The sequence below is a fragment of the Anser brachyrhynchus genome, assembly GCF_964034855.1.
Source record: "Anser brachyrhynchus genome assembly, chromosome: 4".
NCBI classification, from domain to species: Eukaryota; Metazoa; Chordata; class Aves; order Anseriformes; family Anatidae; genus Anser; species Anser brachyrhynchus.
In genome coordinates this window covers 64,263,148-64,325,067 of record NC_137698.1, presented here as the reverse complement: position 1 = coordinate 64,325,067, position 61,920 = coordinate 64,263,148, and the positions used below count along the sequence as shown (strand labels likewise).

At 39.4% G+C, this 61,920-nt stretch overlaps 1 protein-coding gene across 5 annotated transcripts; it reads right to left on the bottom strand.

Moving 5' to 3' along the window:
* Positions 1 to 10,709: 10,709 nt before the first annotated feature.
* Positions 10,710 to 46,093, bottom strand: BOD1L1 (biorientation of chromosomes in cell division 1 like 1). 5 transcript variants are annotated; one of them, XR_013950272.1, is made up of 25 exons: positions 45,665 to 46,009; positions 45,340 to 45,464; positions 43,874 to 44,064; positions 42,092 to 42,703; positions 41,512 to 41,661; positions 40,062 to 40,231; positions 39,531 to 39,654; positions 39,077 to 39,221; positions 37,880 to 37,955; positions 30,900 to 37,047; positions 29,382 to 29,449; positions 28,152 to 28,221; positions 25,487 to 25,533; positions 24,387 to 24,474; positions 23,240 to 23,319; positions 22,512 to 22,596; positions 21,500 to 21,576; positions 20,689 to 20,764; positions 20,574 to 20,608; positions 18,849 to 18,894; positions 15,881 to 15,915; positions 15,681 to 15,765; positions 15,081 to 15,280; positions 13,301 to 13,444; positions 10,710 to 12,091 (listed from the first exon to the last, which is right to left on the bottom strand). XR_013950272.1 is itself a non-coding variant. In XM_080589510.1 (25 exons), the coding sequence occupies exons 1-25, from the start codon at positions 45,875 to 45,877 to the stop codon at positions 11,983 to 11,985; spliced, it is 9,153 nt and encodes a 3,050-aa protein (XP_080445636.1). In that variant the 5' UTR covers positions 45,878 to 46,093; the 3' UTR covers positions 10,710 to 11,982. The 5 variants fall into 5 exon arrangements, 4 of the variants coding, with proteins under 4 accessions (XP_080445636.1, XP_080445633.1, XP_080445634.1 ...); XM_080589510.1 differs by having other exon boundaries at positions 15,081 to 15,234; positions 45,665 to 46,093; XM_080589507.1 differs by having other exon boundaries at positions 15,081 to 15,234; positions 21,500 to 21,573.
* Positions 46,094 to 61,920: the final 15,827 nt, after the last annotated feature.

Below are 61,920 nucleotides of genomic sequence, written 5' to 3'. Positions count from 1 at the left end.
TTTATTAGCCAGGGACATTTGGGGCTAACAGAAGAAAAAAAACGCTAAGGCATGACAAAGAATTAAAAATATGCAATATGACAAAAGCAGTTCGCACCCAATTCATTACATGAATGAGAGTAAATGAAAAGGTTGAAGAAGTCCCCAGCACTACGGGGGGGCTGTGCTTAAGTGGGACCAGACATGTGGGTAGACAAAATGTCAGCTGTGAATCCCTTGGAAAACCAAGAAAGTCCTTTTATTTATCCAGGAGGTTTTCCATAACAAAAGGACACAGAAATCTGCCTGAGAATGAAGCAGGGAAGGCAGAGGAGTGCTGGCTGGAAGGACATTTTGGTAATACTTTCAAGATGGAAAGCTGTGATTTCCTGCACTATGGATGAGGTTATTTTTGGCAGGAGGAGTGAGAGCTTTCTGCTCTCCCTGCTTGGGAAAGAGGGCAGTATGTGGTGTGGCATTCTGGTGCTTTATAGCGTTGTCTGTTTTTTATGAGAGCTGATTAAAAAACCCACGCTTTTCTCTACACGCTCTCGCTGTTCCAACCCCACATAAGACCATCATAGATTGCTGCCTGTAGGAAGCGTTAAAACCCCGTCTTCAGCCAAAAATGCTGCTATCATCTGTCCTTTCATATCTCTGGAGGACTTCTGATGAGTTTGTGTTTCTTTCACACAGTGTATATATACTTTGTGCAACACTTCTGTGTCAAAGGGACTCTGACCAGAGAAGGGTAATGCAGGGGCAATGCATTCACTCACTCCCAATGCTCTTTTGCGTCAGATGTGCTTCGTTTGCCGGAAATGCATCTCCTAACAAAACAAAGTGTTGTGCTTCATAGCTCCAAAAAAGACCACTGCGACAGAGTCTTCTGCAAAATACACAACAACATCCTTGCAGTCTAATCTCTTTGTACTGTCACCACGATGATTGCTCCTCTTTGTGAGGAGGAATGATATGAACATTATCAGTTGTGCCCATGGTGATGTTCATACCTCTGACTTTGCCCGTAGTTATCATGGAGAAATAAAGCAGAAACCATCCGGAGGCAAAGGATCTTCACATACAACACCATATCACTCACAGGACTTAATTCAGCTCTTTTGGTGGCCCCTCCAGTGGTAGCTGTAAGAAACGTCTGTGGCCATGAGGTGTGCTGACTTTGAAGCCCTGGGATCTGCTGGCAGATGCTGGGACAGTGGCAGCAGGCCTGGGGAGGAGACTTGGCAGACTGGGGGGGCTACAGCAGCACCTGGCATGGAAGAGTTTCCAACTTCCAGCCCTAAATGCCTTGTTCTTGGGTCTGCATTTGGCCAGGTGCACTGCTACGTCTCCTAGAGCTCCTTTCTCATTCATGGTGGCTTCTGAGAAGCAGGCCTGGGCAGGCCGTGTAACTGCTTTGGTACAAGGTAACAGGTGCTTTTCCGTAGAGCATATTAAATGTCAGAACACCTGGACAGGAAGATAATGAGGCAGCAAGATCCTTTTGGTGAGGAGAAGACAAGACTATCAGCTGTGGAGCTGAAAAGTAGCTTGCCATCCACAGCCGGTGTCATGACAGGAATGTGTGTGTGTTTTCGTTTCAGCAGCTGTAGTGCTCTGGGCAGGGTGTGTAGTAGTGGCTTTTGTGGTGAACATCACAGCCCCGTGCTCTTGTATTTTCAAAAAGTGTTATTCTGAGCCCCATGACAAGACCAGCTTATGAAAATAGTGTCCTAAGCTAGCTTTGATACTGTGTGCACCTTATCACCTGTCCCAGCACTCGGACCCCAACTGACATACAGAAATCCCCCATGCATTTCCTCCAAGATGCAGAGGGAGTGTTTGATGGTTTCCTTCAAGAACGGGCTGTAGTCTTCCCTCTTGCCTTTCCACGTGCTGGTTCCACTGGTGCCAGACGTGGACTCCAGCCCAGTTCTTGTTTGCAGGGTCCTGGGAACCTGGAAGGTGATTCTGGTCACATCAGAGTTATATGAGGAGTAGGGGTGGCTAATGAAATGTGGATTATAATTGCTCTGCCTGATATTTTCACAACTTCTCTTATCACCTTTCCTCTCAACAGCTAGTAAGAGTAGTTAGTAAAGGCTTTTTAGCCCATATCTAACCTGTTTGGATGTCAGTAGGTCCACATACCAGCGATCCAGTGCAAGCCAGCTGCTTTACAAAGCCGGTTGATCAAGTCATGTGTCCCTAGAGTCTCAGCGTCTTGCTGAGCCAGACCCCTGTGATCCTCTTTTTTGTTCTTTTTTTTTTTTCAAAGCACCGAGGCACAGAGGAAGAACTTCTGCCCACGCTACTGACGAGACTTTCTCCAAGCAGTGCAGAACATCTGCTGCCTGTCACCAAAGCAGTCCAGGCTTCTGAATTCTCTGATGTCTCGCATTACTGGATGATAGCATGCCTCCAAGGCCAGCAAGTGAGCGTTGGCCAGGACTCGTGCCTGTAGCAGCAGGAGCTACAGCAGGTGTGAGTGCCTTTTTTTTTTTTTTTTTCGGAGTACGGGTAGAGCCAGGCCTGTTTAAAGCTCGTGGTCTTAGCAAAGCCTCTTGATGAAGCTAGTGAAAGAGCAGTAAGCGTCCCTTCCAATAACAACCAGCAAAACAGGAGAGGCTACTCACAAAAGTTCTCAGTTGTGGCAAGAAGAATGGCAGGAAGGGAAATTGGAGCAGAAAAAAAGGACTTTGAAGAAAAATAAATGAAGGACAAGGGCAGAGGGAGCCATCAGGACCTGCCTGGCCTGAGAGAAGGCAACAAGCTGATGATGGGAAGGAAAAGAAAAGGGGAGAGGACAGGAAGGGAGAACTGAGAGCTGAGAGGGCCCTGTGCGAGACACGGAGGGGTTGAGCAAAGGAGGGAGGACAGAGGAGAAGAGAGGGTGGGAAACAGAAGGGATGGGAAGCTCTGGGCAAGGAAACGGTGACCGGAGAGGAAAGTTATTGCCAAACCCCCAAACCCAACTTGTTGCGCTTGAGGGAACGTGCTGAACGTGTTGCTCCTCCAGAAGCCCGAAGTGCCGATAAACACAGAGCCGTGATAGGTATGGGATTCACTACGCTTACATTGCACCTTGAGACGTGGCGGGGGCCGGAGTGGGACCCCGTAGCCCCCTGTGCCCTGCACTACGCTCACAAAAGCAGGGATACAAGTGGATGTGCTCCTGAAGAATCCGGGGGCACTTCTCCTGCGGCTGCAGGGCGGTGGGCTCGGGGGCACCACGGCTGCTTGGAGCATGGCCCCGACACGTCCTGGGGGCTCCCCCGGCCCGGCCTCCCCCCGCACCGGGGCCGGGGGCGGCGGGCGCTGCTGCCGGCGGCCACCCGTTGCCACCTAGCGGCTGCCTGCGGACATCCGTGCCTGGGAAGCACCTTTCCGGGGGTTATTTATTTATTTATGTGTTTATATTTCCCCACCAAGCCTCGATTTTGCCGCAGGAGGCTGCGAGTGAGGCTGCCGAGGCCGTGCAGGGCCGGACTCCTCGTCCCATCGTCGGGCCGGCGATGGGAGCCCTTGTGTGCGTCCCTCCTGACACAGCACCCAGGGACATGCTAGGCACCCAGGGACACGGTCCCACTCTGCATTCACTGTGATAAAGGATCCAGGAGGCTCCCATCGGAGGAGGAATCCCCCCGAAGTCCCAGCCTTGCTGGTCCTGCCCTGGCGGAAGGGCGACGCTTCCAAGGTTTCCAGTGGGACAGGGATTCTTCACCTTTTGCTTAGAGGACTTTGGCCTCTAACACGTTAGAATACACTTAAAGTTTTCCCTATTATATAACAATACAATCACCTTTGCCAAGTCCCAGGCAGACCAAGACACAGCGTTTTAGACATTGGGCAAACAGAGCAGAAGTTGGCCCAGCGCATGCGTGGTGGAGCTTTGCTCCACACCATCTCTCATCCCTGGTCAATGAACGCTGAAGAGCTGGTGCAGATGGACAGCTTTGGGTCTGATGCCCTTGGTTGGAAACACAACTAATTGGAGCTCTTTCCCGTTTTTAAACACTGCTGATCACATTCCTGTTCTTTACTATCTTTCAGAATAAAAAGAGGTGATACAAGCTGAGACAAATTTTAAGAAAGGTGTGAAAAGAGGGAGAGGAGCAAAGGAATGAGAGCTGGCAAAGATGCCTGCTCACTGGCATTATCTTCAAACAATCCCATTACCATAGAAAATGGAATTGACAAGACCCAAGAATTGCTTAGAAAAGCAAAATAAAATAAAAAATATATTATTTTCTTAAAAGAGAGAAAATGTGGGAAGTTTGGAAAGTTTCCCTCCTCTGTCTCATGGAGTATCTCTACACCACCACATCCACTGCTGTTGTAGCGTTTGCTTGTCTTTGTGTTCACTCATGACAGATTATTCCATTTTGGATTATTGCCATTGTGGTATATAATCACAGCAGCAAATATTATCCCATTGTACTTTAAGTACTTAGCACTTGCACCCAGATCCCATTGCTGTTGTCAGAAGCAGAACCTCCCTAATTCTGAAAACACAATAAAATTGTCTGAACATCTATTACAAAGTTGTAACGGTGACTGGACAGTGTTTTGTTCGTGCAAGAAAAATGAAGCTAGCAATGTGTCTGTAACAGTAAAGCTTTGTGGATGTGTTATATGCCACAGCTGCCTTTTTCCTTTCTTGAAGAGGCTCCTTGGTCTGTTAGCTCCAGGCTAAAGCAAACGAACGTATATCCACAAAGCCTGACTGCAGGGCAAAAACCTGGAGATTTCATATTCCAAGCTGGTCCTCCTTTTCTCTTTCATTTTTTTTTCAGTGGAGAAAGAAGTCATAGGAGACATGGAAAGTGGCTAACAACTTTTTAAAGCAGAAAAATAACAAAACCAAATTAGGCGAAAGGAAAAAGTTCCAAGGGGTAGCGCCTTGCTGTAGAGAGAGATGGTCACAGAGCAAATAAAAAAGGCATAAATTACAACAGGGAGCTGCAGGTTAGAAAAAATATTTGAAGTCTACCCCAGGAAAAGGCTTCTGCGTGCCAGCCAGCGCTGCAACGCGCTGGGGGAGGCTGGAGGTGAGGGCTGAATAGAGTGCTGAGTTCAGAATTAGTTGAAAGATGCTTCACCTTCAGTGTATTTATTTATTTATTTATCTATTTTAAGTGGCCTTATATTGCCTATTTACTTAGCCTGAAAAATCCTGGCTGAATAGAGTTAAGTAAGCACTGTATTACTGAGCAATTCTTAGGTCTTGTTTATAGAAAAAGCAGAGTGAAGCTCTCGTTGTCTGAAAGGAAAGTCGCATTCCAGTTCTCTGCTTGCTCTGGGCACTGAAGCAGGAATGACTATTTAATTTCAACCTCTTTAAGTTTATATACTGGAATTGATGCTGGGGTATCTTTCTCCTGTATTCCTTAACATTCTCATGTAACCCTTAGCATTTATTTTTAGGAATGTTAACTGACAGAAATTATGGCATAGCATGTGTGACGGGTCACAATAAAATCTAGAAAAGGAAGGAACAGAATTAGAGGGTTAAGCTGTCTACCTGACAATAAAATCAATTGCTTTGATATTTCTCCGTTATTCTCATTTACATCCCCAGTACACACAAAGGCACAGTCAGCGCTCCTGCTGACTTGTTGTGTGATCAGCACAGGAGCTGCGTTTAAAAAGTGGCTCAGTCTGGGAGTTCAGTTTGCTAATAAGAGCTGTCGATGGGCAGAGATGCAAACTGACAGTACAGCTGGGTCTTACCTTCACTGTTGACTCTCAGCAGAGTTATACAAGTGCCAGTGAGCACTCGATAAATAAAAGCTAACAGCAAGCATGGGGGTGGCACTGTAGCTACAGGTGCCTGCAAACTCACTAGCTGTACTCGACTTTCTTGTCTATGTCTGCTCTACCTGTCATACCCTGCCTAAGATTTTATGTAGTACTAATAAAGATCAAGGTCTCAAGGCTAGCAGAGACTGGTAGAATAACCCAGTCTGTCCTCCTGCATAGTCAAGGTCATCAGTTGCCTCATCATTTCTACATCATGCCCACACTAAAGTTGCAAGTTTCAGTAGTTGTGAGATGTTGACAAAAGAAGCACATCAAAAAGTCTGTAACATCTCCCCCTTGCTGTTCCCACCATAACTCTGCCTTTCAGGTGCCAGTATATCTAGCTGTCAACCCAAAACTAATACACAAAATAAACAATAAAACCTCATTGTTAGAGATGCTTTTTCCTTATTTATTTATTTTTTAAATTTTATTTTCCCCTCTTTTCATTCTCACTCTCTCTTTGCTTTTTCCAATAACCTTCACATACGGTGCTTCCAACATGGGAAAACTGAGCTGCCCTAAACTAGAGTGTATCTCCAGAAAACAGCAAAAGAAGCATTTCCACAATGATGAGGCCACAGAGAAACACGGGCTTGTGGTTATAAGAGGACTTGCACGAATATTGTGGTACCTTTCTCAGTGGTAGGTACCTGCTGGACATCACACCACCTCAGCAGGCAATTTAGACAAACAACACTTCAAAGCCTGTTCTAACACCTAACTTGGGGTGGAAGCAGATGCTTCACCCTGCTCAAGAGTCACAGACATGAAACTTACCTTGGAGATAAAAGCCTAGGCATTGCTTTGTGACAAACATTGCATGAAATGGTGGAACACGCATGCCTCTAACACCCATTTCCTCGACATCCTCTGGAAGGGAACAGTCATCTGGAACATGGACAGTGAGACCTGGTCTCTAGCTTCTGCTTCAAGTACTGATATGTTATGGCACATTAAATATCTTAACAGGAGACAGAGTAGTACCCACTTGATACCCTATAGCCTCACCTTTCGTGACATGAGGGCTTAAATCCTCCAATGCTCTCACCGCAGCATAAAAAAACTTTCCTCCTTTGTGCCTTTGGAAGGAAGACCAACAAAGGTCCGCCCTTGGCAAAACCTAAGCAGATGGAAGTTATCATCCAGCACTACAGGCATGTCCTACATGTTTCCTACAGGCCAGTGCCATCAGCTTCCAGCACAGCTTGTTCAATGTTGTGGGTCACATCTGAGGCACCTACCTCTCCTAATAGAGAAAGCTTTGAGGCTTTGCTTGGATCCCTAACTTCCTTAGGAAGCCAGTTGGCTTAAATTCAGATGTTTCAACACTAGATCCAATTTCAGTTTAGAGCACAACCCTACATTTTACATCAGTTTTAGAAATGGGGCTTTCGTTCCTAAAGAACCCTGAAAAATCTTTTCCCACATCAGAATTTAAAGCATCCCACTAGGGGCGAACCCACTGTGACCCTGCAAGTCATTCCACTGCTGACATACCCACACTGCCAAGAAGAGACATGGCACATTATAGCCAGACTAAGTTTGTCTTCAGCTTTCAGCAACTGTGTGATCTCTTCTTGACACATGGATCACTTGGAACATGACACATTGGAACAAGGATCCCTAACTAGGCTGGATAATCCACACTTCCTACAAGAAGCCCCTGTCACAAGGGAAGGATACAACCCACAAAATAGCTCACTGTCCATTTATGCACCAATTATTTGACACGGAGCTATTGTAAATACATGCTAGAGCTAATGGTGCACTTGGATGACCAAGTGCAACTGCACCCAAACCTATAGTACAGAGGAATGGTGATTCCACACCTCCGCTGGCCACGTGGCCATCTTTGTGCAGGCAGTAGTATTTGCACTACGCCAACAGCCGGTTTAGTAAACAGACCACATTAAAAACTAACCTGCAGTTTCGTAGAGGAAATTTCAGGCTTCCTTATCCATCAGTCTGTGGCTGTACAACTCGGTGCTGGCATGGAGGAAGGCACCGGCCATGGGGCAAAAGACAGAAGATGAAAGGTGCCTTCTAGTGGCAGCCTGACTACTCCGGCCATTAAACCACACCTTTGGCTAATTCATTGCACACTCAGTTCCAAAAATCTACTCCCGCTCTACTAAGTTGTGTCCATTTCAAACTATATATTTTTCTTCCACATTTGTTTGGCATTATGTTCCTAGCATTAAATCTTTAAATTCAGTTATCTATGGACTCTCTCAGACATGTTTATATTTTTATTATGTTTTCCTTTTGGAGTTCTTTCTTCTTTCTTTTTCTTTTTTCCCCCACAGAGCCAGTAAGGGTAAAGAGCTAAAAAGCTGAGATTTGAAAGAGAATGGATTTAAATCAGAAATAACCTTTAGTGGAATTTCGGTATAACACTGGAATTTGGAAATAAAGACTAGAATGTAGACGGAATTTCCTTGGTGTTTAAACTTTCATGTTTTAGTATAAAAAACACCCTGCTCGAAGCAGACCCAGAGTTTTTGAGAAGCTGATGGAAGTAATGGAGTGTGACGTACACAGCTGGGACAAGGAATCTCTTGGAAGAAACAAGCATGGTATCTTTAAGATGTTGCCAAAACCTGCAGAAGGCAGACACAGGTGATTTCCTCTGAACTGAAGCTACAAGCAAGTGAAATAGATGGAGAGCTGTTGAAGTCCCAAAGATAAGAGTCTTCGGAGCTGGTATACAAAATGACTGAGCAGCAATATTGATAATCCCCAAAGTAATATTGAGAAGTCCCAGGATCAAGAGCTTGGATTAACTATATGGAGTATATGAATATGCATTCAGCTTACTTCATTAAGATGTCTACATTAGATCTTAAAACTGAAAACATTTCACATGGAATGACTTCAATGGGAAGAGAGCTAAAACCTACCAGTTAAATCCACTCTTTACAATATAAACAGGTAGAGCTCCAAGGAAATCAAACACTGCTTTGGAAAGAAATGTAGCAGTCGCTCAGCACATCCCAGCTTCGGGGCAGCGACTCACTCAGCACCACAGAGGTCCCACTACCTCTTCCAAAAGCAAGGAGTGGTAAAAGTCTGGGGTGGCAAATGATCTTTTCCCATCGCACAACTCAAGGCAGGTATCAGAATTTGACCACTTTTAGTATTGACACCTAAGCCTGTGTTGGACTTGCATCAAGCAGACATCTGTTGATACTGTCACCATGGCCAGAAACATTTGCTGCTCTGCATTGCGAAGTTTTAGGGGAAAAAGTTTTACTGAGGTTCTGTAGGGAATTCCTCAGCCTCTTGAGGGAATGGAGCCAGAGCTACAGATCTGAACATGTGATGCCCCTAGAACATACAGAGATAAGAAACAGTGAATGTCTGTACTTTGGGTTGATGTAACAGATTAAAAAAACAAAACAACAAAGCAAACCACAACTAAGGAGAGATGTTACTAGAGATGCTGTTCGAATAGAAAATTGAGGCATTCACAGATCTGCCAGCATCAATAAAAACTTTGCTCCAGCTGCTGAGTGCACCTACTGACTTTGGATCGGGTTCCAGATGGAAATTTCACCAGCTGCACGAGTTACTAGCTTGCCAAACCCTATCAAAAAATGACAACTGTAACTGAACTTTTACTGATGATCCTTTAGGTGGTTAAAATAAGCAAACAAATTCCACCCCAAATCCACACAAGTGATTAAAAAACTATATAGTATGTGAATCCATAGCATTTTAGGTTTAAGGCATTAGAGAGATGTAAAGAACTTTTAAGTAGAATGCACTAAAAAAAAAAAAAATGAAGAGATGCTGACAGCTAGCCAGCAATCCATCACGAAGCAAGTGGAGTTTGCCAAAGTTAAAATAGTTGGGGGAATTTGCACTTTCTTCCTCCTCTAGAGATTAAGTAAAAGCAGCTCTTTTGCAGGAAGAGAACTCCTTTAATACCTTCAGACTATGAAATCATGCAATGAATGATCAAAGATACACTCCAAAGACGAGAGGATTTTCCTAAATATTGCCCACCAGTGAGAGGAAGGACAGTAAGAAAGCTTCTAGGTTAGCTCTGAAAGGCTGTCGTTGATCTTCAAGGTTGTATTTCTCTGCTCAGATTCTCTTGCTCTGACTGTCTGTCAGGCAAAAGACAGTCAAGAGGCTCTGACACTTAAGTAGGAGCTTCATCCCCATAAGCCATGAGAACAGATGTGCTTGTGAAAAAGGCAAATGTAACCTGCGCTGGGGCAGGAGAGGTATTACCAGCAGAGGGAGAGAGAAGCAGACATTCAGTGTGATGGGAGGTTTGATAGGAACCTCCCGAGCAGCCTCACTGCTGAATTCAGGTGTAAGGAAACAATAGCAGGAAGAGAAACAGAGGACTCCAGCTATGATCAAAAGCCTAAAAAGAACTGATGGGGAAAAAAAAGGAAAAAAAAGATTACAAACAGCTCAGCTTGTTTAGACATACAGAATGAAGGCTGAGAAGAAACCTACAACTTTAATTTATGCATACTGCAGGGGGCAAAGGGGAAGAAAAGGAAGACATTCAACTCATCCTGTGAAGAAGTGGGTATACGTTACTCTTAGTACACATTAATGCATACATTACTGTTAGTCATGTATAGGTATATATTAGTAATATGTTAGCAAGGTATATATTTCAGCAGAGTTGAGGTGGAGATCAAAAGGAGTTAACTTTCAGAGCAGAGAGGTTTTGTATTTCAGACTCAAGTTTGCTTAGGGGAGGAAAAAAAAATGTGTGCACCTGCCTCTATAGTGTACTACGGCTGGTAAACTGTTAGGTCCTCTCCCTACCTGAAGGTCCTACCCGCAGGACACCAATCAGGTACAACATTACTTGCAGACATGGCTCCAACCAAATACATTTGCAAAAGCAAGTTTTCAGAGTGATATGATTAAAAGATAATAAAATATGGCAACTCAGGTTTTTGGCAAACATTTTATAACTTTTATATAAAAATCTCAGTAAGAAACCAAGCAGAATATCTGACGGAAACATCTGCCTTACAACAAGTTCAAAAAAAACAACCCACAAAAGAGAAAAAAAATAAAGGAAGATTCCAACCCCCCAGAATCCTCTGTAATTATAAACCAGAATACGAACAAAACACTTAAAATAATCTCAGATTGTTTGGCAACTCATCACATCATTACAAGAGACACATTTGATCATAAGAAAAGTTTAACTTTATATACAACTTCACTTGAACATTTGCTCTTACCAGAGTTAATATACATTAAAAAAAGATTCTGGCAACAATACCAGGTTCTATTTTTAATACCTGTGTATAAAATGTAACATAAAATGCTGAAGCTCTATCGTTAGGAGAAGTGACATTTGATTTCAATGGGTTCTTCTTTGTTGAAAGAGACAAATACTGAAAGAACAGGTGTTTAGTTGCAAAATAAAAGTTTGTTTCGTTTCAGGGTAGAGTTGGCTGACTGAATAAATCTAACCTAGTACAATTTATTTCTTGAGGTTGGTAGTAAATTCACGAGTGAAAATATAATCCAGTAAGATTACATTTTAAGTTTTATACTTCGTCACAAATGTGAACCGAAAGGAGCCAAGTCCCTTTCACTATGCTAAACTACTTTAATGCATGCGAGAAAAATACTTTACCAACTGTCTGAGCATATTTTAGAGAACTTCAGGTTTTAGACAGCCCCAGGAGAGTGGAGGGAAAGTTTCCTACTGACATCTGCATAGAATGTAAAATATATAATTAAAAAAACCTAAGGTATATACTAAAGTTTACAGACCAATGCTTTCCATATAATAAATAAAATGTCCGTCATTGATTAGATTCATACACAGAGTAAAATACAACCTATTTTTACAAGTTTATGTACAAAGTGTATTAGTAGGCCAAGGGTGCCTCGTGGGTTGGAAGCATCTGCATTAGCACGTCACATTGGGTATCCCCAACTTTCCAAGTCAGTGATAAAATATATAACTACTTTGTTTTTCATTCAGATACAAAGTAAACTTATTTTTCATCTGAAATAAATGTACATAATATTCTGTATAAACAATAGTTTATAAAGCTGTTTAAAATGTAACTTAGAAGTACTGCATCGATTAACTTAGAGCTCTGAAACAAGCACGTGCAAATCCCTTTGCTTTAAAAAAAATAGAAGCACAGATTTTTTTTTCTTCCTTTTGACTCTTCCACGAAGAGTACTAGTTGGTAAAGATTATCGTTTAGCTTTCTTTACCGGTGTCTCCTCTGTTTTCTGCTGGCCTTTTCTCCGTACTACTGTTGGGCTGCCTTCCCTTTTACGCTTGGTAGACTGCACCTTTAACCTAAAAAACATCATAATTAATTATTTTAACAATGGTAGGATCTGAAAAACAAGAAGGGTGGTCAGGCACAATCCTGTTTAGAGGATGGAACTTAACTGCCCATCTCTGATGAATTATCAGGATATATTGTTTAAAAGCTTACTACTATAACATTATAGTTTTAGTTGCATGGACCCGAGGGAGTCCCTGCACAGTCCCATCACATCTTAGCAGGGTACTGCATGCTAGTTCTGTATGTTGGAGGGTGCTCCAAATGGAGAGTCTGAGGCTAGAGTACTCCTCCTTCCTCTTCTCTTTTGGAATGACTTGTGGATAAGAACAGAATATAACAAACTATGTTATATGCTACCATCTCACAAGGATAGAATAGTAACAGTGGATTAAGCCTTGCATGCACAATAGGGTATAAAGGGCAGACACCATGTATCCTTATCTCTGTTTAAGCATCTATATATAAGCCCACCACATTTCAGCTGCAACCAATTATAAGTGCAGCTTAAACTCGTGGCCATTCATAACCATCAGGTGAACCGTGACAGCTGATCAGTGCACGATACTCATCTGCCACTGTTCCCGACATTCAGTTTGAAAATGTAACTCATACACTTCATAGTGGAAGACAACTGAATGCATTTGGCATATAGCCCGTTCTACAGGTAAACTACAAGATGGATAGCAACGTTTGTTGCTCTCTTTGGATTGTACACAGTGATCTCAACTTCAAAAAAAGCACAGCAGGGAAGGAGGGAAAAGAAAGTATTTTCAGAACTTGGTATAAGGCCTCAAAGTTTCTCCTTTCTTACCAGTTGATCTTAGAAATATCTTCAAAGTTTTAGATCCATGACATAGCATGTTGCTTTAACCTGAACTACAGCTGCCCTCCCCTCTCCCCCACCCCATTCATGAAAGAACTAGAGCTCAAGTTAAAATATTGCTTAGCAGCATTTTCAAATTCTCCCAAGAGGTTTCCAAGGACACACACACACACACACACACAGAAAATCTAGTCTTGCAAATGTTAAAGAAAGGAAGAAAAAAGGAAAAACAAACAGAAAAAAAAAATCCTTTGAAAGCTTTTATATAAAACAAAAGACCAGAACTAAGCAACATTAAGACGGCAGCTAAGATTTTGAACCAGTATGTTACATACAAAGAAAGGATCGATGTAGTGGACTCCCAAACTAAAGTGGCTTTAACTTTCATACTTACTGTGTCAATGGAGGAGATTTACTAATTTTTGTATCACTTGGAGATCTTTTTTTCACTGCTAGCTTCTGTTGTTTTCTGGGAGAAACTGAACTTGGACTGCTGCCTTTAGAAGTTGCACGTGTGGTTGGCTTGCTGGGCTGCTTTCTGTAATACAAAAGAATGATGAATGTATATATAACAAAATACTTTTACCAAGTCACTTTCTTCTTGCATTCCAAGTGTGGAAAATTAAGACCGCACAGTATTTGCAACAAGTAAATCAAAATTGTTGAAAGAAACTGTGAAAAAACATTTGCATGCTTTGAGACAAAGTACCAACCAGAGACGTGTACTTTTGTACCAAAACACAGAATCAAAAAGACTGCTTTACTGACAATATTTAACAAATAACCAAGTAAAAATCCTAGTTTCAAATCTGCAGCAATTCTGGTACATAAATGCCCATGTTTGAAAAAAAGTATCTTTGAGTACCAGCATAACAATAAAAGAAGCAAGGGGAACAAGCTGTGAAAGGAAAGGTAATAATCTTATCCAGTGTAAAGAAAGAACTCATATTAGCCTTGGTATTCATCAGTTCAGAAACATGAAAAAGTGGTTACTGAAACAACAAAAATATAAATAAATGGAAAGTGTTTCCAAAAGCAATCAGAATGAAAACACTGATATCTAAACATTTATTACAATTTTAGAGTTAACTGTTAAGTGAGATAAAAAGAAGCCCCTTTACCTTTACTACAACAGAACTGCTGTTTGCAAAGCAGTAAATCTTCATACGTTTATATTAAAAAGACTGCGTAACTAATACCTAAAATTATAAATTCAAGAGTTTACTCTGTGAGCAGTGCTTCACGTAAGCCCCAAAGGCTAACACCTAATGCAAAATCCTTAGGAAAGAAGTAAATCTGGTGGATTTACAGAAATCTCACCACGAGCATAAAACAAAGCCTGGAATCCAATTTGTTCTGGAAGGCAGCTATGCAGATTAGAACTTCCCGAAACTGGTATTCTTCTGTGGTTCCACATAGCAAAGTCAAGAGGATGACCTCTATATAATTAAGTTTGCCAACAGAAAGGTACGTATACTAAAGAATGGCTTCTTGGAAGCATTCTTGGTATGCTGATCTTTTGCGGTAAGATTATTTTCCTGAGCTTGGAGATCACTAATAGATAAATGAAATCCTACGGTACTGCTGATTCACGTATTTAACTTGGATAACATTTGGAAAAAGAAATAGACATTGAAAAATGTATTTTTGCCTTGTTCCAACTCTGAATACCAAACAGTAAAAATGGCAGATTCATATCAGAGGTCCCTTTTTACCCATCAGAGTTAAGTGCTTTCAGACCAATCTTCTGAGACATCCCTAGGATGAAGATTGCCAGCAGGATCAATTCTCATCTAGCAAATTCAAGTGTGTCTTTTGTGGCCCTAATAGTTTCCCGTCTCCTAGTAACACTGAATCAAGGCAAAAAGCTTTGCCCCTCCTGGTTTGTTATTCACTATTAGAACGAGAGCTACCCTCTGCCATACTAAGACCTGACTCCACTTCCAAATAGGACTTTCCATTCTTCATTATCGGAAGAAACAATAACCTCTTTCCCCTTACTATGAAACCTCCCCTTTTGCCTCTTCATCCCTAGAGAAATGGTACTGGAATTAGATATGGAATTATTTGGTAAGTTCAAATCAATTAAAAAACAAACAAACAAAATCAAAGCAACCTACAACTGAGAACAACGTAGAAAAAAATCTGCTGTCAGTGTCTCTACAAATGGTTACCTTTGAGCCTCTAATCTTGTGGCTGGTCTAGTTGTGGACCCAGAATGCGTTTCATCATCGTCCTCCTCATCTTCTTCCTCACCTTCCTCCTGCTCTCTTACTTCCTCTTCAGAAGATGTTAATTTCCGACGTTTTCTTTCTGGCTCCAGCGTTTCTGCCCATGTAAAATTTTACACATGTGCTATAATTTTCCAAAAGCCCTCCAAAAGGATATGGACACTTAGTTTAGAAAAGGTATTCTATTCACAAATCCCATTTTAAGTAAGTATTTTTCCATTTCCTTTATGCTTCAACATTTTTAATTCACACTTGTTTGACTTAATCTTGCTAACACATTCACAACAGTTTACTTATGCAGCTCATAGCCAGAATTCATAGAAAATTCATGAGGCTTTATAGAAGCATCTGGGATGTAGCAATTCTGACATGAGATTACAGCAATTTACACATATTTACATAATATTTACACTAGCTGTAACTCAATGATTTTTCCTCAAGAAAGGAAAATTGAATAAAGCTTATCTTGTTGCTATCAGTATACAGAAAGGCACAGTAATATCTCCTCATTCTGCTAGGAACAGCACAGTTTCATGTTTTTACCAGTTTCCTCTGACTGAACCAGAGAACGCCTGGGCTTTCTCCCTCTTTTACGCACAGCCATATCTGCTTTCCCAGCTTCATCTTCCTGAAGAAATAAAATACAATCAAGTAAGGCAAGAACAATTTAATTTAAATAAAAGACAGACATTTTTCATTACATACTGCTTATAGGCGTACAAAATTAAAATGCTTACACTTACATTTGTTGTTTCTTTCTTATTTGATAAGTCTGTACCTAAAAAGAAAAAACAAAATGGAATCCTGAACTTCAAATCTTTTGCTACTCAGTTAAAAACCACAAACTTCTTTTGAACTCTGTCAACTTTGCTTAAACAACACAATGTCAGAAAACATTTAAAGTCTCTAAATTAGAATTTGGCTTGGCTTTGTTGTATTTTGTTATACACAGACTGGGACAATGATTTATTAATATTTTTTTTTTTAAGCAGTAAGGCTTTTATAAAACTGATGCTATATTTATTACTTTGTTGCATACGCTTTTTTTTTATTTTAATGGAAAAACAGAAGTTACTTATCCCTTTTAATTACTGTCAATCAATTACAGCACCACAGAAAAATTTAGCTTGGAAGGGGCCTCTGGAGGTCCAGCCTCCTGTTCAACACACAGCTAAACTCAAAATCTGATCTTACCGCTCAAGATCTTGTTCAATGCAATTCTGAAAGTCTCTAAGAACACAGGTTACATACGTAGTCCCTCTGGGCAACCAGTTCCAGTGCTTAACTACAACCACGGTGAAGCACCAAGATGGCTGTAGCTCAAAAAGGCAACACTGAAAACCTGTATATATAATACCTAATACCTAGCATACAAATTAGGTGACTTCCTCTGTTGAAATGGCCCGGCTTTTCAACTCAGTGCTTCTTACAGACTGGCTTGTGCATGTTAAAATACATCTACAAACCCTGTGAACCGTGTTGTCCCAACCTGGCCACTTTCTATGGTAGATGGCTACTGCTTCTACTCCAACTCTGTGGTAAGAAAAATAATTTTATGAATTTTGAGGTTTGCCAAAAGGAATTATCTGCAATACTGCATGGGTAAAAATCTCCAGCTGTGGAAGGAGAGTAGCAGCCTAAACAAAAGCATGTTTTTATACTTTTTTTCTGCCATAAAATTGCCTTTTTTTTTTTCCTCCAAGAAAGCTTAAAAAAAAAGAGACCACAAACTCTAAATCCATCACTAATTAGACCAGTAGAGTAAGAACAGAAGAATGTCAACTCAGTGGACCAAAACCAGATCTCAAAGCAGAAACATATTCTAAAATTCACACAAGTGTTTTTTTGGAGTTGTGCTGTTAAAGTTATGAGGAAAAGCTTTTACACAGAAGCAAATGAAATGAATTGCAAAGATGTGTAACTACTTGATGAAGAAGCATAATAAAACATAGGACTGTCCACTGCATTAAGTGTTCTACATAAAATAAGTCCAATACATAAAAAACATTTTTTTAATTCTGTTGTGTACTGAAGACAGATACTTAAAATTCTGGTAAGTTTTGGCAAATTTATAGCAAAATATTTTGTGATTGAAGAAGATTTCATTTAACTACACGATGCTTTTTTTTTTTTAAAAACAGAAACAATCTTCCCTTTAGGATGACAAAACGTGGTACTTTTACTTCAAAGTATAAAAATAATTAGCAATAACAAAAAATCCTACCAACTTTACAGCAGCAACCACTAATTAGTGCCAAATAATTTCAATTTCAAGTTCAGCATCAGTTACTTCTACTTATTCAGGAAGAGTTTTCCAGAGAAGCCCTTCTCCACTGCTGAGCATGTACAGAGGAGAAGCATGCTAAGGAAGGATGTTTCCTTCAGAAACCAGTTGTCTCCAACTGCATGAGTTGCCATGACTGAAAACGACTTCTCTGCTTCCCATTCTGTACGTGAATCTGTCTCTGTCATAAACCCTTATACAGAACATCCCAAAATTACCAGACTAAATGGACTGCACAAAGGGATTCCACTTTGTTTTCCTTTCCCTGCCAGAGGTTTTCCAATCCTCACATGAACGCTAACATATGATGAAAAGTTTCACAAGATATTTCACCCACTTCAGACACTTTATATTGCCTGTGACATCAACAGCCTTTTACCTGGAAAATGATATGTTACTTAACACACTAAATTAAGTTTTAAGTACACAGTCAAGCGTCTGTCCTTTTTAATAAAAAGCAAGCCAAAATGTAGTTTTACACCTTTCTCACATTCTTGTCTGTTCTCTTTGCAGTTGACAGAAACCAAGTACCACACAACCAGCTAGCCCTCCAGAGACAATTCTGAAGCATATAGATTAAAGCTGACATTTAAAAAATGCAGTGAAAATAGGAAATAGTCCATATGTACAGTGCAGCAAGATTAATGTCTCTGTAGAAACCTAGGCTTTTGGAAACTCCTGAAGGTTTGTTTTGAAGATTTGTTTTCTCAGATTTCTTGTATGAATGTTTGTATTTGTCTATAAACTTTTTCTTTGTTTGTCTGCTTCATGAATGGATTTTAAAAAAATATTTTATGAATGGCTGTTACTAAAAGACTTAATTAAAAAATCACCATCAGTTGACCTCTTACATCACAGGTGTTTGAATAGGCAATAAAAATATAAAAATATCTCACTTTTTATTTGACTTTAGTTTGAAACACTAGCAGTATATTTCCAAATAAAGTTAAGTGATAATCTTAGAAAATGTTTACAGTAGTTGTGAAAAGGGAAAGAAATATTCCCTCAAGCTGCCACTGACCTTTTCAGACTCTTATTGACAGATAATGTAATTAACTGAACATAATTAGATTTTTTTTCCTACATGCATTTTAAAGCAGTTAATGTAAAAACTGTTACTTTGATATTCACTGTATGAAAGAAAATAAGTAGAAAAGGCACCATGTGCCACACACAAATGCTTGGGTAATATTCAGCAATGCATTACTCTACCCTTTAAGCTGTAGCCGCACTCCTGAAATTAATTCTCGACATGCTGCTCTTTTCTTAAATGAAAACCTCAGTAGGAATTAGGGACAAGTCTTCACTGTCCTGTTTACTCAGATATTTTCACAAGTTGATAATACTGACTGCCAGAGATGATGTTTAAGAAGGACCCATTTGATGGTCTTGAGCACCCCCTTGCATTTCTCCCATGATTTGCTTACCTGTTTGAGGACTTTTCCCTTTACTTGCAAAGGCTGGAGACTGCAGCTAGATTTTATAACGAACAAACAACAACAACACACAAAAACACACACACAAAAAACAGGAAAATCCAAGTTTGTATTACATAAACACAGAAACTTCTTTCCATTCATTAGTAGAACATAACTGCAAGTCCAGAAAACACAAAGATTCTAACCAATATGCAGAAAGTTTGTACTTAATGGCCCATAAACAAATGAAATGACAGTAGTTTCAGTAACCTGATATGGTAATTTACACTGGAAGTCATTACAGTGAAATATATTTATGAAAACTTAATTCTCAAAGATAAAAAGAAAAATTTAGTGCAGTCACTTTATGTAATCACACACAGATTTGCAAGTTGTGGTCACCAGAATTTTATATGTACTCAGAATACAGAAAAGGCTATATAACATTACACAATCTCCTACAATGAATGTCAACAAAATCTAGTTGCTTTCATCGTTACACGACTACACTAAGATGTCTATACCATCTTTGAAGTAGCAACAGATTCTCAATGCAACTTTGGGAAAACTGCCTTGCAAAGACAGTTATTCACTTTACAGAACCATTATCTCAAATGGGTGGCAAGTAGCTGTTCCTCCCGCAGCCAGCCTGTAACTGACTGACACACCTATGGGTCATCACTTGGAGGTGCAAGACAGTTCAATGGTTGAACTAGAAAAAGACAACTCGGTTCCAGTGCTGAATGTGCCAGCGTATATATATCCCAGAGGGGATTTAAAATGAGTTTTAATTCTCGTTTGAAACCAAAACAACACTTCAAATTATTTTTCATTAAATTGATATTGAAAAATAATGATTAGGAAAAAGATTTACTAGAATTTTGAAACAAAGTTTTACCAGGCCTGTAAAAGGGACAGACCCTGAAAGGGCTGCCTGAAATGCATGGACAGAAGAAGCAGGGACGAGAACACCTGCTAAATTCCCCAGACTTCTGACAACCATGCCAGTGTGTGCCTCAGCAGGCAGAATGAACCAGCTTCAGTAAGTGTTTCTTTTTTTTTTTAATCATCTCTTTCCAAGCAATATTTCTATCCTCAATCCATTACTACCCAGTGCTGTAATCCAACTGGACTGCAGGAACACTTTCAACAGAAAAGCTGGCAGTGACTGCACGTCACGTAGGTCTAGAAATCAAGATATTGCTGAGCTTTAGTAGACAGAGAGATGTTTCAGGAGCTCTTAACTTACTATCAGTGTGTCTCTGTATTCTGAGTTTACTGTACATATTGTAATGTAGATAACTCAACTGGATTACATAATACTTTAAGATTTTAATAGTTAATATATGCTATTATTAAAACAGGCTTATGTAGAGAAGAAAATCTCAAGTTTTCTTTAGGCCAAAATAACCCTCAGCACAAACCAAAAGGCATGTAAGCATGATGAAATTCTGATCACATGCACACGTATACTGCTAGACAGTGTAACACATCTGTATTATTTACATTGCACTGTTTGATCCTGTTATTTGCCACGTTCAGACGTAAAAGTATATTTTGCTTACTGAACTCAGTTATATCAGTATATACTTTTCATAGTTTTTGTATGCTTAGGCTGAAATCAATTATCAAGCTTTCCATAAAATGTTTCTGAAATACCATTAACTATTAAACAGAAGAACGGCTCTTGAGCTAACATGTTTAATTGCACCCAAACAAAATAAAGGCACTTACATTCCCACTGCTCATATCAGCTTTTGACTCCCCACCTGAGGGAAGAAATATGAATTCAGAACTTGAATGTTACTATTTTCATTATTTTCCCACACAGGTGTTATGAATTACTTACCACCAGGCTGCGCAGCTTCAAGAGGGTATTTACGAGGCCTTCCTCTTTTCCGTTTCACTACAACAGGTTGATTTTCCTATGAAAAATAAAGGACAGAAGTATTTTAGTTACTGTAACTGACATTCAGCATTTGATCAATATAATATAAAGACTGCTGCTAACACAGTGTGATAGTAGCAGAAGTAATGCTTGTCTGTTTAAAATATAGGTGATCCAGATTCTGTTAAGAGATGCTGCTGTTTATAAAATCCGTATCAGAAAAGAAACAAGACAACTCCTGATTGTATTAAATTTTCTGTGGCTTGCCTCCGGCACAATGCATGCTTGAGAACACAATGCCTTTTGCAACCTCCCACCTATCCCACCATGTTTTTTCAGTCTTACAAGAACTCCAAACCTGGTATCTTCTGATCACCTTTTCCCACATAATATAGGCTACATCTTTTAACAGCTAAGGAAGTGCTATTTAACAGTCAGTATCCTAATTATCCCAGTATACCGACTGGTAAAGTTCTTTATATACCTATATACAGAAGGTCTTTAGTTAAAAAACAAAAACTTTTAAGTTTAAACTATGAAGGACACCTACAAGTAATAAATACTGGCTGAAAATCTCTACCAACAGACTCTTCTATTTACAAAAAAAGAGTGTAAAGTCCCTCAGTCTAGAGGTGTCCTGTTTTGTTTTCACAGCTATTTATGGTGTTGGTGAAGTCAAAATTTTAATACTGCTGTCAGCAAAATACAAACCACTTGTTTTCAGCGTGAACCTATATTATCCCAATTAGTTATCACGAATAACACCACTCACCTCTACAGAATTTTCATTTGATTCTAGACTCTGCTTCATTTTTTCAGACACTTCCTGCTCAATGCTGGATTCATCTTCTCTCACACACACAGAGGAAAGAAAAAAAGAGAAACTGTGCATTTTTGTTTTGTTAGACGAAGAAAAAGGTACAAGCCACAGTTTCTGGACTAAAAGCATCATTTCATTCTGTTGCCCCAAGTTCAGCTTCCCTATAAACACCCATCAGAAATTAACACTTTGCCTTGAAGCAACAATATGTTGGACTGCCAAAATGCTTCCCTAACACTAGATGAGTTAGAAGTGACTTTTAATTTAAGGTGAAAAAAGTTCAACAAGCCACTATATAATTTTCTCCCACGTTCCATGAAATAGAAAGCTGTAGACAGTATAGTGAGGATATAATCAGTGAGCATACAAGCTCACTGCAAAAACAGCTTCAGATTTTTTTTAAGACATGCTCACTGGAGAGACAAAACTATTAGCTCAAACTGGTATTAGGAAATGTACACTGTTCACACAAAGGCAGACTCTAGCTACATCAAAGTCATTATTAGCCCTGTGGACACATCATTTTTATTACTTTTTTTTTTTAAGTGTATTTAATATGTCGATTGCAACAGTGTAACTTGTAAACTCTTTCCTTGTAGTTTTTTCTATGTAAACAAATAGGACAGTTCTTCTCACATGTCCTGAACATGCTGTTCCCCCTGTCCAACTGTGTATTTGCAATTGGCTTCCCTACTCAGGCTGTATACTGAAGTGGATGCACAATATCCCTGTAACTCCTTATCTGGGTCAGGCTATCACCACCAGGAACATGAGATTTGCACTTGCCATTAAAAGAACTGAGAATAATGTATTATTTGATAGCAGTAACAGAACAGAAAACAACTAGAGAATATATGCAAGTACTTGACTGGGACTGAATTTCTCATTGCTCCCAGAATCGTTCAGATGAAAGTAGCACTCAGTACGGGTTCAGTAAATTGCAAAGATTGTGTATTTTCATTACCTTTTACTTCCACAGCATTTCTAGGAAGCGTATGTGTTGCATCAATTTCTTTGGACATTTCTGCTGTATCACCTGAAGTAACTTCCTGCATTGTTTGGAAACAACACAGAAAAGAGCAACTTACTACAAATTAAAGAAATTGTCAGTTACCTGAATTTAAAAGCAAACAAAAAAACAGTTATTTTGTAATCTCTCAAAAATGTTGATGTTGAGAGCCTTCATCAAAATCAATGGGTAAAATAATCCAAAATATTCTGCATGTACTTTTACAATGAATATCTGTTTTTTCTTAAGTTCCGGTTCTGACCTGGAGGGGATCTGTGCAAATCCAGGACTTGGGTCAAGTCTGATACCCTCTTGCTGATTTCAGATCAGTACAAACATAAAGATGCTGAACTGACTGGACAGCTGGGCTCCCACAGTGCTCCATGGGATCCTAAGTTCTTAACTATTGGGCAAATTGTCCATCACAGATCAAAAGTATTTGGTCACTACACAGACATTGTGCACAACAACAGAAACCTCTGCAATTTTTTTTTTTCCAGTTCACTACCCTATGGAAACTTATTACCATTCCATATTCATTTTGCACTCAACACAATGCAAATTAATTAACAGTTAATAATAGACATACCTCCTAAAGTAAACTGCTATAGAAATAAAAACTTAGACTTAAGTCTTATTTACATTACAATTATAGAACATTAAAAAAGTGTTCTTCAAAATACCTTGATGTTATTAGGTTTTGTTTCGGAACACTGACTTTGTTCATCATCTTTTCTCACATCCTGAGCAATCGGCTGGTTGCCTGAAAAACCAACAAAAGTTCAAGCGTTAAAAAAAATAGTGCCTTGTGTATTTGTCAGATTTTGATGTTGCTTTTATACCAGCAATACCATTAGTGCTATTGGAAAGATTTTGAATAGCAGCATCTTATTTACAGAACTATGAACAGGAAGTTATGCTGAACTCTCTTTGAATAGGAACACAAAATAATTACAAAAAAGAATTCCATGTTTCTTATTTTTTGAAATATGAGCTCAAAATTGAAATTTCACAGATACTATACCAAGAAATTAAACATCAACTGTAACTTCAATCCAACCAGAGAAACCAGTTAATGAAATGTGGGACACTATCATAAATACTGCCTGGCTTCACATTACTCACTTCATCAAATCAACATTCTTGGAAGTGGAAGGAAAACAGTTATCAAAGACATGACATAATCAGTTAGCCTAATGTACCTTTTTTATTGTTTTGTTATTGCAAAAAAAATCAAAAATTTTTAGTAAGCTTTTTTTGAAGTAAGTTTTTGCTTCAGTTGAAGGCAGAGTTTAAATGGCTATTATACAGTCTCATGATTATGTCAACAAAATGCCTAAACAAATCTATTAGCTTAGAAATATTTATGCCATTCAATGGACTAATTTCCTTCTCAACTTTTGCTTCTAGACAGACAAAAAGGTTACTCTAAAACTTTGGTTTTCCCAGTCTAACAGAAAGAAACATCCAGCCTCACAATGTCCAGTGAATGGCCAGGTATTTCCTTGATGATCAGCTTTCCTCAGCTTTATTTTCCTTCCGTTTTTCTTCTTTAAGTATAAAGTCAGTAATTATTTTATAGATTAAAGAAAGTTTGTTCCCCTATGATCAAAAAAAGCTACAATACTCTTCTGTATACTACTGAATTTGCTACCCTATTATTATAAAGTATATGAAGCTATTTCAAATATGTTGAGCTGTTTTGGAAAGATGTATTACTTTGGATTTTGTAATTCCCCATTCCAGTCTTTCCTTCAAAAGAGAATTTTACGGCCTGATCACAGCAGGACTTTATTTTGCAACAGAAAAGCTTTCCACTGTATCACTTACATTTTTCTTTATCTACTGTTCCTGAAGATTTACATTGTATTCCTTTAGATCTATGTTCTTCAGTTATCTTGGTATCCACGTTTTCCACCTATGCATAAAATACAAAGAAAGATAACTCTTTACCTTCTTTTTCTTCTATTTTCCTCCTCCATAAAGTTTATAAACATAGAAGGGAGGAAGTTATTCCCACTCACTACTTTTAAATACAACATCCATTAAAATGGGAAGTAGTGGAATTACAAAAGCAGTCTGTTTCTACAGCTCAAAGAAAGTTACTACTATTACGAAAGAACTTCTGACTTGCCGTATTTGCACATTTTTTAATTGATACTTTTAATGAAAAAAACGCTTAGTTTTAATTAGACATTCTACTATGTGTTTTAAAAGCAATGTATCATAGCAATTTACTCAAAATATATTTGGATTTGAAAGGACACTCTCCGACATGCAGAAACAAAATCAGTATCTCATTAGAACCAAAACATGATCAAACAACATCGTCATATATATATATATTACAATATATGTATATAGTAATATATATATATATATTACAAAGTTAAAAAGATAAGTTACTATTCAAGTTCAAGAAACTACAGACACACATTTTTAACCTGTCACATACATAAACTGTCTTGCTACTGCTCCATAAGAAACACTTCATAACCTTCTCAGTCATCCTTATTACAATTACAGGTTCCACGTTCTTGTGAGATCGCAGTGGACTGCGCTAGAAGAGCAGCTTTCTAGTCCCAATCAAAGGCCCCACTATAAACCCTATTTTGCCCTCTTTTCTCAAGGAGAGGAACAAGCTTCTATCTTCTGACAGTTAAGAACACTCTTGAAATAGTCATAAAATGTTAAACAACAATAAAAGATTTATTTACTGGTAAATTCAAAAGAGTAATTAGGCATCAACCTACACAGCTGCACAGTCTCCATATATACACATATATAGGCTCTGCATATACAAGAAATAATATTTTTGTTTAGAGAATATTTAATGTAAATAGAACTTTTAATGTAAATAGAAGTAAATGCAAGCAAGAAAAAAGCAGCATAAACTGATAGTAAACTTTAAAAAACAAAACAAAACTTACGTGAATAGTTTCTCTTCCTAGAGCAATATTCCTCTGCTGCAAATCTACTAAAAATAATAGAAAAATTAGAAAAAAGTTCAGCAGCAAAATATCTTCGTATCTTCTATTTCACCTCTCTGAAAGGGCTCTAAAGCAAGTACCTGGCACTACATAACTTGCTTTCAGTGTTGAAAATACCATTCACCCAAGCACCTTATCCTTCTTTTAACAGTGTATCATCAAACAAATAAAAATAAAAAAAATGGATTTCTAAAGCATAGATAGATGAGAATCATGTTAAGACTAAAATATAGGCATTCAGGAGGCTGTGATCTTTGAAACACACAGGAACCTTAAGTTAAGAAACTATAAGTTTCAAATACAGTTCTGGCATTTGAATGAGTCAGTCACCAACATCGCAGACCTAGATGCTAGATCATGGGATGAAGTAAATTATGCTGAAAACTAAGCTGTAACATCAGGCTTGGCAGAGAACTAAAGTCTGCACAATTGTAGCAGTGAGACAGTGCACATACGGAAGCTGTTTGATTGCTAGACTCTACTGTACTCTAACTTTGGCTCTGACAAAGTAGAGCCAAACCTTACATATCACAAAAATGTGGAAAATAATTACATATTATGGAAACTAATGAGTCCTCTGCAATTTGGTAAAATTCCATATCTTTCAAAGTCACTTCATATAGGTACAAGAAGAGAATCCTAAAAAAGCTGCTCTATGAAAGGGTTCAAAAAAAACTTTAGATCTGATTCACATAGGCAACTGAATTAGTATTTTTATTTTAAAAAGCTGCTAAAACTTTCCAACCAGCTTTTCTTTCAGCTACAGTAAGAACTTAAACCTACAATCCAATAAAACCGTTTTCACATAAAACTCTATACAATTTGTAGCTGATTTCTTAAACCTATAAGTTTTAGGAACAATTTATGCACAGCTATACTGTTTAGTTGCACAATATCTTCCAATTTTTAAAGCAGTGTCAAATGAAGAGCTAGATCCTACCCACTCAAACAGCAATGATTTGTTTACATTCCAAGGAAGCTTGGACTACTAAACTACTGTGTCTGCTGTTCATACTGATGACAGGACACACATTTGTCTTTTAAACAACTTCCTTTTACGTACGTTGAGCTATATGTATATATATATACATAAAAGAGAGATTATTGTGTGTGTGGGGAAAAAGCAAAAAAATCTCTACCAAGAGCTACAAAGCATTATTCTTTCTTCAGTGTGTGTCATATCCAACATGATTTACACAACAAATGGATTTGTGTTAAACATTTTACATGGAACAAGATTATCGCTGCCAGTTCAATGTGCACATTTTAAATTTTAAGTACTGCCTGTCTGGGTGACTGCGTGATGTGAAGTGGCACATTTTGGATCTGGTGTCCTGAAGACCACATTCTTCTAAGCCATTCTTGGGGTTTACACTCCTTTCTTGTGAGTTGAGCATGTCTCTTGTCACCTGGATGAATATACTACACCATTAAAGTAGGTATATGAATTTGACCTACCCCGAGAATAAAAAGGAATCTAAGGCTTTACAACAAGGCACATCTCACCTTGGTCCTAATTTTGTCCTCTATTTCGTAAAGTTATTTTGGTATACACGTAAAAATTTACAAGTGAGCTTTACAGCGCGTCCTTTCAGTTTATGCTTTCAGCTGCAATTTCCATAAGAGGAAATGCATCTTTAACCTCTCTGGACTTTACACAGCTATATCATTGGTACCTCCCGGAATTCATTTTAGTTTTGCTTGTTACTCCATTAACAGAAGATTAACTCTCATCTGGTAGTGTTGTAAACATCTTTGTAAAGCATCTGGAGCATGCAATCCATCAGGATGGGAACAAAGTTGGGGTGTGTTTTTGCTTTAATAGGAAAGCCAAACAACTGCAACACATTTGAAAATGTGTTTCTAGGAATGAGGGATTTTTTTCCCCCTGCATTTAAGACTAATTTAATACACTGAAAAGGAATTACTGAGCACAGATCTAGAGTTGACTGAGATTTCTAGCTAGATGACTACTTACTTATAAATACTATTCAAATTTCATTGGATGGCCAGATTTCAGTGGTTGGCCAGAAACTCTTTAATCTGATGGAAGGCAAGACAGACTAAAAAAAAAATAATTCCTGTTATTATTATTATATATATTTTTTAACACTCTGTAACCTCTCTGTGGCTTAGTCATACATTACTTAACTGTCGCTATATCCCCAAGGGCCTGTCACAACACCAGAAACGAGGTTGTTCTAATTTCAGGAAGAAGAAAGCAACTCATTGGGGAAGTTTCTGTGCCTGAGCATCAAACATTTTATTATTTTATTTATTTATTAATTATTATTCCATATTTATTATTTATTATATTTATTTATTGAGTGCTAACATTCTATTTGAAATCCACATTTTTTTTTTAATTCTAAGTGCTCTCCACCCTTCTTTTAATGTATTATATTGGAAGAAAGGGCTGATCCTCCCACTCTCTCCTGTAAACCAAATGCAAAACCACATGAGCTCCTAAGAAGCATTTCATGAAGATTTCCACGGGCTTTGCTTCGGTCCCTCTAGACAAAGTATATATCAAATCTACAAAATTCCCCTTATGAGTAATACCAAACCAGTATGAAAAGTAGTGTACTATCAGCATAAAAATCACCTTTTTGTAGCTCTTTAATATGAAGATCCACACATACTTCTTCACTCCTTGGACTTTCAGGCTGTTGTGGCTAAACGCAAGATCAGAGAAAACAAATTATTACAGGCATCCAGTACAATTATGTTTTGCTCCCTTCCCTCATGTAGTAATTACTATTGTCTTTTGACTGATAAGCCTTCAAAAGCTAAGACAGCAGTACAAATATTAATAGGAGACACTGCCAGAGCTTAGTTACATTACTGTTGAACACTGCGGTGCCATGAGCTTGACCTTAGAGTTAACAATGATATGATAAGAATGGATTAGTTTAACAAGGAGATCCCAAAAGAAATCTCAGGAAGGTGCAAATTCTTCTTCTAAGAGGAGCTCTGGTCAAAACAAGTATTCCAGAAACATACATATATACAGAAAAATATGTATCTGCACAGTATATGTATCTGCAACATATTTGCCTATTTTCTTTCTTTCTTTTTCTTTTTTAAGAAAAGCTGCAGATCAGCTGTATGTTACAAATGCATGGGTAAGTACACTTAGCTCCATGTAGCATTAAGTCAGATCCCAACACTGTAAACCCAGGTACAGTGCCATGTGAACACAACCACATTGACTGTAGGACCACTATCTTACATTGGCAAACAGTACAGCCCTTTGCAGGTGGTACTGAACTCAACTCAGTAAATCCCACCAGACTGAAGCTGACGTGGATTTTCCCAAAATGCATTTCAATGCATTGAAACCGTTGCTCAGAAACACTTAACTGGTCTGCCCTGTGCCTGGTGGCCCTTCCAGAGGTGCTTGTGAGTCTCTGAACCATGCTCTGAACCGAGGGATACAATAAAATGAACAGCAGTGTATGCTTACTATTTTAAAACACTAATTGACTGCCACCTGTAAGTGTTAAGGCATATATGACTACTTTACAAGTAATATCAGAAACAACAATGTACAGTATAACTAGTTCTGAAGAAAAGCAAACTCAGATGTCACTGTCATGGAAGGAACACAGCTGAGGAAGGGAATTGGTTCTACCACAGAGTAACATGGACATCACACAATCTAAATACCAACTGCTTAGAAGAATACAGCTAAATATTCCGAAAAAAATGACCCTCTAAATGTTTTGAGGTTCAAATACAGTCCTTGCTGCACAAAAATCAAATATTTAGTAAGGAAACCCTAGAAAACGTATTTAATCATACAAGAAACAGTCAACAAAAAATTAACACATACCTCTTCAATTTTCAAGTTAGTTTCAAGTTCTACTTCTTCTGCCAACTTTGGTAAAGCTGCATTATTGCCTAATGAAATACAAGTATGTTAAAATTATTAATTACATTATGCCATAGTTAGCCCATGCTACAGTAGGATGCTATCCCCTCATGAACCACCACATGAATTCAACCTCTTCCTGGCAATGAAAACAATAGTTGTCTGTCTGTAGCAAACCAGCTTAAAAAAAACCCTTGACATCTGCAAGAACACAAGTACTTCTCTGTTTTCCTTAAATACAAAAAGATTGGAGGATAGAAGTTATCAGAATTTACCACAGCTTATTTATGGATTTCTGACTTCAGCTTTTTTTCTTGCTTTTCCTTTGAAAACATCAACAGATTTTCTGACAAAATTCCAAACAGCAAGTTACGTTTGTATTAAATACAAACTACTGTTACCCCTGGTACTTACAAAGCCTGCATCAGCCCATGACAAGTATTGAGTGAAACACCAAAATAGAAAAACTAACCTTCGAGACATACATGAGAAGGAAAAGGTTTTAAAAGAAGTGTTTCACCAGCATCATTCCATGTACCTTGGCATAACTGAGGACAGGCAGACTTCTCTACTTTTTTCTACAGTTTAATTCCTCCAAAATTTTAATGAACTCAAAACTTTGAATTCATTATGGCATTTACAGAACTTATTATTTCATAAACTTAGTGCTTCAACTATTCTGGAGGGTCAAAAAGGAGAAAGGCTAAAAATAGCAGGATGTTCACAATGTGGTATTTTAAGGAACTAGCAACCATGAAAGTTCATTTCAAACATTAAATCCCAGAAAAATGGATCTTGAAAATAAGACATGATATTCTTAGTGTCATATACTACCATATCTTAAGTTCTGTATTAAAAATAGACACCTAAAATCACTGCTTTCCTAAAACATTTGTTTATTTAGGATCACTACCTAACTCCTCCAGCAACACGAAGGATGATAATTTCAAGTCTATTAGTAGAGACAAGACAAAATTCAGCATAAGACAGTGAATTTAAGTATTACCATTAAAAAACTATCCTGAGAAAATCTGCGGTTACGACTAAGGATGGTCACTCTTAATCTTCAAAACTCACTAAGTTACCATTTTTAAAATGTTGAACGTACATCTAAATGAAATACATTCTCTTTCCTATAAAAGTACTTTTGAATTTCAGAACATGTTAGTAACAAAACCTATTTGTAGCTCCATGATAATTATCCCTTGCAAACATCATAAATTAGATCATGATTTTAACTCAATATATTTTATCTTTGTGCACTTTTTTAACATACCTAAGATACTAATTTTGTTCAGTCACGCCAACACTCAGAATTACATGTTTAGTTAAGTATTTGCCACCAATTCTTAAATACATTAGAATTTTGCAAACTACACAGAAGTCTGGTATATTTGAACAGCAAAAGTTATTGGTAATTCAGCATTTATTAATGACAGCTATAAACTCAAGAGAGGAAAAAAGCACAGAAATCCTCACCTGAATTAAATGTTGTATTACTTTTCTGAAAAGTAACTTCATTTCCAATATCATCTATTTTGACCAAGTTCATTTTGTCATCACTGCCATATAGTTCTTCCACATGCAACACAGGCAAGTCTTTTTTTTCCCCTAATTCTGCTCCTGCAATCACTTCACCATGGTTGTTATTTACAGTTACTTCACTTGCAGAAGCTAAGGAATGAGATTGTGCCCTAGGCAGTGGAGTCCTTCTTTCAGAAAAGTCGCTTTCTAAAAGCAAGTTTGAGTTAAATTTACAGTTTACATTCTGTAGAGTTTCACTCTCTACTGCTGCTTCCGAAATCATACAAGAGAGTTCTGATGTAACATCCTCCTGCAACACATCTTCAGCTTGCTCGTCATCCTCATTTGCCTCTGAGGACGGACTTGCACTTGCAACAGCCTCTGTACTAATCTCCACACAAAGAGCTTCATCTACACTCATGAGGTTCACTGAATTTTCATCCGTTTCTGTGACTTCACTGTCTACAGCAGTCTGAGATGCTGCTGATTCGTCCTGCACAACACTCTCACTGGCCTCATTCTCTCTACCAATGACAAGCAAAGAATTATTGCTTTTTTCTGGGCCTGTGGTTGTTAGGATGCATTCAATTTGGCTAGCAGTATTAAAAATGTCCTCACTTTTGTCTTTTACTTCTGTACTCTCAGCAGCAAGTTGACTTTCTTCTATGACTGTAAAGGTGAAGAGACTATCACATTCTTCCATTGTGCTCAGGGTGATTACTGCCCCTTCCTCTTTATCTCCCATACTTGAAGCAGCATGTTGATCTTCACTGTTGGTGGTAACCCTCAGCACAGGAGCTCCACATTCTCCCACAAAAATCACAGAACCGTCGCTCTTTGCATCTGTATTGAAAGCAGCTAGTCCAAACTCTTCATCTACAGTTGCAGTGGTCTCCACGATCTTGCATTCCTCTGATGCATTTGGAGAGAGAATGGTCTCTTCATCTCCTTCTGCCACAAGAAGCTGACTTTCAGCTTGTGGTGCTGCACTGATCAGGACTATCTCACATTCTTCTGTCATACTTGTTGTGATCATAGCAGCTTCGTATCTTCCTTCTGTTTCTGAAGCAGTGAGTTTATTTTCATCTTGCACAGCTACACTAGACATAGGAGCTTCAAAACATTCTGCTGTACTTGTGGAGATCATTACTGTTTCATTTTTTGACTCTGTGTCTGAGACATGCTGAACTGCCTCTTCTGTAACCTCACCTGACATTAGGATTACTTGTTCTTCTACAACGCTTGTGGAGATCATAGCACACTCATCCTTTTCTTCTTTACTGCTAGCAGTTGGTCGACTTTCATCATCATCATCTCCTCCCACACTGGATGCACTGGGCATGGGAACATCGTATACCTCCATATCTATAGAAACCATAGTATTCTCACTTATTTCTTCCGTTTTCACAGAGGGGAGCTGACCATCGTATTCAATAGTGGCACTTGACATAGGAGCCTCAAATTCTTCCACAATACTGGTGGAAATCATCGTGCACTCATCTTTCTCCTGCTTGCTGCTAGAAGCATGCACACTCTCTTTAAATTCTGTAGCTGTACTGGGCATGGGCACCTCTGTGTCTTCGGTGTCTGCTAAGACCATAGAGCTTTCCCCACTTTCATTTGCTCTTGTAACAGCAAGCGGACCTTCCTCAGCATCCATGGCTGAATGTAAGGGAGCATCACTTTCTTCCACTGTACTGGTGGAAATAATATCACCTTTAACTTTTTCCTCTCTGTCAGGAGAAATAAGAGAGTTGTCATCTTCCTTTGGAATGGCACTACTTATAGAGCCATCAAGTTCTCTGCTACCGAAAGAAGTCATGGCAATTTCATGTCCTTCTTCAGCACCAGGCTGACCCTTATCCTGCAGTGCCATAGCACTAGTCATGGGGCCCTCACACTCTTCAGCATCCAGGGGAATGAGGATACCTTCATGTTTTCCGATATGTGCAGCCATGGCACCCTCATCGGCAGCACTTGCACTGGTTACACTACTTTCAACAATTCCTTTGGCATTTTTGCTGTTTGTGCCATGACTAGCTTCTTTCTCAGCACCCGTCATACTGTCAACCATAAGCTTATTTACATTTGTGCCAGCCACTCCTGACTCAGCTTCCATTTGTTCAGCAACTATGCAGATAATGGAACTTTCACCTTCTTCTGCACCTATACAGATCAGCGCATTTTCACCTTCCATTCCCGTGCAAGTAGAAGCATGCTCAATTTCTTCATTTCCTCTTCCAGTACTGGTCACAATACCCTCATCTTCTTCATCCTCTTCTTTTGAGCCTGTACTAGTCACAAAACCTTCATCATCACATGAACCAATGCTAACCATAGCAATACTGGCTTCCTCTTTTGTCCTTGTGCTGTCCATTAGACTTTCACATTTTTCAGCATCTAAAGAAACTGCACACCCTTCATTGCTGTCCTCCAGTCCTGTGCAGACTACTGAAATTTCAGCATCATCTTCTGGAGTTATGCCTGTGCTGGTCACTGCACTTTCACCATTTATAGTATCCTCAGATTTGTCACCATTAGTTCCAGTTGTAGCATCATTATTTGTGACCACTGCAATACACGCCCCACTTACAGTGCTTTCTCCTTGGGCATCTGTACCAGTCACTGAGCACATAATGAAGTTATGACCTCTTTCTTCTGCACCTGTGCAAGTCACAGTACCTTCGTGTTCTTTTACTCGGCCAGCTCTCTTACTGCCCCTAAATTCTGCTGAACCGTCACCACTTGTTGATCCTTCACCTGTTTCTGTCCCTGCACTAGTTACAGCACCATCGCTCTCCACTTCACCTAAGCAGGACACAGAACTTTCAAATTTGCTTGCATCTCCACAAGCTGAGGTCTTACGCTTCTCTTCAGAGCCCGCACTAGTCACAGCATCATCTTTTTCTTCTGTCCCAGCGCTATTCACACTATCTTCAATTTCTGCTCCACTTGCATTGACTGAATCCTTACCACTTTCTTCTGCATCAACCATGGTACAGTCACCATTTTCTTTTGTACTTGTTAGGAAACTTTCACTTTCTGCTAATCCTTCCGTGACAACACTGCCACCGCCTTCTTCTGCTGCTGCAACTGTACACTCACCGATATCTGCTCCTGTGATGAAACTGCCTCCCTCACTACTTTTTACCCATACGCCTGTTGTGAAACCTTCATCAGCTTCTATGCTTGTGCAGATTAATGCCACCTCACTTTCTTCTTCTGAGCAAGTGGTCGTAGCATCACTTTCCTTTTCAGAATGTGATGCACCCTCAGTCCTTTCTTCTCCTGTACTAGTGGCCATTACAGTGCTCTCAATCTTTTCTGTGCTAGTTCCTATCACAGTGGCTGGAGTTGTTTGCGGGCTGCTGTACAACAAACTAAGTTTGCTGCTTCCTGCGCTGGTACCCACTGCATTGCTTTCATTTTTATCTTCTGTGACAATCACACCATTCCCTTCTTGCCTAGTGGCTACAACAGAGCCTTTGACTTTTTCTTCAGGAACTCTTTTAGGCACTAACACAGAGGAAGATTGTATCATATCATCAGCATCATGCACCTCATTCTTTTTCACGTTATCCACCATTGTGCTCCTCTCCCCCTTTGTGGAATGGTCTGTTTGCAAACACTCTCTTTCTTTTCTTTTTATTTTTTTTAGGAGATGCCCTTTTGTTTTTACGTCTCTATGGTCTTCAGTCACATCAGCCACCAAGCTTTCCTCTTTTGTTTTCAACTCACTTCTTTGAGTGCTTTTTGACTTTGCTGATTTGTCATAACCTTCTTTAACGGGTAAGCCAGTTGTACTGTCTTCCATTGCCTGCTCATCGTGCTGTGGTGCCTCATTATCTTTTTCTATATTGTTTGTCATAGCGTTGTTGCCATCACCGTCTTTCATGACAGAACTCAGCGTTGCACTATCTTGTTGTTCCATGTATACAACCTGTGCTGCATCATTCTTCAAAATGAAAGCATCTTCAGACAAAGAAGTCCCATCTGTATTATGGCATTCCTCCTTAGACATACTACCCAAGGAATCTGTAAAATCTGAGATATCCATATCCATAGACTTTGCATCAGCAGCATCTTCTCTGGAACAATTACCTGCTAAAGGAACGTTATCTGAATTAGAATTTATCACAGTTTTAAAATTCTTTGGTTTTCTGCTGTCTTCTGAAGTTTCATCTTTACTGGGAGCATTCAGTGAGATTCTACGACTTGTTTCACGCGCAGCACTCATTTTATAAGCCCCTTGTTTATTGGGTCCTTGATCCACGGAAACTTGTTTGGACAAAGCGTCTAAGGCACCAACTTGCTTATTAGGGATATCTTGTTTAACAGTTTTTTCAACTGCAGCCAGAAACTGCGGTTCACAAGCTTCAAGATCTGCCACACTGTGTTTTAATTCCTTACTTGAAACAGAGAGAGCAATTTTTTCTTTCGCTGTGTACTTGGCATCTGCAGCTTGGAGTGAATTTAGAATGCTTTTCCCTTCAATTTTAGATGCTTCTTGTGCTTTTGCTTCTTCCACATCAACTTCCATCATCTCTCCCTCATGACCAGAATACACACCATCACTATTCACACTTGACTTTTGAGGGGCTGGAGTATGGCTACTTACAGTTGTGCCAGCTGACTGCTTTTCCTCTCCAAGCAAATCTTGGTTTGATACATTGCCTTTTCTGTTTTCACAGAGTATCTTTTTACTTTGTTTTTTATCCATTGCTACTGTGATGCCCAACACTTTTTCATGCCCACTGTCCACTTCTTTGATATCTTTATCCTCCGATTTGACACACTCTTCCTTCTTCTTCATTTCCTTGTTGCTGTGCTTTAAGCTTCTGCTTTTGTGACCTTCAACGGAGAACCTTCTTTCTAGTTTGGAGTTACTTAAATCTTTATCACCTCTACATTTCTCTTTAACAGATCCTCTTTCTCCAGAATGTAACTTAACTCTGTGACTGAAGTCTTTTTGTGATCCCTGAGTTGATTGCACGCCACTCTCATTTTCAATATCAGCACCACTCTCCTCAAAAACTTTATTTTCATTCTTGGATTTGTGTTGCTTATCTGAATCATTCTCTTCCATGGTCTTATCTTTGTCCTGTTTCTGAATAGTCTCTTGTTTTGCTAAATTTTCCTGTAATTCAATTTCAGATACTTTGAGTTGTTTATTATGACTCTTTGACTTAGACTTTAATAAAGTTTTGTCTTCTACAAGGCTCTTAGATCTTCGTCTATCTTTATGAATGCCATCTTCTTGTTTCAAATTACATTCAGAATTAGTTGATTTTATTTCATGCTTATCTTCTGAGTAACTTTCACTCCTTTTTTGTGAAGCAGAAGCAAGTTGCTTTGAGGCACTTAGGGAATCCTTCTGTGGCCTAGAATCACTCAGAGACCTTTTGGACTTGTATTCTGCTCTTGATTTTTCTGTTGAGAGGTGCTTGTCTTTTTTATTTTCCTTACGCAGCAACTCTTCAGTTTTTAAAGTGTGTTCAGAAATATTTTTTCCATCTTTTCCAGCCACTGATATTTTCCGTTCACTTCGGTGTTTACTTTTTCTTTCAGGTTTGTCATCTGTGGAAACCTTTATTTGTTGATTATGTTTCTGAGCACCATCCTCACCTTTCAAACTTCTCTCAGAAGAATGGAGTTCAACATCTTCACCTGACTTATGAGCATTGTCTCCTTTATGTTTGTGCTTTAAAGAAACTTTATCTTCTACAGCAGTTATTTCCTTTTCATTTTTATCTCTGTAAGACTTGGCTTCTTTTCTGGCAGAATTTCTTGTATGTTGAATTTCTGTGTCACTATCTTTTTTGGGGTGCTTTTCATTTTTAAATGTGGTTTTCTGCTTCTGTGGTTCTTCGGTATTAACTTCTGCTCTATCCAGTTTTTTTGGATCCCTCGTTTCACTGTCCTGCTGGGTTCCTTCAGCCTGAAGAGAGGTAGAGGTTTTTCTTTTATGTTCTTTTTCCACTTTAGAATCATTTTTGCTTTCCTCAGTTGAATGCACAGATTCTGAAAGTCTTCGAAGTGGTTTAGAGATTTCACTTTTCCCATGATTATGCTTTAATTCTTTTGAAGAATTTTTTTCACAAGTCTGTAAAAGAAATTTAAATATGTTACACAGTTCCTTCACTATACGTCTGACAGAATTCTAGAAGACAAACTATCCATAAAAGCAATAGAGCAGGGGACCCACTTTCTGTAATAAAAATTAATTTAAAATATTGTTGGCAAGAAAAGGAAATTTGCCTTATTTATTTCAACAGAAGTTAACAGTCTGCTTGACTTTGAATATCACTTCTTTATAAAGTAACCTTTCTTTCTAAAACAATTTAAATAGACTTTTAAATGGACAATAACCCTTTCAAATGTTCTACAATTTATTTCAAACTGCCTTTACGCTGTTTAAAAGAAAAACAAAAACCCACAAAAGATAGTTTTAGATTACCAGTTTGACTTCCAGCTATCACTTTTTTGGTAATAACATTGTTGATAAAAACCTCTCAACCTAAAAGTTGTCTTTCCTGTACTATTCAGACTATATTTAGTTTCTCTATAAGTTCCCAAGGAGAAATTTATGTAGATCAAACTCCTGAAATCTTTTACATACTTCACTCCTTTACAAATCCAACATGTTTTACAGAATACAGCTCAAACTTTCTCTTTTCTCCTACTACAAAATAGGCCAGCACCAAACACATACATGATGTAACCTAATATTTACTAGAATTCAGAAAACACTACCGCGGTAATGTAGTATCATTAACCCAACTCAAAGAAGTAGCAGGAGAAAAAGTAATTCAAGAGAATGAATGGAGTAGTATACAGTTTGGTATGGACATATGAATAAGTCCTTTTACAATTAAAAAGAAAGATCGTAACATTAGTTTCTTGAAACGAATTTTAATAGCTTAGGAGACACATACCTCATTTGTTTTTTGAATTTCTTTAGAATCCTCTTCAGTAGGCTCATATTTCTTTTTCCAACTATCTTCAACATGCCTGAAACAGGAATTTGGATAAGCAATTAAAAAAAGAAAATAACAGACTAACATTAGTTTGTAAATTTTCTGCTTTAAAAGCTGAAGGCGAGAGACAAACGCACACTAAAACACTGAACACGGTCACACTACTTTTGACTAAACAGTTTGCCCAAGCCTTTTTTTCTTCTTGGAAAACTATGTGTACTAACTTCACAGATGCTCTCTGGACAACAGTGCTTTAAAGCAGAAAACGTTAGTATGACAATATTAGTACTACAGTTGTCCCTGTAAAATGAATAAGAGATCTTACCACAGAGAAAAAACACATTCTCCCCTTATCAAAGGAAAGGGAACTTTAAAAAAAATACTGGTTTTGTCTTTCAGAAGCTTGTCTTATTTAATATAAATACATGTGTATCTAGATATATATGTATGTATCTACTTAAAACACCAAATTAAAGACCAGGGCAAGCTGAAGACTGAATGATTTATTTAAGTTACTCGTATTGAAGGACTGCAGGGTATATCCCAGCTCGTGCTGCTCTGCATAATGTATTTCTGTATATCTACAATATATACACACAAATTGTATTTTTTTATATATTAACATAAATACATACACAAGCAGTAATTTAGCTTAATTACTATCAATCTGTTAAGTTTCTTTTTTTTTAATCTTATTTCATTTATGAAGTCAAGAAACGATGTAATAAGTGAATGAAAATGTAGTAATGGAAAGTTAGCAAAAAATTATGACAGAATACAAAACAATAAATATATACTAGGAACTCAGCCAGATCACAAAAATAAAAGTTAATGGAAATACATTACACTTGTTTTTTACATTAGATGCACAAACATCTAACAGCTTTCCATTCTCACATCTTTATTATCATTGTGTGGATGAAAAGCCACACAAAGGCTGCTACTGCAGCCTGCCTGTCTGAGCTGTACTACATTAAGGAGACATAACTTCATTTTATACCTCAACTTGGTGAGTATTAGTAACAAAGTTCTCTGGATGCCTTAGGACAAAATTGTTAAAATAGGTAAGGCTAACTGCAAAGTTGAAGAGAACCTTAGAATCTGCAGAAATGAAGTTTTAAAAACTTCATTCCTTTTGAGCAAATACATGAATACCTTGAATCTCTTTTTCTTTTTCTGCTCAAGGCTACTTTTTTTTCTAAGAATTTCTGTTCTTTAAGCACATCCTTAATGCTGGTACCAGTAGTTTTTGTCTCGAGACTTCTTGCTGAAGGTTCTTCTACGTTCAAGCCACTTTTTCCTAAAATAATACACAAATGGTGAACGGCGTAAGTATGTCTTTATATCACTGTTTCAGCTATAAATGAGATTGAAAGTGGAAAGAAGAGAATACTAATGTATATGGGTATTCAAGTAATATAATCACGGATATATGAAAAAGTGAAGACATTTGTATTAATAATCCGCATTATCCATTTTCCTGTCACATCACTATTGAAACAATGGGCTTTCAAGGGAGATGACAAAAGACCTACTGACATTATTTTACTCCGAAAGTTATTTTCCCTTAAAATAAAAGAAATAAAAGGCTAATGTATAATTTCCATACCTTTAGCATTCTGACTTCCACATTTTAGGGACTTTGTTTTTTCTGCAGCTTTCTGTTTACGTTTTTCTTCAAGCCTCTCTCTGTTGATTTGTCTTCTTAGGAGTCTCTCTTCTTTTTCTTTGGCCTAGAGATACACAAGCAAGAGAAAACAAATTATCATTAGGGCAAAGGGTATATATTTGTAGTAAAAGAACATCTAAAACCTGAAGTTTCTTACTCTCCACACTGAATGACTCAATTAAGAAAAAATCTACCTATTGCCTATTCTGTGAAGATGTCAAAACCGCATCGTGCTTTTTTCCCCAACTGCTAGAAGCCTTCAAAGCTCACCCAGTAGAGTAATTCCCTGCAATGTGGTGTTCCAGATCACACAATACTGATTGAAGTACGAAGGAGGGACACAAGCAACAAAAACAAAATGAGAAGAAACAGAAAACTCCCCCTCACAAACCACCACTAGTTAAAAGTGAAATTTCTGTGCTGATTGGTTTAAGGGCTTAGACAGCAAGCAGTAACAAAACTCACACTTACAATGGATTGTCGGCGTTGCTCTACAGTTCGCTCATCATCAGAGTCACTGAAGTACTTGGAGTACAAAAAAGGCTTTCGAACGTAAGCATGACGAACAGGCTTGGCTTTCCCATCACTCATCTCATTAGAATGAGGCTTTGTCTTAGTTTGATTGTTTTTCGCCTCTTCATCTGGAAAGTTAGTGAAATGTAGAGATATACTGATATAATAGAGCAGTACTTTCAACATAGTTTTTGTAAAACCAAGACACACAAAATTTAATAACTTATTTTCTTTACACATGGAAGCAGTCAAAAAAAATAATCAAATATTGTGCGAAGTACCACTAGATTATGAAAACATGAAACGAATATGCATCCATTTGTGTACACTATTCAGCCAAAAAAACCCAAGATACTAAATAAGAAGTCAGAATATACCTTCTTCTGTATATTAAACTAAGCTCCATTCTTACACCAAAAAATTGTACAATGTTTAAGACCTTAAAAACTAAGTACGCTTATTGAAATATATAAACAGAACACATTTGTTTATATATGTAATTATTATATAAGTAAAATTGAAATAGTTTTTTCTTATCATGATGATTTGCAATAGAGCAAAAATATTTGTACTTCACATAATACAAAGTATTTGTATGCTTGAAATATACTTAAGGCTTATTTCACTTCATGCAATCTGTCATGTTTACAGGTAACACCAAAGCCAGAGAATATGCAAGTAGTTCAGTGCTTCTAAGTAATATTCTTAGAGCAGAAGAGAAGCTCAGAATATACATGAGACAACTCATTCAGGTACTACGAAACTGGTACTGTCTTATGAAGCGGTTAGATCTTAATATACGCAGAAGTCATATATCTGTAGAAATCAAAAGAATCTGAGGTCCGCTCAAGACAAGGAGAATTCAAAAATGAACCACAGCCAGTGAACAGGTTTGGTGTTCCCAAACTCTTAAAAGTTAAATCCATTCATGTTCCTTCTACTGTAGCCAGGTAGAATTTGGAAATCCCAGCATGCTTGAAGCTCTGAAAACAACCTAAATTGGCAAAGTCTGCTACATGCACTACTGCAGGATCATAAACAAAACACTCCAACGATATACTAAATCTGTGGCAGAAGGGAGGGTAAAAAGCTCATGGCAAAGCCACATATCCATCCATATCCAAACACTATGCGTTTCTGTCGCCTATGGAATACTGTAGTACAAGTAATACTTACAATCCTTAGAATATATCATGCTGTTAAAAAAGGTCTCAAAATATGCCTAGTGCTCATCTTTCACGATTGCACAAATACTACCACTCCACATTGAAAGCCCTTCCTCAAAAATAAACACAATAGAAAATATTGCAAAATGTCAAATTTGGGATAGGATGCACTCAAATAACAGAATTGTTGCATATTCTTTCTTGCCATTTTACCACCAAAATTAACATTCTGATTGTTTTACCATCTGATGTGATCTCCCCTTCTTCAGTACTGTCAGAAATTACAGTTTCCTCTTCACTCTCTTCTTCAAAGGAAGAAAGGTCACTGGTATGGACAGAGCTGACAGTGATGTCACTGAGTACATCCAAATCCGAATCTATTGATGTATGTTCTTGCAAAGGAAAGAATAGAGAGAAAAGGCTGTAATACAGCATACTATATTTGAGAATCTTTTCTTACCAAAACAGTTTTTTTTGCCACTGAAAACAAAGTTGTCTTAAGAAATAATAAAAAAAATAAATAAATTAACATCTTGAAATGCAGACTGGGAAATTTGAGAGATCTTGCTGGAATAACACCGATGACCAATAACACACACACTTGAAGATCAAAGACAATCAGATTCCTAATTTGGGCGCCTTGGTTAAGGGTGATGAACCAAGAGCTAACTGTAGCTAGCTAGTTAAGTTTGCCACAACTAGCAGAGAACATACATTCCCCACACACTTCTGATTAAGTTCCCAAATACATTTCAAAAGAACAAAACAACACACAACAAAAACAACTTCATATTTTAAGAATAAGCATTGCCCACATCATACCTTCTTTAGTGCTTTCAGTTGTTTTATGTTTACTGCTATTTTTTTCTGGGACTAACTGTTTCGCTGGTTCCAGCTCTCTCCCTTGCTTTTCTTCTTTTGACTTGGTAGTATCATCACTTTTTTTTGAATGGTCAGACTTCTTGTCGGGTTTCTCTTTCTTTTCTTTTCTTCTTTCACCTTTTTCACTGCTGTCTGGTTTCTTGTCACATTTATCTATTAATTTACTCTTTTGATCTTCACTTTCCTGCTGTATTTCTTTACTTGTATTAGTCAAACTATTGGTATCCTTTGCTGAATTTTTTATTTCTTCACTTTGACTGGGAAGCTCATTTGAATCTTCACACTTTGCAAGTGTTTCAGCTCCTTCTCCAGAAACATCAGAAGTTGCTTTCTCTCTGTCTTGCAAGTCCTCCGTGTTTTTCTCTCTCTCAGCACTACCATCAACACTGTGCTGAGATAAGAGTCTTTTAGCAACTTTGTCATTGTTCTTGGAATTTGAGTTCTCTGTTGAAGCCCTGGCAGCACTTGCTTCTTGGTTAAGAGAAGTTATTGTTTCCAAAATGGACATTGCATCACTAGCTACATTGCCACTAGGAGTTGTAGTAGAGACACCTTGAAGAGTAAGAAAGAAAAGTTTTAGTTCATCTCAGTTTCTGTGATTTTCCATGAAGGAAGCTTTTGAAATATTTGAAAGGAAGTGGCCATTTAGATAGAATGACTTTAAGCAAGTAAAAGGAAAAAGAGTGATTTTTATTTATTTGAAATAGAGTAATAACTAAAACGTTTGACTAATTTTGCATCTGGAGAATGTCGTTCAGAAAAAAAAGTACCAGTTACACTTCTCAAGTGAAAGCAGTGGTCGTTTACGGGAAGGATGCTCAACTTTACTATCAATAGGCTTTGGAGAAGCACAAAACGGAATACTGCAGCAAGAAGCCTACATTTGTACCCCCTGGTATCTTCATAAATGACATCAGAAATGAACTCAGCGTATCGATTATGTAATAACAAAGCTATCAAAATGCCCTCTATTACTTTCCCATCCTCTTAGAAGCATCTTTGAAGATGGATGAGAAAGGGTTAAACAGACTAGTACTGGGAGCTGCAGCTGGCTTGTTAACCCACTTACATTAAAGGAAGTGGGCCTCACAGGAAAAGGGCTAGGATTTAAATAAAGGCTCTGGTTACAAATAGATGGACTGCTGTGGAGTCTCTTAGGAGGGGAAAGAATGGACAATTACCTGCAGGAGTGTTTAGAAGCTGATACCAGGCAACATAAATGAAAATCATAAAGGAAGTACTGCATTTTCAAACAAACTAAGGATTGGCTGATTTACAGCTGAACTTAAGCTCCTGAGAGAATCTTAGCCATTAAAGTTTTACTGTACACAGCAACAGCATTAAGACAATTAAACGTCTTAAAGACAAGCTCTGTTCATCTATCAATGCATAAAAAAATAAATCATTCTTCTTTTACACCTATGTCTCATCAGATCATATAATACATACAGGGCTAAACCCTGAAGTCAACTTTTCTCCTTAGAGTAAACTGAACCACTGTAATCTCAGGTAGAAGTGACAGAGTGGTACATGGCACCTCTCTTGCCTTCTAACTTTGTAGAAACAGCAAGAGACAAATATTATGGTATGCTGCCTGGCACTCAGCTTACTAGCATGGATGATAACAATTCTGTGCTAGCAGCAAACCTAGCTAACGCTTCTTCTCCTGAGAAAAAGAAATAAACTTTTGGTAACAGACTGCTAAGAGAAATGGTAGAATACCTTGTACTGTAACTGAAGCATCTGTTTTGTCCTCACTTGGAGTTGTACTGGGACCTGCCTCCTCTTTGTGATTCAGTGTAGCTAAAAATTCATGGACAGCTTTTTCCACCTGAGGTCTGAATGTATGGTTGATCTTTGGGTCCACAACCTGAGAAATAATTCTGTCAATTCCAGATTCCAACATTCCAGACCTGGAACAAAGTTACATTAATACTTAATCAAAAATGACTTTTTAGAGAACATCTTCACGATAAATGCTCATTTAAATAACGTAAACTCTCTTAAACACTTCAAGTGAAGCACCAATGTTTTTGAATATCGCTGCAGGAGTGCACTTAGCCAGCTACCTGTATTTCCACTGCCCTCTCTATCGCCTTATGAACTAAAAAAAAAAAAAGTAAAGAAATAAAGTGATCCAATCACATGGAACTAACATAACAAATGGCCCGTGGTTACATCACTAGTGGTGATGCCTACAAGTATTAGCTAATTATAAAAGTGACTTTTGTGGGAAAAAAAGAAACCTGATCTTATCAACTCCCTTAGCATAAAACAAACACACTCAAGAAGGCATGAGGGACAGATGAATACCAGACCAGTCATCACTGCCCTAATTTACCTTTTGCACAATACAGGGTGACACCTCAGAGTTTTTACAGCTTTACAGAACACCCTTAATGCTAAGTAAAAAAATAAAATAAATGACAGAGAACTTTTTAGCTAAGGGTTTTCTCTAGAACCTCGTATGTTCCAGGGAAGACTATGCTGCCTATTATCCCCATTGCTTATTTAAAAATCCCCAGATCCTCTGTACCAGTCACCAAAGGTATCGCTACACCATAACTGAACACATTTGCTCACTAATACCTTATTTGACCCAGCTCAGTGATCAAACTCAGGCTCCCTTTAAGAAACTTTCCGATGATTCTTATGACTACTTTCTGACAAGTAAAACTAAAGGGATGCTAATGAAATAATCAAACATGAGGTAAGTGTTTGACATCAGTTTGACATGACAGCGGTTCTGCAAAAGCTCTTCTCATAACAGATTTGCATCCAGTTTCTTATTTTGTGAATTTCACTTTGCACTCTGCAGAGCTTGATCTGTCAAACCCTATTAACTTCCTCAGCTCAAAACTTGATGACAGTAGTAATTTTACTAATTTCTGACTGAAAAGAGACAGGAAAGTTAATCTTTAACTAGAATGTTATACCCCAAGTCAAAACTAAGCTTTCCATCCTTGGCTCAACTTGGATCAGACAAAATAACATTTGAAGCCTAACTCTGGCTAGTGCTGATGGTGAACCGTTAACGGAAATACCACCACCTTTAAAAAACAACGACAGAACCTTCTTCAGGAGTCTCTTTAAAGAAAGGGGACAGTTTACAGCTGACCTAGCGCCTCAGCCACCCGCCACGCAGCACCGGTGCGTCCGAAGGGAGCACGCCGAGCGGCACCACTTACTTGAGCACCTGCTGCCTGATGTTATTCCTCAGCTGGTTCTTGTTGAGGTGCGGGCTCCAGGTGTGCGTGGCCAGATGGTTGGAAACAAAGTTGTCCACGCGCTGCCTCAGATTCTGATAGGCGGGCTGAGGAGGGAAAGCGGCCGAAAACGAGGGAGACAAAGCTGAGAGGTGGCACACGCCTACCCCCAGAGCACGGTGTGCTGAGGAGAACATCGTCAGAGGGGGCAGCCCGGCGGCGGGGCAGCGCCCCTCGCTCCCCCTGACCGCCCCGAATGCCGGCGATCCCCTCAGCCGCGTCCCCGCCGCCCTCCCCGCCCCGTTACCTTGGTGTCCACGTCGGCCAGGCAGTCGCGGCGGAACTGGTCGAAGAGCCCCTGGCTCTTGAGGTGGCTGACGATCATGGAGACCAGCTCGGGCTCCGCCGCGCCGCCCCCCGCCGCCGCCCCGGCCCCCGGCAGCGGCGGCGGCTGCTGAGGGGGCGGCGGCGGCGGGGGCGGCGGCGGCGGCGGGGGCTGCGGCTGCGGGTTGCTGGCCATGGCGGCGGCTGCCGGCGCTGCCGGCCGGGCCGCGGGACCGGGCTCGCTCCCGAGCGGCAGCCGCGGCGGCTCTGACCCCGGAAGCGAAAGGGAACGGAGGGAGGAAGCGAGAGGCGGCCGCAGGGGAAGGGAAGGGAAGCGGCGGCGGCGCCATGCGACCGCCGCCGGGCCCTCGGAGGGGGCGGGGCCACGGGCGGACAGCGGCGGGGCGGGGAGGGGGAACGGCGGCACTCAGTCCCCGCTGCACCCCCCCCCCCCTTCCCGGGCGGGCGCGGCGCGCGCCGCCCCCCCCGCCCCGGCCCTGCCGCCCGCCCCGCGCCGCGCTGCGCGCTCCCGGCCGCGCCCCGCCCCGCCCCGCCCCTTCCTGCGCCGGCCGCCATCATGGCGGGGGCGGCCGTTGGGGAGGGGGCGGGGCCGAGGGAGCCGTGTGAGGACGTCGTGCTGTGCCCTGGGGGTTTAAATGCGCGGTTTTAGCGGCTTTCTGTGAGGGAACGGTAAATATGGAGAGACGGGGAGGGTAACGTCCTCGTACCTGGCATGGGAACGGGGGGACGGTGCCGGCTGTGCTTCGGTTCTTCGCTGTTCCTGCTATAAGAGGCTAATCTGTCCTCCCCACGATACATAAGAAAATTACAAAAATACATAAAAGTACACCAGAGACCGGCTTGCAGCCTAAAAAAGGAGACTTGGTAGTACCAATATTTCAGTTACACAAGTTTTGTGGTGTGAGGAGTGGAGATCTTGTGCAGCTACGGCCATTAGAAATTGCAATCTCTAGTAATCATTATATATCTGACTGTAAAGGCAAGAGCCTCGGGGTTGTTATTGCACACTTGAAAACGGCAGAAGTATAAAACTTGCCCCTAGCTTTCCTGCTGAGAAATAAGTACTTCTAGATGGTTTGCAACTCCACAGAACGAACTATATCTGGCATATTTAAGAGTATTGTGAGTTGTTGATCTGTGGGTGCATACGTAATTAAAATCTGGCCTTTCTTTCTAGTTTCATACTTTCTACATAGACCTCATGAAGGATTAAAGCATCAAAATGTAGGAGGATCGCAAAGTCTGCAGCTTGGAGCCTGGTACAGCCCCCACCCACATATGCCAACGTGAGGTCTGCTGGCTCTGTTACATCTTTTCTCAATAAAGAAAAGTTTTACAAATGGTGACTAAAGGCCATGTAGCTGTAAGCCAGAAAGTGCAGAACTCAGGGGTATCATTTCTGTAAATGCATTACTGATTTTAGAAATTGTGTGTGACCATGAGAGTAGATGAAAAATTCAGACATCACTGGGAAGTTAGCAACATCTTCATTTTTTTTTTTTTTTGTTAGGAAAAAGCACTGCAACTTCAATTTAGTTATTTATTTTTCAAGGATAATGCAGAAAAATTAAAAAAAAAAAACAAACCTTTCAACAGCACAAGTAAGATCCTTGCTTCCTAGAACAGCATACCATTCACATACATCACAGGCAGCCTGGAGTACCTGTGGCCTTTGTCTCCAGCTATGTCAAGGAATGTGCTGTGAAGAATACTAGAGAGCAGGAATCCATTAATAAAATTTGGGAATTTAAGGGCTATCAGGGATCAGTTATGCCCAGTGGTCTGAAACTATTGCAACAAGCAGTCCGTACTCAAATTGACTCAACAGCTGAATGTGAAAGATTGTTCTGTGCTATGAGTTGAGTACCATCCCAGGTTGCACGCAACTTACTGGCTGTTGCGGGCTGTTCAGATATCTTATTTACCCAGCTCGGTAATCCAGCAATCTGGAACTTTAATCCTAAATACTATCTGCAAATGGCTTTGTTGTTGTTGTATGGGTCCAATTGTATGTTGTCATATGGGCAGATGCTGTAAAAGAAACTGGAAGCTTCTGGAAAATAAAACAATCATTTGAATTAAACTGAAGTTAGCCTTCGTTTGTCTCTTACTTTTAATAATGCTTTTTGGTCTTACCTTAACTGAAAAATGGTTATATAAAGTCTTGTATGCTAACAAAAAGATACATTATTTGTTGTCTGCGCTATAATATAGCTATACAATTATTTATGAATGCATGACTAAATGTTAAGCCATCTTGCCATTTTCAGTGGACTCACAAAGGAACTTACGTATTGAAGTGTAATTGCTTCAATTGTTCCAGTATTATCCAGTACTTGTAGTTGTTTATTTTGTACTCTGTGTTTATCCTTGTAGTTTATTGTGGTTACTCGCTTACTGATGCCTGATATCCAGTGCTAGTAACATTTTCTTAATTGTGAGAAAATGGATTGGAAAAGATGAGGTAATGTCAGGTAATTAAGCAAAAACAGTTTGGGACTGAAACACTGAAAGGTAAAAGAGGATTTTTTTTTCCAATATTTTGTTGTTCTGAGTTGAGTGATCTTGTTTACCTTCAAAGTCCCAGCAAATGTTCCTAACATATGTTTGTGTTACCATATGAATTTCCACATGCTTAATATCTTTCTTTATGCTTGGAACAATTATTTTTCTGCACAGTCCTAAGAGTACGTCTCCTTAACTTTTGATTTTTTCCATATTCCACTCATTCCTCACATTTTTACTGGTTTAAAAAGTTTAATTACATGTAGTGTTGTGTTTGGCTTATGCCTTGCACTGTAAATTTTTCTGTACATTGAATTGTACTTTTGTCTATTTCTAAAGTAATTTGGAATATTATATATAATGTTAACATCTGTGATTGCTAATCACAGAATGAAGATCTTCATTTTATGCTTTGTGTTCTGACTAGTACATTTTACTTTATTTGGAAGTTTTAGTGAATTGTTCTTCTTTGAAAAAAACACTTACTTTCTCATTTTTACATATCCTGCAACCTGCAAACCCCATTATGGGAATTTACAAAGCAGCAATGGCTACAAGTGCTTTCTCATACAGTCTCATTTTAAAATGTTTTTTACATGTATTTCGTATGAAAAGTCCTAGCAAGTTTCTTAAATCTCCTTACTTAATAAAGTAGTCCACTTAACAAATATTTCTCAGTTCCAGCTGTGGTTCATATAGTTCTGGCAAAATTTAAGTGTTGAAGAAATACTGAGGTTCAAGAAAAATGACAAGGAGGTGCGTGTGATATTGTGGGAGTAAAAAGTTTACATGGCTGGAAGAGGAGACTGGACAAGTGCATGAAAGCCACTTGTTGAAAGTCACAAAATCCATGGAAAGTACTTCCAGCTCAGAATAATGGAGTAGAGTAATAGAATAGTTACGCAACCTCTGAAGCAGAAAGTCTGCTCTTAAATAGTAATAAAATAATACATTGGGTTTGGAAGTACTGTTTTTGATACTACTATAAGTCAAAATAGAAGGCCTGCAATAGGTATCTTTTTTTTCGACAATGTTATTCTGTGAATTACTTTAACAAGCATTCAGTGGCCAACATCTCAAACTGATTCAAGAGTTAATAAACTATTGAAGTCAGTTCATAGCATATCTGATAAAAGTGATAAGAGAACTTGGCAGGCTACATGGTATTTTTTTTTTCAGTAAAACATTTTTTTTGTGCAATTTGTTCATCTAAAAATTTTTGCTTATGCAGTATATGCTGATAATGAATCTAATTTTATGAAGTAGCTGAAATCCAGGTGGCTGTTGCTTGTATAAATTGTTAACATGAGAAAAGTCTTTGCTGATCCAGTTAGCTGAGGGCATCTTAAAGCCTTCCTTCCAAAGGCTTTATCCGAGACTCAGAAATTCAACTCAGGAGAAATAACCTTAAACTGTCCATGTAAAGGCTCTGCACAAGAATCTAAGTTTCAAAGGTAAAAATCCTTACGGTAACATAACGCTCCTTTACATAGGAGCGAACTACTGATCCGAATAAGTTTGGTTTTGCAAAGATACACCGTTCCTACGTGAAGAACTTTATGTCGCAAAGTTCTGTACTCTATAAAGAGTTGGTGGCAGTGTTGAATTATGAGGCTGAAAATCTTAAAAGGATAATAATGTTCCTGTTAAATCTCTGTAGTGTAAATGAGGGTATGCAGAAAGGGGAGCTGTTTAGAGGAATTCAGATTTTCTATGAAAAAGTAAAGACTTTTTTCATCAGGAATGACTGAAATACCTGAGAGGTTCTTGGATAGTCAAACCTGTAAAGCAGTCTAACACCAACCAGAGGTCTGGCCTGGCTGAATTGCCCAGTTCATCTTATATGTATGTGGTAACGTCTGTGCCTTGCACCATCTGTGTTACCACTGTTGCTCCATTTTGGGAGGCTTATTTTCTTTTGCTGTGTAATTTATGTATTGTTTATTGTGGTACAGTAGAATCCTGAACCTACAGTGATAAATTACTCCCGATGCAGATTTCACATTTACTTCTCCCTGTGCATAAACAGGGTATTTCATGATTTTCTCTAGTTAAAGAAAATCTCATTTTCTGATGCTTGCTGATGGGGAACTTTATCCAAAAAGTCAAAATTATTATGCCTGCGAGCAACACTAGTAATCACAGTCTAGTCCGACCTATTTTGAAACAGCAGAGAAATGCTGCCAGCGTTGCTGAGGTTTTATGCTTGATACATAACAGCAAATGTGGCCTCAGCTGAGCTGCAGCGTGAAGTGCTCTGCTTGTAAGCCTAAAATGCAGCCAAGACACGCTCTGTACCTCTAGCTGTGATGTGATCAGGTAGATGTCCTTCCTCTAATACAGCAGTAGTTTTGGTGTGTGAAGTGCTCTTGGACCTCCAAGACTGGAGGATATGATTTTGTCATCTTTTCTGCATAAATAATATCCATTCGGATAAACTCTGTTGTTTAAGAAAGCATAACTGAAATGCTCTTTCCTGCTTTACAATCGTGTTTCTTCCCAGGTGTTATTAGTGTTTGTTCAAGCACGTATATACACATATTTCTATCTTTTTCATGTGGCACTGACAAGTAGGTCCTCTGTAAAATGTGAAGCTTGGTGACGTAAGTGTATTATCTAGTGGAATGGCAAAAGTATTTTGATACTGTAGGAGGCTGCCTGTCCTACGTGGTTTCCGAAGGCAAGCCTTTGGTAATCTAAATACTTCGCAATAATGAAAACAGTGACAAGTGTTAAAATAATGAAAGAAAAGCTTTTATTTAAACTAGCCTGTCGTGACCTTGATGATGACACCTTTCATACTTTTCAGTAACTTGTGAAGGATTCCTAGAACAAAACTAAAACTACAGTGAAATCCTGGCCCTCACGCTGGAGCTGAGCAGATCGACGGAGGTCAATGACAGCTCAACAGAGACAGCACGTTGTAGCTCCTCAGCATGGCTACTCAAATAGATAAGCTGAAATGTCCTATAAAAATACTAAGGCTTTCATGTACAGTAACGTACTTTTTGGTTGTGTTTGCTGGGAAGGTTGCCTGGTTAAAGTTTGAAAAGAAATTCCAAGTCACATTTCAGGGAACTATATTTTCTAATACTTCTCCATTGACGTGCAGAGAAATGAGCTCATCTTTATCTGGCTCTAACACGTAAAAATGATTTACACTTCTGACTGTAACTTTATCTGAAAGGTTAGGATTATTTTTTTCCAATTTCAAAACTTCAATGTGACATCCAGTTTGCACATGATGCTTTTAAAGTACATTATTTTGCAGGTACAGCTAGGCCTCTTTTCCATTTGTTCTCATTTTATGTCTCTGCTAAGGCCAAAGAATGAGTTCCTGCGCCACCAAGTTTTGTGACGAGATGAATAAAGCATGCTTAGCGGGTGACATTTGAGAGCAAAAAAAGATTACTGTCACAAATAGCTTTAGCCCACAGAGTTATTTGATTTTTTTTTCTGTAACATGAAAGAGCTCTTCAATGGCAGATGGAGTCTTGACCTGACCGTGAGGGGAGCACACATCCACGTGGCTGTGGCTGCGACTTGTGATATGGCTCTTTGTGGTGCACTCTTCCATGGTAATGAGGGAAGGGAGAGAAGCACTAAAGCTTTCTTACTTCTTCACAAGCAATCAGCAACTAATTGATGCAACATGGTTGGGATTGTTATTGGCATCTAGGGGACCGGACGTCTAACTTCTGCTAGCTTGATTGATGATCTTGATATATCTTTTTTTTTTTTTCCTGCCTGTTGAAGAAATCCCACTTTATTTCTCCATTCACATGAAAAATGTTAGATTGAATGACTGCGCTCCCTGTAATGGATTTTTTACTTTGCTGCTTGTTTTTGACTGGAAAATACGTGTTTTTGCTATTTGTGTACAGGGAGACAAAGAAAAAGTTAATGGAGGCTTTTTCTCCAGAGAGAGCGCAAGAGATTATACACTCTTTCACTTTTGCCCAAATGTAATTTTAATGGTAAGGTAAAATGGTACAGCTGAAACATGAAAGCATAGTGAGTGGATACACAAAGGCATGGCACCTTTTATATCAGCATTCTTTGCTGACTGCAGCAAGGTGAAATCAAGGTGGAGGCACTGCTTAAATGGGATGCATGAAGCCTAAAGTAGAGCTGATGGACTGAATTTTGCTTTAATTTATACCTAGTGCTGCTCCATTGAAGTCAGCAGGGAGATGGATCAAAGCAGGACTTTGCTGCTAAATAATAGGGTGCTCAAAATTGGTCATGCCATCTTTTTTGCAACCTTAGTTGTAATCCTCAAGGGAAAATTAGAGTTACCGTATCTAGTACAAAAATAGTATTTTCCGTGGAAAATTGAAAATGCTTAGAAAAATAATTTAAAAAAAGGAAAAAAAATGGGAAATGGAAGTTTTGACTTCTGACTTGCTCTTTTGTGTTGGGGTTCAGATAGAAAGGGACTGTGAGTCATCTTCAAACTGCATTCTGCTAGGAGAGGTGGGGCTGGAGGGGAGGAATAAGTCAGGTCGTTTTGTTGCTGTTGACCTACTTTCTGTGCTTGGTTCACTATGCAGCTGTGCAAATAAGAGAGCTCCAGCAGGAACTGCTGGTTAGATGGGAGCCTGTAGAGAAAGGGCTGGTAGGAAGCGAGGCGTTAGGTAGAACACACACTGGGTCTGGCAGCCAGTGGGGGCTGTGGGTCAGGTGCAGTGGGTGGTGTGTCCCCATTCCCAGCCCGCCAGCCACTGGGTGTACAGACCCTGCTGGGTACCTTAACCTGGGATCCTTGCCTTGCTCTCCATCAAGCAGGGAGAGGGAGGCGAGTTGTCCATTTGAGGCTGGTCCCCCCAGGTAGTGTGCCTGGACAGGGGGCCAGGTATTACCTGCCTGCTGAGAGAAGTACCCTTAGGTGTCACCCTTAAGGCTACGTGCAGCCCTCAGGACTTGTTCTGAAGCAGGTGGGACATGGGGAAAAACAATCTGCAGTGAAACAGCAGAAATAATAATTCTTCTTTTACATTGTTTAAGTCCTAAATGCTCCATCCCCTTGTCTCCGGTACTCCCAGCTTCATACTGCCCTAAAGTACTCTTTTATCAGGAGATAAGAACTTGATTTTCCTTGGAGCAAGGGTCTAGGAAGGATCTGTGTGCTGGCATACATCCTGACCGGCTGACTGCTGTTGCTGAGGCTGGTACCTTTCCTTTACCAGAGGCACTAGTTCAAAATCTTTCCTTCTCACCTATTGACAAAGGTGATAGGAATTTAATGTCTTTAAGATATGGGCTTTTCTTCCAGATTTCATTAAAATTGGCCAACAGTTTCAAAAGTTATGGGGCAGGGAGTGGAGAAAGACAGACAAATAGTCAAATAATTGTTTCCTGAGTAGAAAAGAAAAAAAAAAAGAAAAAAAGAATGAAATCCTGGGTCTGCTAGGATATATAGTATATGGAGATAACTGGCTTTGAATACATTCAGAGACCAGGTGCTTTCTGAATAGGTACTGATGTAGAAGGCAGACAAGGGGAAACAATCCCAGACTAGTGCACCCGCTCAGTGATGCTAAGGCATGGGAGAAATGCAAGGTTTTCTATTTCATTCACTTAACTGCAGGGAAATAGAAAGTCAGGGAAAAGTATTAATAGTGTTATGAATGGCAGTCCCAAATATTCAAGTGTTCCAAGTTCAATCCTAGAGTAGGCAGTGAATATTTTTAAAGTTTATTCTCACCCAGCTGGCTTGTCTGCAGCCCCTTCCAAGCACACAGAGCTAGGCTGCTTCATCTGCAGCCTCCTCTGCAGGTGTTTCCTCAGGTATCACTGACCTGGTCTGGTTTTGTTTTACCCCATGGTCTTTGTTGCTGCGTGTTCGTCATCATTTGGCTGGCTTTGTTAACGCCAACCACACAGCTTGTTTTGTAAGAGTAATTCTTAAGAGAGCAGTGTTGCACTGCAGCTGATTTATTTTGTAGCTAGAAATGTCTTAAAAGTTATCTTCATTTGCCACAGGCTCTTTTAACCAGTTATATGGTATGTTTTACATAAAGACAGTTTAAATTTCTTATTCATTATATATTGGCTTAAAAGGCATATTCTTCAGGTTTTTATCAGTAAGGTGCTGGGATAATTTTGGGCAAGGCCCCCCTCTCCTCTATGGTGTTATGTGGCAGTGGATCAATGAGAGGAAACCTGATCAGCTGAAGCACCTGCTTGCTCAGACTTCTCCAAAACCTCTTAGAAGTTCAAACTTCAAGAAAGGCAGGTTTAGAAAAACAACTAAAGGTTTAGAGAATTTAAATAGAAACCATATGCCACTAACCCTCTGCTCTCCTCTACAGCTTGAGTTCTCCTTGCTCCTGTGTCCTAAGGACTGTTGAGCAAGAGCCCACTCTCCATCTTCCATCTTTGATGCTGGTATCAAAGAAAATGATCTAAAATGATTATGGTTTTCCCAGTCTGAACATGAAGCATGGATGGAAATTTATTTCCTTGACTCTCTGCAAGTCTTAAGTCCTTTCCCAGCTCTGTTTGTTTTTGTGTGTGAGAAATAGAAGTCTGAGGTTTTCCAGAGTTTTGATTGTATCTGCTTCTGTACATTAATGTAAAAAGCACCCGCTTCCGTCCCTCTGCTGGGACAGGATGAATAATTGCCCACATTGGACAAGAATACTCTAGTCACCTTTCTCTTGCTTTCTAAAGTAAAAAGGAGGAAGACCATGAAGCTGTGTAGCCATTGAGAGTGCTTCTCAGGACTGGTACCGCAGAGCCTCTGCCTCCAAGCAAATCTGTTAGATTGTCCCACAGGGTCTGCTCATGTCAGCAGAACATCTCTGTGTCCTGGTTCATGTGCCTCTCATGGCATGAGCCTGGGATATTTCATCTTTGTATAATGAGGGATTGTTAAAGTCAACTTTTTTTTAAAAGCTAGCGCAAAGATCTCCCCGGAAAGATCTGGATTTTTTTTTTTTTTTTTTTTTTTGGCATTCAGTAAGAGTATCCTTCTGTACCTCCTGATTTCAGCCAAAATTCTGAGTAGTCTTGAGATACAGTTTCATGATTTACTGCTTGTTGAAAAGAGTCTGAAGAGACAAGATTATTGCAAATAAGTTGTACGCACACTCTGCATAAACTAAAATCCTATACAACATAGCAGAACTTTCCTTATAAGAAAGCCTGCAATAAAATATCTCAAGAGAGGCAGGAAGTAAGGAGAAAAATACATGAACTTGCAGAACTCAATCAAAGCTGTTAATACTGAAACTTTGTGAAATCAACCATTCCTGAAAAATATATATAGCACTACATTATGCCTTGACTGCTGCAGTTCGATTAATTGTAGCAGTATAGTATGACATGTAAATCAGAGTGGGACTTTACCTTAACATATAGCAGAAGAGGGAAGGACAGAATTGCCATATGCCAAATTTCTCACTTTGCCTAGGGGACAGATTAAAATAATTTATTAGACAAGTAATCCAAACCTCCAGGGTAGGTGAAAGAATTTCTAGATTCTCCTGGGACGTATATTATAGATTACTCCTCTGATATTAAAACAGAGTAAATGAGGGGAGGGAGGGAGCTCCCACAGCTGTTTCTTCTACAGAACTATTCTCAAATTCTCTTCCTGCCACAAAACAGCAGAGTCTTCTGACTAGGTATTTCAAAGAGCCTTCCTCCCTCCCTTCTTTTTCCCCAGGCTTCCTTCCTTCCTGCCCTGCTTACTTCCTGCTTCCCTTTCCCGTTTCCTTTTCCTTTTCCTTTTCCTTTTCCTTTTCCTTTTCCTTTTCCTTTTCCTTTTCCTTTTCCTTTTCCTTTTCCTTTTCCTTTTCCTTTTCCTTTTCCTTTTCCTTTTCCTTTTCCTTTTCCTTTTCCTTTTCCTTTTCCTTTTCCTTTTCCTTTTCCTTTTCCTTTTCCTTTTCCTTTTCCTTTTCCTTTTCCTTTTCCTTTTCCTTTTCCTTCTTTTTTTCTTTTCAATTTTCTTTCTTTTTCTTTTTCTCTTTCTTTTTCTTTTTCTTTCTTTTTCTCTTTCTTTCCTCTTCCCTTTCCCTTTCCCTTTCCCCTTTTCTTTTTCTCTCCCCCCCTTTTTTAACTCTAGTTTAGCTGCACTTAGAACTTGCTTCTTACAATTACATTTTATTGAAATACTGCTCTGTGCAACTGCCATGCTATTTGAGCTGGCTATTTGCACTAGCATATGAGCAAACTAGGAATACGTAAATAGTACATTAAATGAACAGGGATTTTGGATAATTTTAAAATATTAATTTAATGCATTTTTGGATCATTTTGCTTGTAGGCAGACAAAGGAAACTAAAATTATGGATGCTAAAATTATTCAATATATTCATCCAGGCTTGTTCTTTCATTCTTCAAACCAGCTCCCCACAGACACATTTGTATAAACAGAAGCATGCTAATTAAAATTGCCAGGGAGACACAATCTATTTAAAGTCTCAAAGCACATTTTTACTTTTAGGCTTCATATTGTGATAGTGCAAAAGAGCAAAGTTTGTCTTCAAGGTTTAAATATAATGAAGTGATTTTTTTCGTTAAGTATGTGCTATTTGGCTGCATGCTGCTCTTATCTCCACTAACATGCACCTGATTTCCTTTTCTATTTGCCTTTGTTCGTTTTTAAATCTCCAGTGGTCTTTCATGTTTTTTAAAGGACCACAAAACTCATTAAAACTTTGCAATTGTTTATTTCCTTGTGCTTTCTCATTTAACCTTCCTTTCACAGTTCCTTCAGCTTGACATAAAGGAGTGAAGTTTAAGCAGTTCAGATATGCTACTGCCTATACTGACAGCATTTACATGTCTGTTTATTATACACCTGTTTATTTCTTGTTGCATTATATATGCTTAGATGTGGTGTATATATTTTTCAATCTAAGACCTTAATTTTCCAAACAAGGACCATGTAATTTCATTCCTTCCAGGTTTGTAACAATGGTCATCATGTTTTTTTTTTTTTTTTTCCTCCCCCTGGATGACAGCTCCCTTGTGGTTGTTTTCCTTACTTCTCCAGGATGCTGTATTGAAGTCTTCCCTTTGGGATACTTGTATAACTCAATAGCTAAGCATATTTTAACCTTATTTTTCAGGTCTTCAGAGGAAGAGTCTCTCCTGTATTTATATGAAAGAACACATTTACTTCTGTAGCCTGAATGTTTTTTGAGCCAGAAAAATTTACTGTTGAGGAAAGTGTTCCCATATTCCCTGCAACATGAGGCAGGCAGTAATCCAGAGCTCATCCAACCTTCCTCAGCCCAAAATTCACCTACGTGACAAAGTGCTCTCTTTGTGCAGTGATGTGTGACTTGTGCATTTTGGCTAGATTCTCTGAAGTGGGCAGAGGTTTTAGGCTATCATCAAAAACACATGCAACGGCCAATTCGGGATTTGTGTACCACTTGCTGCAAAATGGCAATTCTGACACAAGCATCAACAGCTTGTCCAGTGAATGATAAGTCCACTGGCTGGGAGGGCAGGAGGAAGCAAGAGAGCAGATGAATGAATGACTAATATATACCCATCCAAAATAAATAACTTGCAAAAATGTCATGAACAAAAGTCAGTGTTGGAAAGCCTTCAGGTACAGTACATACACTTGTGCCTGGAGCACAGTTCCTTTTGCTTGGAGCATTATTGCATTAACATTTTTCTCACAAGAATAAATTGTTTTCTGATAATTTGGTACTCCTGGTTTTGCTTAATGTGTGTGAAGCTCATGGCATTGCAATGCCTCATTCACTTCCCTTTGGATTTGAGATGTACATTGTAATATAACTGATATGGATTTATTCCAATTTACCTCATATGCAGTCTAAAAACATTTTTGCTGAAAGAGTTTATTAGTAGCCTCTACCCCTCTGCACTCCCAATAGTAATGTGGGACATATCTGATGGCATTGCTTTAGACTATTAGACAGCCCCAGATATTTGATCCCATAGTTTCATGATATTCTAGCTTTGGCACTAAAGCTGACCTAAGGGATTTATAGAGTTCCTGCCAATTCAGGTTGCCTGTCCCTCCATCTGCTTCACTACTTTATCTGCAATCCTATCTTCTGATGGTTGCTGGTGTGCGCCTAATCACTGAACAGAGCCGGGTTAAAGAAGTCTGCAGAAAAGAAACCAGATCAGAACTCTCTGCAGAAAAGAAGCCCAGATCAGTTTATTGATTCAGTTTACATTGTGGACCTCCAGAAGGAAAGACTGCATTGTGCTGCAGGCACAGAGGTAGGAACAAAAGGCTGAGCGGCAGGGGAGCAGAAGGGACACCTTAGGACAGGTAGGGGTTGGCCATAGCTCCTGTGGCATGGTTTAATGCAGGAATTAGGTGCTAACAGCTTGGTATGAGACCATGAAAGAGCTTGTGGGGCTGTACAAAAGGCACCTCTCCCCAGACTGACTCTAATTTTCTTTTTGTAGTAGTTGGGTCTGATTGTGAGCTAGGAGCCAGGCAAACTCCTATAGTCCTGACACTGTGTCCAGTGGACTCTTGAAACAACCGCTGAGTACATCAGGCTGGACTTCCAGTCTTGTGAAAACAAAGCAAATATTTCCTTGCTTATTTTTTCTCAATTGTCATTATGGAAAGATATTAGCAGCATAAAGTAATGATTGCCTGATAGCCCTGGTAAAATAAGACATTGTTGTCTACTTGGATATAGTCTGCTTTCCTTAAGTGTACACAGAAATGGTTAGCTTTGGTGTTTAAGAAGATGTTAGCTGAATTTTGAAGCTGCTTCAGTGGTGGAGGCATTTATAAATCCCCTTCCCTGTGGATCCTCTGGCAGCTAATGAGCTGCGCCATGCTGCAGCCCCTCTTAGAGCTGAATGGGGTCCTTGAATCCCTGCTCTTGCCCTCTGTGCCTAGTGAAACAGGTGTGCTGTAGTTCAGGCCTTGCGTGTGCCAGCAGCTGTGGCCACACTGGATGCATTTGCACCTTCTCTGAGCTTGTAGAGGAGCCTCCCTGCTCATCAGAGATCCGGCTGCGGTGCAGAGCTGCAAGGTGTCTGCACGGTGACCTCGAACGGGTCCTCACACTGCTGTGGGGCCCCATTTATCAGGTGCTCCCCATCACTTGATCAAGGTGAGCTCATGAGCTGAAGCTGACAGAACTTGAGACCTGCTGGCTGAATATGTTTCTTGTTCTGCCAGCTGTTTTCTTCCACAGAAAAGGTGTTCGGCTTTGGGCTTTGATGAATGCACTTCTTAGTTTGGCTGGCCAGGCAAATTAAGAGCACAGGTGGCGTCCGGACTCTCGTGCAGTCAATGGCAAAATTCCCGTTGATTTCAGCAGAGCCTGAATTTCACCGCAAACGCTTCTTTTCCACACCCGCGTTGCTACCCTCCGTTTTGTCAGCAGGTGGCAATATCTACTTTTCGTCTGAACTTCAGAAAAGTTCTGTGGGCAAACATAAACTCTCTTTATTCAGAAAGCTGTTACGGCTTTGCGTCGGGTGTTCTGAGTGGGAGCTAGGTAAGATCTCCTTCCAAATCTCCCCTAACATTTAAGTGCTTCCTTAGTCATCAAAGTATTTTTAAGAGCACAGCTTAGGAAGTCTATCGCTCCACAAGCCATCGTTGTTCCTTTCTCATCCCTAGCTCTCAATTACATGCAGGAACTCCCAAGCCTCAAAATCAAAACGTGATTTGAGTTCTGTATATTAGTTTTTTTTATTGTGAACCTTACACGTTACTTAATATGCCAGTGCTCAGACCTCATAAATTTCTGTGCTCTAGCACCCGGAGTGAATGTGACATTAACATTTCAAATGAATCTTGTAAACAGATGATACGAACAAGAAAAAATACAGGTATTTGCATGCCTGTGGTTAAGTCTCTGCCTCGCTTGTTATGTCCAAGCAATCTAATGTCCCTTCCTTGTGGAACAATTGGCCAACAACATACCCAAGGTCAGTAAGTCCTTGAGCTCTCTGCTGTGTAAGTGCCAGTCTTGCAAAGCAGCTCTGTCTAAATTATTTCAGTATCAACATCGCCTTCTCCTGCCCCATTCTGAGACCTCTTTTGCATACCAAAATGTACAGCAGAGCATGGTTTCATATGAAATGAATGAATTCTTGTGCCTAAGCTCTGTGGGAAATTTGAATTTCTCTTTGAAATTGTGAGAGACGTAAGTAAGTCTTCTCCCAACAGGTATTTAGATTTTAGCCTTGCAGTCTGAGGGAGACAAAGAAGCTAAAATACCTCATTTCTTGCTTGTCTGTTGGCCGTGGCAAGAAAATAAGATATTTTTTTCATTGTTTAACTGCCATTTGCTCTGGAGTATTAATACCTAGAATCTGCTGTTTAAGTATGGTCCATTTTCTGACAGCTTGAGGAAATTTGATGAGGATTATTAGGAAATTAAGTTAAGTTACAGCTAAGTTAAACAATTACGCTAAGGGCATGCAGTCCACCAGGGTAAATGAACCTGCATAGATTCATTACGCCTATTGGTTGAAAGCAGAATATGAAACATTAATTTTGCTCAGGTAAGGAAGTCCAGTAAGGGTCTTGTGGAGTTGGTGTAGTTATAGTGACGGATACAGAGAAAAGTGTAGCTTGGGAAGTGCAGTCTGCATGCACGGCAGGTGGACAGCTGGAGGTTTCACACCACAGTGGCATCACCCTGACTCACGGTGATATAATAGCATGCTGCTAGCCAGGGACGCCCTGCAAGCCTGCAGATGCACTGGGCATTACATTGCCCTTGAATCCTCTCAGCTGTGCTGGGAGCTGCCTTGCAATTTCCATATTGTCCCTTAGGTAATTGTTCCAGGTGCTTGGATGCCATGGTGATGACTTCTGTCAAGACAGATAAGTAGGAATGCCTGCTGACTTAAAAACAGTGCGATATTCAGGCCTAGGAAAACTGCTCTTCTGTGGCAGCACTCAGACAACAGATGTTTTAAAACACTCATTTTGGCCAGACATCTTGTGCAGCCTCCATCCTCAGAGGTTTTCAGGACCCAAGAAAATAAGACCCTGAGCAACCTGGTCTGATCTCACAGCTGACCCTGCTTTGATGAAGTGGTTGGATCACAGCACTCTGGAGGAGCCTGAATAGTTGTGATCCTACAAATTGACTGTTGCCCATGCAGTCCCTCAAGGCTTGAACCTGATCAAGCCCTGTAGGGCCTCTGCAATTCCTGGCCCTAAAAGCAACACCTCCACAAATATAATACATTTCCAAGGTGCATTTCAAACACCAATTAACCTTCAGCAGTTCTGTGAGCTGTTATGCCATACTGATGTTGTGGAAACCATGGAAAAGATTACCCCAGCTGTAGGTAGGCCCAGGTAGGCCTCTACGAGGGCAGAGATCAGGATTTGGTAATGCAGATGGAGGAAGCTTTTTACCACCCCAATTTCCTTTCCTATATTGGCCTGTGTTGGTACCAGGATGTTTCAAAGGAAAGAGAAAGACTTTTTCCTGAGCCCCAAATAACCAATAACCAACTTGGAAGGACAGTTGTGGAGTATATAAGAGACAAGACTAACATCTCTGGACCAGTAAGGCACACCACAGATCTTTTGACTTTGGGGTTTTCTGGAGCTGCCTAGTCTTCTCCTGGTGGTGACCAGATGTTCCTACAAACTTGTTTGGGTTTCTTCCCCGCAAAACAATAGTCCCATTACAATTTTCCCTTGTTGTTAATCTGGCTTTTTGTCAGAAAAATACCTTTTATTAAATTCCATACCTCATTTACATGGGCAACATCAAC

What these genes read in the sequence shown, in the direction of transcription:
- BOD1L1 (XM_080589510.1), bottom strand. Translation starts at nt 45,877, where the DNA reads ATGGCCAGCAACCCGCAGCCGCAGCCCCCGCCGCCGCCGCCGCCCCCG. An exon ending in TGGCCGACGTGGACACCAAG is followed by an intron (nt 45,465 to 45,664) that starts GTAACGGGGCGG and finishes TTCCCTCCTCAG; the next exon opens with CCCGCCTATCAGAATCTGAG. An exon ending in ACAAGATTAGAGGCTCAAAG is followed by an intron (nt 13,445 to 15,080) that starts GTAACCATTTGT and finishes TTTGTATTACAG; the next exon opens with AAAGCAGCCCAGCAAGCCAA.